This window comes from Triticum aestivum, chromosome 2A, assembly GCF_018294505.1.
Source record: "Triticum aestivum cultivar Chinese Spring chromosome 2A, IWGSC CS RefSeq v2.1, whole genome shotgun sequence".
NCBI classification, from domain to species: domain Eukaryota; kingdom Viridiplantae; phylum Streptophyta; class Magnoliopsida; order Poales; family Poaceae; genus Triticum; species Triticum aestivum.
The window spans coordinates 466,684,532-466,756,620 of NC_057797.1; positions in this window are offsets into that span (position 1 = coordinate 466,684,532).

Here is a 72,089-nt window from a genome sequence, read left to right on the forward strand (position 1 = left end):
AGAAGACAGCCACGGGGACTCGAAAGAGTGCCCGACGCTTGGAGGTGTCGGATTTATCATCCGACGACTCCAAGACGCACTCCTCCCGTGAAGACAAGGAGGAGGAAGAAGAGACCTCTCCCCCTCCAGCGGGGGGATGGAAGAAAAGGAAGGCCGCCCCAACTGGGGAGGCCGAAGGGTCCAAGAAGGGGAAGACCCTTCCTCCTGACAACTCCACCAACGCCGACGACGGCGAAGAGGAGTGGCCGCACAGGGCCAAGCCCCTGGCGAGATCGTAAGTATTCGGACACCAGAGCAACTCATAGTGTTCCTTTCTTGCACAGCTCCTCCTTACGCCGAATATGACTATGCAGTCCGCCCAAAGACCGGCTCGACGTGTCGTCGAGCGGTTCCCTGGATTCGTCGGATGTGAATTCGCTTCCGACGGCTACCTCCCCCCACCCTACGGATGATGCCGAGGTGGCGTCCCAATAGGTTCCAAGCCAGGAGGAGGTGGTCCTGGAGGCACCGCAAGGCGACCTCCCAGACTCCAGGCGTAAAGGGGATAGAACCCCCAAGGGTTCCAAGTCCGGCCTTGAGCCGGACACCGCACCGGAATCTTCAATGGTTCCGGACTCCGGTAGGCAGCCTCCTTCCAAGAGGAGCAAGCCTACCGAGCCAGTGACCTCCTTCCAACCGGAGGCACCGGAAAATTTGCTGGAGGTGCTTAACGGCGTCTCCATCGACGAGGAGCACCACACTGTTATGAGTGCGGTGATCCAGAAGGTTCAGTCTGCCAAGAGCGGACTGACTGAAGCCTGTGCCAGCCTTCTAACAGGCTTTGATGTAAGTAAAGAATATGTAAAAATATTACCGCATAGACAGTAGCCCCTGATGCTCTGTTTGGCGTTCATAAAGAAAAGCCAAATAGATGATCTAATAACATTCACAGGAGTCTAACATAATCAAGTCAATATGTGTATGCAGGCTTCGCTGCTGGCCTCCGCCGCACTGACTGCGGAGGTGGATACACTGAAGCAAAACCTCGTGTGGTCCGAGAACGAGCTCGGCCATGCCAAGAGGCAACTCGAGGAGAAGGAAGGTAAGTAATACCTTGCGCAAGTATATAGAGAACATGTGGTTGCAAAAAATGACAGGATCAACGTGCTATTATAGGGGCCACGACCGAGGTGGCAACCATTAAGAAAGCGTTGTCTGAGGCCGAAAATAGAGCGGTCGCGGAGCGCACAGAGAGAGGGAAGCAGGAGGCGCGGGTGGAGGAGGTGCAGAAAGAGCTCCAGGCTCTCGTGAAAAAACACAAGAGTTTGGAGCTTGACTCAAAGACGCAAGCGTCCGAGCTTGCGGCAGCACTCGAAAGTGCGAAGTCTGCCAAGGCTGAAGCCTAGAAAGCCCTCCAAGAAATTGAAGCGATGAAGAAGATCGCGGCGGGTAAGGCATTCCTTATGCAAAGCAAGCACGTGAAAGTGAATTACTTGTTACTTACCCGAGTACAGAGCTCTCTAGGAGCATTCACAGATTTGCCCCGCAGTGCGTCTGATGCCGCCGCCTACTACCGATCCGAGGAGGGGAGCTCGATGGAGAAGGTGTTCTGGTCTCAGTATGCTGAGACCGGACACCTGGTTCCTTTGAGTGACCAGCTGAAGCAAATGGTCGAGCTCCACAAGGTGGTCGAACAGGCCATAAAGGGCCTCATAGTTCTGCTTTGGCCTGGAGAGGCTCTACCTGGGAGCTACTTCGGGCTGGTGAGGCGGCTGGTGGATGCATGTCCACGGCTTGAAGTAATCAAGCGCTCCGTCTGCATCGAAGGTGCCCGTAGGGCGCTTGCCCGTGCTAAAGTGCACTGGAGCAAGATGGATGCGGAGAAGCTGGTGAAGGATGGGACGCCGCCGGGCAAGGAGCATCGCATCCCGGAAGCATATTATGAGGGCGTCCTAAAGGGTGCCCACCTTATAGCGGATGAATGCTCCAAAGATGTAATTTTTGAGTAAACTCGCATTTGTGATCCTGTGCACTGAAAACTTGTTCATATGCGCTAAGCAACGCTTTTGGATTTAAAATATTACCTTCGGTGCGGCTGTTTATCAAATTTGAGAGATGGCGAGTCGTCGGCTTCTGCCCCCATGCCACGAGTGCTGGGGTGTTCATGATAAACATGAGCACTCTTTTTCCCATTCTTGGGTCCTTCGAGGGAGGCACTCAACACAACGAACAAGGCAATCGGACTATAATGCTTGACTCTCACTTAGCCATAGAATTCTATAATTTTAAATTTCGGCGAAGCCCCTAGTGTTCGGAAGACCGAGTTTGGGGCGCTATCCACGCCTAGGCTGGACAAAGCCGACTCCTCGCTCTAAGCGGCATAAGTCTTTAGGGACTCGAAAAACCTCTCGAACAGCAACCAGCTCTCGCCTCATCATGACGGTCAGTTTTAGCTTTCTCTACTGAGGTGCTTAGCCCAGCTCAACTGGGGCACAATCGTAGTAGTTCTCCTAGTGCTACCTTAGCCGATATAACGGAATGTAAGGTACCAAAACATAGGAGCCGGGCAAACCCAACTATTGACCCAAGACATGATTCGGAGCCGATGCATATAATGCTATAAGTTCGGGGTGCCGCACTTGTGAAAGTGTTCAGACTTCTCACACCGTATTGTGGGGTACTTAAGCCCCTGGCGTATTGGCCGTACCAAAGTGTACGGGTGCAACATGTCATTAATGAACATATATTCGCAAAAAAGAGTAATGCAATAATAGACGGAAGCAATGCATTGTTTATTTAAAAAAGCTGTGATCAAAGCAGAATGATATAAATAGTGCAATAAGCAAAAAGATGGGACTATTTAACATGTCCTTTCCAGGGGCGAGCTGCGGAATGGTATGTGAAACAGGTATACTTCTTGTTATAGAGACCACCTTAGAGTTCCATAGTGCGGCGTAGCTTTCTGCTTTCCAGGTTGTTTCATTTGTGCGGCAATTGTACAGCCGGACAAGCCTTCCGAAGAATGGAGTCCTGAAAATAAGAGAAAATTAAGAAATCGGCAACCCCTAGTGCGGTTTTAGCCGCGTTTCGGGCGTGCGGTGATGGTGCCCCTCCCCCTATGCCAATGGTATTTCCAGAGCGTAGTTATGTACGCGCAACACTGGTTTCGCAAGTTCGCGAGGGCTGGGGTTGGGGCCGCATTGCTACGCTTGGTCAGAACGTGCTAGGCGGTCTTGTTATAGGTTACTCCGGGCGCGCTTGACGGTGTCCAGACGTTTAATGGCCGGACTGGAGAATTGCCTTGAGAGGCTGTTTTGTACTTCCGCTGCGATACCGCCGTATGCTCCTCCGTTCGGAGAGAGCGTTCAGTGTTTCCATTGACTGTGATGACTCCTCGAGGGCCTGGCATCTTGAGCTTGAGGTACGAGTAGTGCGGCACCGCATTGAACTTGGCAAATGCGGTTCACCCGAGCAGTGCATGATAGCCACTGCGGAACGGGACTATGTCGATGATTAACTCCTCGCTTCGGAAATTATCCGGAGATCCGAAGACCACTTCAAGTGTAACTGAGCCTATACAGTTGGCCTCTACACCTGGTATGACGCCTTTAAAGGTTGTTTTAGTGGGTTTAATCCTCGAGGGATCGATGCCCATTTTCCGCACTGTATCCTGGTAAAGCAGGTTCAGGCTGCTGCCGCCGTCCATAAGGACTCTAGTGAGGTGAAATCCGTCAATAATTGGGTCTAGAACCAATGCGGCGAATCCGCCATGACGGATGCTAGTGGGGTGGTCCCTTCGATCAAAAGTGATCGGGCAGGAAGAACATGGGTTGAACTTTGGGGCGACTGGCTCCATTGCGTATACGTCCCTTAGCGCACGCTTCCGCTCCCTCTTGGGGATGTGGGTTGCGTATATCATGTTCATCGTCCGCACTTGTGGGGGAAAACATTTCTATCCAATGTTGTTCGGCGGCCGGGGCTCCTCCTCGTCATCGCTATGCAGCCCCTTGTCTCTGCTTTCGGAATTTAACTTGCCTTCCTGCTTGAACACCCAACAATCCCTATTGGTGTGATTGGCTGGTTTTTCGGGGGTGCCATGTATCTGGCATGAGTGGTCGAGTATTCGGTCCAAACTGGACGGGCCCGGAGTATTTCTTTTGAATGGCTTTTTCCGCTGACCGGGTTTAGAGCCTCTGAATCCGGCATTAACTGTCGTATCCTCAGCATTGTCGCCGTTAATGCGGCGCTTTTGCTTGTTGCGACGCGACCTGCCACTGTTGTCCTTGGTATCTGAATTACCAGGGCTCTTGGTCATGTTATTGCTGCGAGCTAGCCAGCTGCCTTCTCCCGCGCAAAAGTGGGTCATAAGTGTCTTGTGGGCTGCCATAGATTTCGGCTTTTCCTGTCCTAGGTGTCATGCAAGCCACTCATCGTGGATGTTATGCTTGAAGGCTGCTAGGGCCTCTGCATCCGGACAGTCGACGATTTTATTTTTCTTGGTTAGGAACCGTGTCCAGAATTGTCTGGCCGATTCCTCTGGCTTCTGAATTATGTGGCTAAGGTCATCGACGTCTGGTGGTCACACATAAGTGCCCTGGACATTGTCGAGGAATGCGGTTTCTAGGTCCTCCCAACAACCAATTGATTTTGCTGGCAAGTTGTTAAGCCAATGCTGAGCTGGTCCTTTAAGCTTGAGTGGGAGGTATTTGATGGCGTGTAGGTCATCACCGCGGGCCATGTGGATATGAAGGAGATAGTCCTCGATCCATACCGCAGGATCTGTTGTGCCATCGTATGATTCGATGTTCACCAGTTTGAAACCCTCGGGGATTTGATGATCCATTACTTCATCTGTGAAGCATAGTGGGTGTGCAGTGCCTCTGTATTGGGCTATATCACGACGCAGCTCAAACGAGCTTTGACTACTGTGTTCGGCCCAGCCGGATTTACTGTATCTGGAGTGACGATTACTTCCTTGTGCCGTGGGGCGCCCATGCGATCCGTAGATCGATCTTGTTTGCCTTGCCTTGTCCTCCAATATATCTCGCAGGTCTGGCGTGTTTTCCTGTTCCTTGGTATTTTTTAAGCGGCACCGGGGTGCGGCTTGAGTGGAGGGCCGAGAGGCCGCTCTGTCGTGGCCACGGGGTGGCCGGTCGGCCGCTTCATGCGCTGGTGATGTAGGTTTAGGTGCTTCCTCCTCTAATCGGGGTAGCAACCTGCGCTTTGGTTAGCTCTTGGAGGGGCATTCGAGTTCATACTCTTCGGCCGCAAGGACTTGAGTCCATCTGTCGGCTAGCAAGTCTTGATCAGCTCTATGATGTTGCTGTTTTTTCTTGAGGCTTCTCGCTGTGGCCATAAACCTGCGTTTCAAACGCTGTTGTTCGACGAGATCCTCCGGCACGAAAAATTCGTCGTCGTCGAGGCTTGCCTCGTCTTTGGAGGGAGGCATATAATTATCGTCCTCGACCTCTCTGTCTGCCGCTCTCTCACGAGGGCTGGCTTCTCCATCCTCCTATGCTGAATCTTTCTGGAGGTGGTTGTCTTCGGCACTGTCCGGGGTGTTATTATCTCCCGTGCCGGAATCACCGTTTTTGCTTTGGCGGGATTTAGAGCGGCGCCGTTGACGCCGGTGCTTAGGCTGCTTCTTGGAGGGGTCATCCTCCGCTGTTCCATCGCCATTGCCTTCTTTTGGGGTGTCCACCATGTATATATCATACGACGAGGTGGCTTTCCAGTGCCCTATATGCGCTGGTTCTTGATCGTCTCCTGCATCGGCATCCATACGGTCGATGTCTTCGGAGTCGAAGTCGAGCATGTCGGTTAAATCATCGACAGTGGCTACGAAGTGGGTGGTGGGTGGGCTTTGAATTTCTTCATCATCTGCATCCCAACCTTGCTGACCATAGTCCGGCCAGGGCTCTCCTAATAAAGAGAGAGACTTTAGTGAACTCAGAATATCGCCGAAGGGCGAGTGCTGAAAGATGTCCGCGGCGGTAAACTCCATGATCGAAACCCAATCGGGTTCGATCGGTAGGGGCGCGGAGGGCTCGGAGTCTGGAGAGGAGTTCGCCTCCTTGGAGTCACGGGCTTCGCAGAGAATAGGCCTGGTGTTCGGCTCGGTCGGTGTAGAGATTGCAGCCCCCGAGGCGGTGTCCAACCACCCATCCTCGATTGGCGCAGTTGGCTCCGAATTAAGGGTCGGAGCTGATGCGGGTGCGGCCTCCAGGGCACTGTTCGGCGGCAGAGCTAGATCATGCCCATCGTGATAGTGCGGCGTGCTCGGCTGCGGCCCGAATCCGTCGAAGATCAAGTCTCCGCGGAGGTCGGTCGTGTAGCTCAAACTTCCAAATCTGACCTGGTGGCCAGGGGCGTAGCTTTCGATCTGGTCCAGATGGCCAAGCGAATTGGCCCACAGTGCAAAGCCGCCAATTACGAAGATCTGTCCGGGGAGAAAAGTCTCATGCTGGATCGCATAGCTGTTGATGATCGGAGAAGCCATCGGGCCTAAAAGTGACGACACAGAGGAACTCTCAATGAAAGCACCAATGTCGGTGTCAAAACCGGCGAATCTCGGGTAGGGGGTCCCGAACTATGCGTCTAGGCGGATGGTAATAGGAGACAAGGGACACGATGTTTTTACCCAGGTTTGGGCCTTCTCGATGGAGGTAAAACCCTACTCCGGCTTGATTAATATTGATGATATGGGTAGTACAAGAGTATATCTACCACGAGATCAAGGAGGCTAAACCCTAGAAGCTAGCCTATGGTATGATTGTTCTTCTTCCTACGGACTAAAACTCTCCGGTTTATATAGACACCGGAGAGGGCTAGGGTTACACATAGTCGGTTACAATGGTAGGAGATCTACATATCCGTAGCGCCAAGCTTGCCTTCCACGCCAAGGAAAGTCCCTTACGGACATGGGACGAAGTCTTCAATCTTGTATCTTCATAGTCCAGGAGTCCGGCCGAAGGTATAGTCCGGCTATCCGGACACCCCCTAATCTAGGACTCCCTCAATCGCGCCGCCCATTTACCACGATGTGACGCCTGCGTGTGGAAACCACCCGACGCATGCCGCCAACGTCACCCACGCCCCTCCACCCCGCGCCGCGTACGCGGGTCGTGGGGAGCATAGCGCGCGAAAAATCTTACCGCGGTAAAAACCGCCCAGCCTGCCCGTGCATCGTTTTGGGCCTGACCCAACAACTTGTCACGCTTATGTGTGGCCCAGGCCCGAGGGCTCCTGTCGGTGTACAAAACTAGGGGCACATTTTTGTACCCATTTACCTGTGCACGAGGAGTCAGAGCCGCGCCTGTGACCACATCGAGCAGAGCAAGGGAGGTAAGCCAAGGTGAGATCGAAGCCCAAGACGAAGCAAAGCAACGACAAGGACTAAGGCCACAAAGATCAGATGGGCAAAGCAGGTTTCCCCGGAAGGACCCTTGTCGGGGGGGGCCTCAGCGGCCCCGGCAAGACCCTTGCCGGGGCAGCTCGCCCACGCCAGCCGAGCGAGCCACCCTCGAGCCCACCAACACTCGGCAAATGCATTGGACAGGGCTCGGGAGGCACCTTTGTGGTGGCATGCAGATCTTCGTGAAGACAAAGAATAGTCAAGGTCAAATGAGGATAGGAAGGTAGCCATCCTCACCAAAGAAACCCACAAGACCCCTGGCAAGATCCTCGCCGGGGACGCCTGCACGCCACAGCAAGACCCTTGCCGAGCCACCCGGCAAGGCCCTAGCCAAGCGCACCAGCAGGGCCACCGTCAGGCCCACACCAGCCAAGTCTCCGCCGCCGTTCGCATGCAGCTGCCGACCAATCCAGCTGGGCAGGCACCTGCGTGGCGACATGCAGCCCTTCATGGAGACTCCACCACCGTGCCACCTCAGCTGCCTGCCTACCTACATGGCACCACATGCATCGCTGGCCAGGGCACGTGTCGAAGCTTGGAGGAGCGACGACGGACGGGACGGGCCTCGCCCCCGCCCCCAATAAAGTAGAGGGACACCTAAGCCTCGCATTTAATGCGCTTTGTCATGTAATACTAGGATAACCTCGCAACACTGTTGCCTTTCCACCTCCTGTGTGCCACTGTGGCAACCCCTTTTTCTATAAAAGGAGGCCCAAGGCGACGAGGAGAGGGATTCGGCTTTTTGGAGCTCGTTACACCCCGTAGCTAGTTCAAGAACCCAGAATACATCTACCAAAGCAGGACTAGGGTTTTATGCATCCTCGCGGCCCGAACCTGGATAAACGAACCGCACGCTCTCTATTAGACCCGCTCTTCTCTCAACCCCGCGCCCCGCAACCGCAGAGGGATTCTTGTGATCCCATAGGTGCCGTTTCCCACCGACACAAAGGGTCCATTAGGAACAACTTATAGAATAACTCTTACAATTTCCTCATGGAAGAATGGCTAACCCTGCCAGAAAGGAAACTATAACAATAGGTCTTCCGGCCAGGTGTGGCATGACATCCCTTACTAGGCCATATAACGACCAAATGTTATAACTCTTGGAAATATGTTCCAACCATCATTTCTGACCGAGATTCAGATCTGATTGATGTTAGGATACCTCAGACTCAGGATGTCTGAGCAGAAAAGGTGCAACACAACTTGACGAGATGACATTGTCAGATTCTCAGGATATGAACTATGTAAGCGAGTTCCGAAACAAGAGTTCACCATTAAACCAAGGAGATGATGAGGAGGTGGCTGATGGACTCAGCGACAATTCATCAAGATTTCCAACAAGATGAATTTACACAATTATGTGAACAAGGAGATAACAATTGTCAGATTAAACGATATAATGATGTATGTTCGAGGAAAACATCCACAATTAAACATTGGTTGACACGTGCACCCAAAATATGGGATGGGTTGCACAATAAATGTTAGGACAACTTAATGAACAAAATAATTAAAATGAATCAATCGACCATTCACTTCAAAGCAATAGGGTTGCTAGAAGTTCTGAATTCACACATCATAGTTCAATTGATGGTATTCAAGTTAGAAACAATACGGGGACCAAGAAAGAATGGTGATGGTGAGAAGTATCACTATACCAAGAATTCTTAAGAACTGGAGTAATCCTCACGACATTCTTGACATAAAAGATGGTAATACTCCAAGGTAAAGAATAAGAAATGCTAGACAGCAAGGAACTCAAAGTATAACACAGAACATGAACAAGTTTGTGTTGGAGGGAAGGTAATAAGGTGGTCAATGACAACACAAATCATCGAGGGCAAGGATGGCATTTCCCATCATGAATTCAATTGATATCCTGGAAGAGCTCAGAATCGTGATGATGATCATGACACATGTGTAGAGAGATTTCATGAAGATGTAATCGATTGGCGATGACATCAAGTTAAAGGAATGATGAAGCGAAAGGTTATTGGAACCATGGGTACGCTACAAACTCGAAATCAAGTTTGTTGTCCAAGGAGAAATGATATGATGAGGAAAATCGACGTAAGATTAGCTCATCACCGAAATTTGTGCTTCGGGAAGAAGGACCAAGAAGCATAATTAAAATTAGCATGATCATGAAGTAACTGATCAGGCTAGGAGTGACATGATGGAGTATTAAATATCGCAACAACAAAGTACTAGGAGTATTGAATCACAATGTTGATTTGATTCACTAATCGGTGTTCTCGATTGACGACAACCCAGAACCCGTGGAGTGATTATGACAGGGAAAGCTACTACTTCATCAAAAATTCATAAAGTGTAGTGCAATGGGGTGATATCCTCGAGATACCAGGGGGTAATACTCGAAGGTAGATCAAAATAGAGGTTGGGCAATGTCGGCGTCCTAGGAACGGGGGTCCCCAGACTTGCCTGCTTGCGGCCCACGGCGTGGCTCCACCAATGGCCCCATACGACCCATCTTCATCAGCAAACACTCAAGACCCTCGCGAGGGGCCAAGCCTCGCGAGGCGGATGACACAAGATCTCCTCGGGGGTGGCCTCACTAGGCTGGCTCGTGAGGGGTGGAGAGATCAAGGCAGGGGCACCTCGCGAGGTCCCTGTGACACAAGCCATGACGACCAAGGCCAGGCGAGCGCCCGCGCGCAGTGTCCTCGTTTCCTCTTTAGTGCTAAGGAGGCAAGCGCATGCGAGGAGTCCCGAGGCATCAGGCAAAGGTTTCCATATTGGTGCAACAAGACTAAGACCAGCAGGACAGCAGGACGGAGGTCACCGTGGAGCCCAGGACAGTGTCACCACCAGAGCCTTTGGCAGGTGAAGACCACCTTTTGTCAGGATAACTTGTACTAGTTGTCTCCTTTCAAATTGGCCGTTGTGGGATCCCTTCCTGCCTAACATTTGGGAAGAGGACCAGGGCCTCTATAAATAGGACTAGCCACCACCGTAGGGAGGCATCTCATCGGGGACGGAACCCATTCCACCAAGGTCACGTCTCCTCAGGAGGCTGTTCTTCCCTTGTACTAGTTCATCCTCAGCCCAAGAGGCAATCCACCACACCACACTAAGTAGGGTTTTACACCACATCGGTGGCCCGAACCAGTAAAAACCCTGTGTACATTATTTTGTGAGTTCGACGTGTTAAGGTTTGACATTGCGGTGAGAGCATGATCTAGGGGGAGGAGAGATCTTCGTGCACACCCCAGAGTTTGAACCTCTAGGGTTTTGCCGGAATCCGAAATCCGACATTTGGCGCGCCAGGTAGGGGTGCGCTGAAGCTTTCCTTCCATTGATCCACGTCCTATCGCTCCACCACATCAATGTCAGACGCGCGTCGAGCGCCCGGCCGCCCTCGCCGCCCGTGTCACTCAGACGACCCCTGTCGGCGGGCCTCCCCATCATTCTCCATCACCTGTTGCCAACGCCGCTACCGGCCTGGTAGAAAACGAGCAGCAAGCATCATCCCAGCACCCTCCGTGCGGCGGGACGGCCGCACCGCCACCCTATCGCTGACTCCGGCCGGCTCATCGTCCCACGCTTGTCATGCGCCCATCGATGCACATGCCGCGTTACTCATGGCGCACAAGCTCCTGCGTTACAGCCCGGTTGACGACCTCTACAAGGACTGGTTAGACTGCGTTGCCGAGTTCGTCAGCGGCGCTGGGGGATCTCCTGCACCATCCCTCCCGCTGCCTCACCCACCTCCAGCCGCGGGCGACGTTGCTCATGGAGCGCCTCTGCCGCCTCCGCATCAAGACGGCACCCTCATGCCGAGACATGCAGCTCACGGAGCGCCACCGCCTCCTCCATGTCAAGACGGTGTCCTCGCCCCAAGACGCGCGGTCCCACGACGTGATCCACCATGCCGTGTGCCCACGCACGAAGAAGGAAGCTGTCAGGAGGTCCCTGATACGTCTCCAACGTATCTATATTTTTTGATTGTTCCATGCTATTATATTATCAACCATGGATGTTTTATATGCATTAATATGCTATTTTAAATGATTTTTGGGACTAACCTATTAACCTAGAGCCCAGTGCCAGTTTCTGTTTTTTCGTTGTTTTTGAGTATCGCGAAAAAGGAAAACCAAACCGAGTCCAATTGACCTGAAATTTCACGGAGATCATTTTTGGACCAGAAGGAGCCCACGGAGTACCGTAGATGGGCCAGAAGAGTCCCAAGGCCACCACGAGGGTGGGGGCGCACCCTACCCCCCTGGGCGCCCCTACCTCGTGGCCGCCTTGGGGACCCCCCTGACTTGTTCCCGACTCCAACACCTCTTATATAACCCAAAACTTCTAGAAAGAAACCTAGATTGGGAGTTCCACTGCCGCAAGCCTCTGTAGCCACCGAAAAGCAATCTAGACCCGTTCTGGCACCCTACCGGAGGAGGGAATCCCTCTCCGGTGGCCATCTTCATCATCCCCGCGCTCTCCATGACGAGGAGGGAGTAGTTCTCCCTCGGGGCTAAGGGTATGTACCAGTAGCTATGTGTTTGATCTCTCTCTCTCTCTCATGTTATGGATTCAGCACGATCTTGATGTATCGCGAGCTTTGCTATTATAGTTGGATCTTATGATGTTCCTCCCCCTCTACTCTCTTGTAATGGACTGAGTTTTCCTTTGAAGTTATCTTATCGGATTGAGTCTTTAAGGATTTGAGAAAACTTGATTTATGTCTTGCATGTGCTTATCTGTGGTGACAATGGGATATCACGTGATCCACTTGATGTATGTTTTGGTGATCAACTTGCGATTTCCATGACCTCGTGAACTTATGCATAGGGGTTGGCACACGTTTTTGTCTTGAATCTTCGGTAGAAACTTTGGGGCACTCTTTGAAGTTCTTTGTGTTGGTTGAATAGATGAATCTGAGATTGTGTGATGCATATCGTATAATCATACCCACAGATACTTGAGGTGACATTGGAGTATCTAGGTGACATTAGGGTTTCGATTGATTTGTGTCTTAAGGTGTTATTCTAGTATGAACTATATGATAAATTGAACGGAAAAATAGCTTTGTGTTATTTTACTACGAACTCTTGAATGGATCGATCGGAAAGGATAACTTTGAGGTGGTTTCGTACCCTACCATAATCTCTTCGTTTGTTCTCCGCTATTAGTGACTTTGGAGTGACTCTTTGTTGCATGTTGAGGGATTGTTATATGATCCAATTATGTTATTATTGTTAAGAGAACTTGCACTAGTGAAAGTATGAACCCTAGGCCTTGTTTCCTAGCATTGCAATACTTTTTATGCTCACTTATACCACTTGCTACCTTGCTGTTTTTATATTTTTAGATTACAAAAACCTATTTCTACCATCCATATTGCACTTGTATCACCATCTCTTCGCCGAACTAGTGCACCTATACAATTTACCATTGTATTGGGTGTGTTGGGGACACAAGAGACTCTTTGTTATTTGGTTGCAGGGTTGTTTGAGAGAGACCATCTTCATCCTACACCTCCCACGGATTGATAAACCTTAGGTCATCCACTTGAGGGAAATTTGCTACTGTCCTACAAACCTCTGCACTTGGAGGCCCAGCAACGTATACAAGAAGAAGGTTGTGTAGTTGACATCAAGCTGTTTTCTGGCGTCGTTGCCGGGGAGGTTAGCGCTTGAAGGTATATCTTTAGATCTTGCAATTGAATCTTTTTGTTTCTTGTTTTATCACTAGTTTAGTCTATAAAACAAAACAACAAAAAATGGAATTGAGTGTACCTCATATGCTTCATCTTTTTAATGTCTTTCATGAAAATAAGGATTCCGATAATTGTGCCAAAGTGTTAGAAGAAGAATGCATTAGAATGTTCGGCACTAAATCTTTGTATGATGAGCATGATGGCAATATTGTTAGTATGAACTCTTTGAATACCCATAGTACTAATGATGATTGCACTAGTCATGATGAAAATGTCTCTTATAAGCATGTCAATTTTTTTGGAGTGCATAGAGTTTGCAAGTACACACCAAATAGGGAAGATAGATTTTGCAAGAGGCATAAGTATTTAGAAACTAAATAGTTGCAAGAAAGGCTAGATGTTTGCGCTGGAAATTCAAATTTTCTTAGCCATCCTTGTGAACTTTGCAATGAATGTGGTCATTTAAATATCCAATGCAAATTGTTTCATGATCGAATCGTGTCCAAAAATTGTGATGACTTGATTTCCCTTGCGCATCATAATGAACTTAGTTTGCTTCTGGGTTAAATGAAACGTATAACTAAGGATATTCGAGAATTTGCCCTTGATAAAGTTCTTGATTTTGATCTAGAGGAAACTTATATATATTGTGCGGTGAATTGCATTGAAAATCCTTATATTGCCAATTACATAAAGACAATAAAACAAATAGAAGATGAAGAGAATACTAATGAAAGGGAAGATACTTCTCAATATCCTCCTATTATTTCTTATGATGAATCAGGTAACGAGGAGGATCCTTCTGTTCAACCAATCTCGTTAATAAGGAGCTCCAAAAGAGGATTAAACCCACACATGATGTGGAGAAGAGAAAGAAAAGACGGAGAAGCAAAGGTAAAAATGTATCCCTCCCAAATGATGTTGCTCCTATTACTCATTGTGATGATGATAATTGTTATACTATTGGTGCTATCCATACTATCAATGATGAGAGTGATTATGCTTATGATATGAAAAGGCCCAAGCTTGGGGATGCTATGTTTGATGAGAATGACATGTTTGAGAATGTATTTGCTGCAATTAATGTTTGTCACAAGCTTGGGGATGCTATGTTTAATGAAGATGATTTTTTTGGTCTCCCAAGTTTTGATGAGCAAATTTATTATGATGATAGCATGCCTCCTATTTATGATGATTATTGTGATGACACTTATGCTATAAAAAGTGGTGATGATTATATTTATAAAACTTCTCATGATTATGATTATCCTTTTTCTGAACATTACTCTTTTAATGTGGAAACAATTTATAGTATTCAAGTTTCTTATGATACTCCCACTATTCCGAACGAGAAGAATTTTGCTTATGTGGTGAGTAGTAAAATTTCTATGCTTGTAGATCATGAGAAGAATGCTTTATGTGATGGTTATATTGTTTAATTCATTCATGATTCTACTGAAAATTATTATGAGGGAGGAATATATGCTTGTAGGAATTGCAATAATATCAAGTTTCCTCTCTATGTGCTTAAATTTTTAAAGTTATGCTTGTTTTACCTTCCTATGCAAGTTGATTCTTGTTCCCATAAGTTGTTTTCTCACAAAATCCCTATGCATAGGAAGTGGGTTAGACTTAAATGTGCTAGTCATATTCTTCATGATGCTCTCTTTATGTTTCAATTCTTATCTTTTATGTGAGCATCATTGAAATCATCATGCCTAGCTAGGGGCGTTAAACGATAGCACTTGTTGGAAGGCAACCCAATTTTATTTTTCTTCTTTGCTTTTTGTTCCTGTTTAGTAATAAATAATTCATCTAGCCTCTGTTTAGATATGATTTTATGTTTTAATTAGTGTTTTTGCCAAGTAGAACCTTTGGGAAGACTTGGGTGAAGTCTTTGTGATTTTGCTGTAAAAAACAGAAACTTTAACACTCACGAGATTAGCTACCATTTTTTACTGGAGAGTGATATTAAGTTGATTCTAGTTGCAGATGATTAAAAGACAAATTTCTCACGCCCACCAATTTATTTCAGAATTTTATGAGTTCCAGAAGTATACGTTTGATACAGATTACTACAGACTGTTCTGTTTTTGACAGATTCTGTTTTCTAAGTGTTGTTTGCTTATTTTGATGAATCTATGAGTAGTATCGGATGGTATGAACCATAGAGAAGTTGGAATAAAGTAGATATTACACCAATATGAATTTAGAATGAGTTCAAAACAGTACCTAAGTGGTGATTTATTTCTTATACTAACGGAGCTTACAAGTTTTCTGTTAAGTTTTGTGTTGTGAAGTTTTCAAGTTTTGGGTAAAGATTCGATGGACTATGGAATAAGGAGTGGCAAGAGCCTAAGATTGGGGATGCCCAAGACATCCCAAGATAATATTCAAGGACAAACAAAAGCCTAACCTTGGGGATGCCCTGGATGGCATCCCCTCTTTCGTCTTCATTCATTGGTAACTTTACTTGGAGCTACATTTTTATTCACCACATGATATGTGTTTTGCTTGGAGCGTCAGTTTATTTTCTTTTGTTTTGCTTGCTGTTTGAATAAAATACCAAGATCTGAAATTCTTAAATGTTAGAGAGTCTTCACATAATTTCATAATTATTCGATTACTCATTGAGCTTCACTTATATTTTTCGGAGTAGTTTGTCGTTTGCTCTAGTGCCTCACTTATATCTTCTTAGAGCATGGCGGTGGTTTTATTTTATAGAAATAGATGAACTCTCATGCTTCACTTATATTATTTTTAGAGTCTTTTAGAACAGCATGGTAATTTCTTTAGGTTATAAAATTAGTCCTATTATGATAGGCATCCAAGATGGGTATAATAAAAACTTTCATATAGAGTGCATTAAATACTATGAGAAGTTTGATACTTGATGATTGTTTTGAGATATGAAGATTGTGAGATTAGAGTCATGCTAGTTGAGTAGTTGTGAATTTGAGAGATACTTGTGTTAAAGTTTGTGATTCCCGTAGCATGCACGTATGGTGAACTATTATGTTATGAAGTCGCATGATTTATTTATTGATTGTCTTCCTTATGAGTGGCGGTCGGGTACGAGCGATGGTATTTTCCTACCAATCTACCCCTAGGAGAATGCGCGTAGTACTTTGTTTCGATAACTATAGATTTTTGCAATAAGTATGTGAGTTCTTTATGATTAATGTTGAGCCCCTGGATTATGCGCACTCTCACCCTTCCCCCATTGCTAGCCTCTCTAGTACCGCACAACTTTCGCCGGTACCATAAACCCACCATTTACCTTCCTCAAAACTATTGGAGATATGCCCTAGAGGCAATCATGCGATGATGACATTTCCATATGTATTCATGAGTCCTTTGTATTGTCCTCGAACATCATCAATGATATGTATCAATAAGTATATATGTGACTTGTTTGTGGAACTATGTATTGTATGATGATTGTTCTAATGGTCCCTAGTTGATAAGGTTGTGCGGACACATATCCTTGACTAGTATACGACTCGGTTGATGACTATGTTTCACAAGTCATGTGCATGGAGATGCTAAACCGATAGTATGGGCTCGGGGATGGAGATCACCGAGCAGGATAGACCCACTTTGAGACGCAGCGAGATGTAGTCATCTGTTAGTCCCAAGTGCAATGTCTATGCCATGTCCTAGACCTGAGGTCCTCGCATGTTCTCGGGATGAGGATTGACTCACTTAGGGTCTATCAAAAGCTACTCCATTACTGGGTAGTTATAAAGGTAGCTTTCGGGTGAGTCGTGAGACATGCCGCAAGACATGGTTGACCAAGATGGGATTTGCCCCTCCTATTTGGAGAGATATTCTCTGGGCCCTCTCAAGTGATCAGATTCAGAAAGCATGGCCATGCGACTTGGGTTAAGTCTTAACCTAGTTCGGGAATCTGTATCATGGTTTCGAGAAGAGAGGTCGTGACAAGTACTCGCCTTGAGGTCGACAACAAATATTGTGAGGCAAAAGGAATGTTGCATATGCCACATTGTTGAGGTTCGTCAAACGACTTTACATCCACATGGGAGTTGGCACGTTCTGCTAGGATCCGCTACCAACTATCGACTCCGGTCGTGTCCATGCGTACGTGAACCTATAGGGTCGCACACTTAAGGGGTTGCAGCCCATTCAGATTGGATCCGAGTGGAAAATGGATGTGGACTCCTAGTGGGCTCAAGTGTTGAGCCCATCTCGGAGGTCTATATAAAGGGGAGTGGGCACACCACTTAGGGTTAATCAAAAGGGAACCCGGGTTAGCCAGCTCCATTCCCCACGCCCATGCCGCGCGACCGGACCTAGCAGTCCGCCGCTCGACGCTGCTCCCCGTATGTGTGGATACCTTGGAGGCATCGCATCTGCAGTGCTTGGACGAACCGTGCGAGGGAACCGCGAGGTGCCGTTCGCGGGAGATCACTGTTCATGGGTCTTCGCTATTCGGGGGAGATCGGCAACGTGAGGAGGAGACGGCCCGGGAGATCGGCTACATTCATCACCAACTCTACTTCCGCTGCGGTGACTGCGCGTCTAGTGGTAAACCCGATCCTGTGATCTATTTCCAGCACCATGATCTTGGGTGCGCGGTAGAAAATTTTATTTGGCGCTAGCATAGCATACCATGTGATCCAACAGTGGTATTAGAGCCGCTGCTGTGTGGTGATAGATTCGATGATATGCATATGAGATATGTAGATCGGTTCAAGTGCGGGTCGATGAGATCGGTCGCGCATGTCAGTGTTGAAGGTTGGTTTCGTGATCTTATTTCCGTGATCGTGACGCAGAGGTCGTGACACGACTTACCCCTACCGGTCGGTTTCCGCCAGCAGGGTAGAAAGTGGAATGTAAATCCGGATGCAGCATGCGAAGATCAATGAGATTGATCAAATCGGAACATAGATCAACACCCTAGAAATGTGATTTCCGCGGTGCTGAAATCTGTTGGAGCGGTCTCGGTAAAACGGTTGTAACTTTTGCATACGAACTCCGATTTTGCTCCACGACCTATCAAACTGAAGCTAACGAAAAGTTGGATTAGCGATGAAATACTAGAACAGGATTTCAGCACTTCTGTCTAGGCCAAAATCCGCTTGGAAGATAGTGTTTCAGGAGGTTTTATCTTCGGTGGTAGAACGTCTGACTCGTTTTTGTAGGGAATGACTGTGATTTGGTATAGCCCATGTATGTTGCTTGTATATTATTGTTTCATGACCTGCGTGTCATGAATGCGGCAACCGGAAGGAGCCATATGGTTGTCCCTATTAATGACCTGCGTGTCAACATGAGAAGCCATGTAATGTAATTTACTTTCAGTAGCTATTAGTTTTTAATAGTATAGTACCTTATGTAACACTTGGCGGTTGACACCATGGCGTGGAGATGGAGATCACCACGAGGACAACCATGCATGGGCAGACTGCACACGTGGAGATGGATATCACCACGCACTGTGAAAAGGGGCTATACCATATCACACATACATAAACTGCTTGTGAAAGTTTATCCCTTTTATGCACCCTTCCTTTTGCATGGTAGATGTTTTAAGTAGGGTGATCCCTCAAAGAATGTCAAGTACAAATGCCTCTCCAATTGCTGCACCTTCACATGTCAAGTATATTTAGTGGCGGGCCTATGAAATTAGGGTGCCACTAGATCTCCTTGAAGTGATGGGTTTGTGTCGGACACTTACACGCGAAGCATTGGTTGACTTGTCGTGGCTATCAAAATAGTTTTGGGCTACATGGCATAGGAGTTGGCGAGGCATGAGATGTCCCCAACAACAAGAGTCGTATGGAGATACGATTAGCAAGAGTTGCTTACCGAGTGATCTTGTCCTCTAGCGGTGATGCAAAAGCTCACTAGTTGACATGTTGATCTTGGATCTTGAATCACTAAGTATCAACCGAGGGATGTTGATTTTAGTGGGAGTAATGATCTTATTAAAATATTTAATATGAATTACTCTTCATGAATACATGTCTTAGTGTTTTGCATATTTCTGTTGTAGATCAATGGCACCACCTGCTCAAGTTACCCCTTTTGCGTTGAAATCAATCCTGGAAAAAGATAAATTGAATGGAACAAACTTTACCACCTGATATAGAAACCTGAGAATTGTTCTTAGGCATGAGAAAATGGCACAAGTTCTAGAGAATCCGCTTCTAGAGGAACCTGCCAATAATGCTAATGCCATAGCCAGAAATGCCTACCAGGAACTCATTGATGAATCAAACGAGACCAGCTGTCTCATGTTGGCTTCTATGGAGCCCGATCTGCAGCAGCAGTTCGAAAATATTTAGGCTTTCGATATGATCGAGAACCTTAAGATCATGTTTCAAATGCAGGCTAGGACCGAAAGGTTCAACGTCTGGCGATCCTTAATGGATTTTAAGCTGAAAGAGGGTGATCCACTGAGCCCGCATGTGATCAAGATGATCGGGTACATGCAAGCTCTGGATAGGCTGGGCTTCCCACTTGGGGATGAGTTGTCCACAGATACAATTCTGGGTTCTTTTTCGGATAGCTATGGGTCGTTCATCTCGAACTACCATATGCATGGGATGGAAAAGAAGCTCACTGAATTGCATGGGATGCTCAAAGTGGCAAAGCAGGATATCAAGAAAGGTATGCATCATCAAGTGTTGATGGTGCAGAACTCGGCTAAGTTCAAGAAGAGTTGGTCCAAGAAAAAGTCTAAGGCAAAGGGCAAAGAGAAGGAGGCAACTCCAACTGCAGCCGCTGCGCCTAAGTCAGGGACGACTTCGGGGAGTATTTGCTTTCATTGCAAGGAACCCGGACACTGGAAAAGGAACTGCAGCAAGTGGCTTGCCGAGAAGGGCAAAAAGACTGGAAGTATGACTTCTTCTTCAGGTACACTTGTTGTATATGTTATATACATTTATTTTGCTGATGTTTCTAGTAGCTCTTGGGTATATGATACCGGATCGGTTGTTCACATATGCAACTTGATGCGGGGGCTAAGAAGAACTAGGAATGTCGCAAGAGGAGAAGTTGACATTCGCGTCGGGAATAAATCAAGAGTTGCTGCATTGGCCATCGGCACTATGCAACTTAATTTACCTTCAGAATTTGTAATGGAACTTGATAATTGTTATTATGTTCCAGCTTTGAGTCGAAACATTATTTCTGCCTCATGTTACTTGAATAATATGTTGTTCAATTTACTTGAATAATATGTTTCATGGCTTTGCACCCGTTGTGAATGGGTCATTTATCCTACATCTTGAAGGTGAATCAGTCTATAACATAGATGTCAAGAGGCATAAGCCTAATGAGATAAATCCGACTTACATTTGGCATTGTCGACTAGGACACATTAGTCAAAAGCGCATGAAGAAGCTCCATGATGATAGAATCCTAACTTTGTTTGATTTTGAATCATTCGTGACATGTGAGTCTTGCCTACTCGGCAAGATGACTAAGACTCCTTTTGCAAAGAGTTGTGAGAGGGCATCCGAGCTGTTGGAACTTATACATAGTGATGTATGTGGACCAATGCGCACGACAGCCAGAGGTGGTTTCCAATACTTCGTGACTTTTACCAACGACTTGAGTAGATATGGATATGTCTACTTGATGAGGCACAAGTCGGAAACTTTTGAAAAGTTCAAGGAGTTTCCGAACTAAGTGGAAAATCAACTCGGCAAGAAAATCAAACTTCTACGATCTGATCGTGGTGGTGAGTATATGATCTAGGAGTTTGATGATCATCTTAAGAGTCATGGAATAGTTCCATAGCTAACTCCCCCGGGTACGCCACAGAGAAATGGTGTGTCAGAACAGAGGAATGGGACTCTATTGGACATGGTCCGATCAATGATGAGTCAGTCGGATTTACCCTTGTCATTTTGGGGATACGCTCTAGAAACTACAGCTTTCACACTAAACAGGGTACCATATAAGAACGTAGATAAGACACCATATGAGATATGGACTGCGAAGAGTCACAGTTTGTCTTTTCTAAAAATTTGGGGATGTGAAGCATATGTCAAACGACTCCAGTCGGACAAGCTCACACCCAAATCGGACAAGTGCATATTCGTGGGATATTACTTCTACAACCATGAGGAGGCCAAAGTGTTTGTCGATCAACATGGAGTTTTCCTTAAGAGTTTCTTAATCGGAAGGCTAGTGGGAGGATGGTCCGACTCGAAGAAATTCGAGAACCACATGGGGACGTTCCGGTAGGTGATTCTGTCACAAAGGAATTAGTCAGGGAACCCGTGGTGGAGTCGACGCCGGTTCCATGGAGGTCGGAAAGGTTACGCAATTTGCATGACTGCAATGTGTTGTTCTTGGAGAATAACGAGCTGCCTACGTATGCGGAAGCAATGGAGAGCCCTGATTCCGAGTTATGGCTTGAGGCCTTGAGATCCGAATTAAAGTCCATGGATGACAATCAACTTTGGAACTTGGTTGATCTGCCAGATGGCGTATGAGCCATTGAGTGCAAGTGGATCTTTAAAAAGAAAACTGATATGGACGGAAATGTCACAGTACGTAAGGCTCGACTTGTTGCTAAAGGTTATCGACAAGTTGAAGGAGTTGACTACGATGAGACTTACTCACCGGTAGCGATGCCTAAATCAATTCGGATCATTATTGCTATAGCGGCATATTTCGACTATGAAATATGGCAGATGGATGTCAAAACGGCTTTCCTTAATGGAAATTTAACCGAGGATGTGTATATGACACAACCCGAGGGTTTTGTCAATCCAGAGAAGTCTAGCATGGTATGCAAGCTTCAGAGATCCATTTATGGATTAAGACAAGCATCTCGGAATTGGAACATTTGTTTTAATGAAGCCGTCAAAGAGTTTGGCTTCATCAAGAATGAATGTGATCATGGTGTATTCAAGAAGGTCAGTGGGAGCTCAATTGCATTTCTGATCTTATATGTGGATGACATATTATTGATTGGAAATGATGTTCAAATGCTTGAATCTATCAAGGACCCATTGAATTTTTTTTCTATGAAGGACTTGGGAGAAGCAGCTTACATTTTGGGAATCAAGATCTATAGAGATAGATCGAGAAGGCTTATTGGATTAAGCCAGAGTGCATATATTAACAAGGTGTTGAAGCGGTTCAACATGCAAGATGCCAAGAAAGGTTTCTTGCCCATGTCACATGGCATTAGTCTTAGCAAGACTCAGAGTCCTACGACTCCTGATGAGCAAAGACGCATGGATGGGATTCCGCATGATTCAGCTGTTGGGTCCATCATGTATGCTATGGTCTGTACTCGTCCCGATGTTAGTTTTGCTCTTAGCGTGGTGGGCAGATACCAGGCTGATCCAGGTGAGAGTCACTGGATAGCGGTTAAGAATATCCTTAAGTACTTGAGAAGGACTAAGGATATGTTCCTGGTTTATGGAGGTGAGGGTGAGCTCGTTGTAAAGAGTTACACCGATGCTAGTTTCCAAACAGATAGGGATGATAGTCGATCGCAATATGGGTTTGTGTTCATTCTGAATGGAGGAGCAGTGAGCTGGAGGAGCTCCAAGCAAGATACGGTAGCTGATTCTACAACAGAGGATGAGGACATTGCAGCTGCTAAAGCTACAAAAGAGGGTGTTTGGGTGAAGAATTTCATTTCTAATCTTGGTGTGGTTGAGGCCGCGCCTAAGCCATTGGACCTCTATTGTGATAATAATGGTGCCATTGCACAAGACAAGGAACCACGAAACCATCATAAAACCCAACACATACTCAGACGTTTTAACCTTATTTGCGACATTGTCGAAAGAGGTGATGTAAACATATGCAAGGTACACACAGATGCAAATGTTGTCGATCCATTGACGAAGCCTCTCCCACGGCCGAAACATGAGGCGCACATGAGCTCCATGGGCATACGATGCCTAAATGATTGACTCTAGTACCAGTGGGAGACTATTGGAGATATTCCCTAGAGGCAATCATGTGATGATGACATTTCCATATGTATTCATGAGTCCTTTGTATTGTCCTCGAACATCATCAATGATATGTATCAATAAGTATATATGTGACTTGTTTGTGGAACTATGTATTGTATGATGATTGTTCTAATGGTCCCTGGTTGATAAGGTTGTGCGGACACATATCCTTGACTAGTATACGACTCGGTTGATGACTATGTTTCACAAGTCATGTGCATGGAGATGCTAAACCGATAGTATGGGCTCGGGGATGGAGATCACCGAGCCGGACAGACCCACTTTGAGACGCAGTGAGATATAGTCATTTCTTAGTCTCAAGTGCAATGTATATGCTATGTCCTAGACCTGAGGTCCTCGCATTTTCTCGGGATGAGGATCGACTCACTTAGGGTCTATCAAACGCTACTCCGTTACTAGGTATTTATAAAGGTACCTTTCAGGTGAGTCGTGAGACATGCCGCGAGACATGGTTGACCAGATGGGATTTGCCCCTCCTATTTGGAGAGATATTCTCTGCGCCCTCTCGCCTGATCTGATTCTGAAAGCATGGCCATGTGACTTGGGTTAAGTCTTAACCCAGTTCGGGAATCTGTATCATGGTTTTGAGAAGAGTGGTTGAGCTATCACAAGGGTGACAAGTACTCGCCTTGAGCTCGACAACAAATATCATGAGGCAAAAGGAATGTTGCATATGCCACATTGTTGAGGTTCATCAAACGACTTTACGCCCACATGGGAGATGGCACGTTCTGCTAGGAGCCGCTACCAACTATCGACTCTGGTCGTGTCCATGTGTACGTGAACCTATAGGGTCGCACACTTAAGGGGTTGGAGCCCATTCAGATTGGATCCGAGTGTAAAATGGATGTGGACTCCTAGTGGGCTCAAGTGTTGAGCCCATCTCAGAGGTCTATATAAAGGGGAGTGGGCACAACACTTAGGGTTAATCAAAATGGAACCCGGGTTAGCCACCGCCACTGCCCATGCCCATGCCGTGCGACCGGACCTAGCAGTCCGCCGCCCGACCACTACTAGAAAAAGGGCTATAGATGGGATTGACACTAATGGCGCACCAGACTAGCGGTGCGCCATTAGTATATACTAATGGCGCACCACCTTCTGATACGCCATTAGAGTTGAAACTACTAATGGCGCACCTAGCCCAGGGTGCGCCATTAGTATCAAAAAAAAATTAACTAGTGCGCCTGTCCAAACATACTAATGGCGCATCCAGACACAGTGCGCCATTACTAGTTGTAACTAGTAATGGCACACCTGCCGGAAAGTGCGCCACTAATGTTATTTTTTTATTATATTTTTTATTCCCTTTTTTGCAAAACTACTAATGGCGCACTGGCGCACTATGGGACAGTGCGCCATTAGTATTTTTTTTTTGCAAAACTACTAATGGCGCACCATCAGAAGGTGCGCCATTAGTAACCTGGATTACTAATGGCGCATTTAGAGTTGGTGCGCCATTAGTAAGTGGGCAGCAACAAGATATTTTGGACAGCCTCTCCTACCCACACTCACTTTCTCCCCACTTCATTCTCTCCACCTCCTCCTTGTCTCGGGTGCCTCCTCTTTTTCACCTCATTTCCACCATAGATTCATTCAATTTAAGTGGTTAAATTACCTTGTTTTGATATGTAAGTAAGGGGGGAAGCTATATTTATGTTGTTCTCCCTACAACAATGTGCACATGCACTTTTTATGGCCTAACTAGATCTATGTATGTTCCTGGTGTTGCATATGTTTGTGGTGTTGCATATGTGTTTGTGTTTGGAGGTCTACCGGTATTTGAAATGCGATAGTTGCCAATATTTTGCCGGAATGTTGATTCATTTCCGTTTCGGCGAGAATTTTGGCATTAAGCATTCTTTTTGGTCCTATTTTTAGGGAAAGTCATGCCAAATTTTTTCTTGGTTCTAAAATATCGTTTTGCTCTACCCCGTAGGCGACCATGGTCCGCATGATGATCGAAGGCATCGTGAATAGGTTTTTGAGGTCCGCGAAGGCCGAGATGCTTCAAAAGAATGAGACGGAGATAAGATGTCCGTGTCGAAGATGCAAGCTGAAGAGCCTTATTGCGGACCCGGAATCCGGGCAGGTGCGGGACCACCTGCTCTTGCGTGGTTTCATGGATGGCTATTGATGGCAAGGTGATGAAGATGACTACGAAGTCGTCCATGGGGGCTGGGCAAGAAATGAGGAAGGGCAGCAAGACAACCACCGCGGCTTGGGCGGGCGAGAAGACGAAGAATCTCCAGGAGATGATCACGACGGTGATGCTGTACATAGTCATCATGTAGAAGATGCAGGACATGATGATGAGGAAGATGCCGGAGCAGACGACATGCATGATCATGAAGATGATGATGCCGGCGGAGCAGACGACGTTGGACCATCGATGGGCTGGGTGCAGGACCCTCATATTCAAGAGCTGCTTCTCAAGCAGACGGATAATGCAAGAGTTGCCGCCCGAGAGAAAGCCAAGATGGATCAACTTGAGTTAGACGCGGTTACTCCATTGTATGAAGGATGCAGGCCCGAGGATACCCGCCTGAAAGTAACGCTCATGGCTCTGGAGATGAAGGTAAAACACAAAATGACTGACGCATGCTTCGACGAGAACATGTCATTCTGGCACGAACGTCTTCCCAAGGGGAACAAGTGCCCGACCAGTTTGGAGGAGGCGAAGAAAATCGTGTGTCCTCTGGATTTACCGCACGTGAAATACCATGTGTGCATGAACAATTGCATCATTTATCGGGACGAGCACGCGGAGTCTACCATATGTCTGGTGTGCGGCGTCACTCGATACAAGAAGAGGAAGAAAGCTCCTCGAAAAGTGGTGTGGTACTTTCCGATCACTCCTCGTCTGCAGCGGTATTTCGCGGACCCTAAGGTAGCAAAGCTCCTGCGTTGGCACGCGGATAGGGAGGAAAAGAAGCGAGAAGATGACGCAAATGATCCGGAGATAGATAAAAAGACAAGATGCTGAGTCACCCTAAGGATGCGAGCCAGTGGCAAGCGTTGAACTTCGAAGACCCAGAATTTGGGAACGATCCAAGGAACATCGTGCTGGGCGCGAGCACCGATGGAGTCAATCCGTTTGGCAGCCAGAGAAGCACACATAGCAACTGGCCTGTGTTTGTGTGGATGTACAACCTTCCCCCTGGTTGTGCATGAAGAGGAAGTACATTCACATGAGTATGCTAATTGAAGGACCGAAACAACTAGGGAACGACATCAATCTGTATCTGGGGCTGCTGAAAGAGGAGCTTGACACGCTGTGGAAAACGCCAGCCAATACGTGGGACGCCGCAGAGAAAGAATATTTCCCTATGAGAGCCGCGCTGCTCACGACGGTGCATGACTATCTCGGTTACAGATATGTCACGGGGCAGGTGGTCCACGGATTTTATGGATGCGTCAGGTGCATGGATGACACAACGTATCGCCAGCTAGATAGAGATCCCGGGTCTTCGAAAACCGTGTTCATGGGACATCAAAGGTGGCTTCACGACGATGACCCGTGGAGAAAACGCAAGGATTTGTTCGATGGTGAAACCGAACCCCGAGGACGCCCGCGTACGAGGAGCGGTGAGGAAATAGACGAGCTGTTGAAAAATTGGAAAGACTGCCCACTGCCGGGAAAGAAGCAAAAGGCGCCAGAGCCGGGAAAGAAGCGAAAGGCGCCAGAGCCGCTGCTGAAGGTATGGAAAACGAGGTCTGTTTTCTGGGACTTGCCGTACTGGAAGATCCACCGTGTGCCTCACAGCCTTGATGTCATGCATATCACGAAGAACGTGTGCGAGAGTCTGCTTGGTACCCTGCTCAACATGCCAGAGAGGACCAAAGATGGACCGAAAGCAAGGGCAGACTTGAAATCAATGGGCATCAGGCAGGAGCTTCACGCTATATATGATGATCATGATGATGATGATGATGATGATGAGGCGAAGCAGGACACGGAAAGTCGTCGCAAAGGCAAAAAGGCCAAGAAGACCGGAAATGACTACCCTCCCGTGTGCTTCACTCTAAGTCAGTAGGAGATCAAGAAGTTTTTCACCTGCCTCGTAGGAGTAAAACTTCCTTACGGTTACGCGGGGAAGATAAGCAGATACCTAGACCCAGCGAAGCTGAAGTTCAGCGGGATGAAGTCTCACGACTGTCACGTGCTGATGACGCAGATACTTCCAGTTGCAATCCGTGGGATCATGGACGCGCACGTCCGTGAAACCCTATTTGGCCTATGCAACTTTTTCGACGTCATCTCTCGGAAGCCTATTGGCGTGAGGCAACTCAGAAGGCTACAGGAAGAGATCGTGGTGATACTATGCGAGCTTGAGATGTACTTCCCGCCCGCATTCTTTGACGTTATGGTGCATCTGCTGGTCCATATCATGGACGATATCATCCAACTCGGGCCGACGTTCCTGCACAGCATGATGCCGTTCGAAAGGATGAATGGTGTCATCAAAGGATACGTTCGCAACATGTCACGTCCAGAGGGAAGCATAGCCAGGGGCTTTCTGACCGAAGAGTGCATCTCCTACTACACGAATTATCTAGGCATCGAGAACCCCGTTGGTCTACCCATCAACAGGCACCTCGGCAGGCTCGCTAGAGGGGTTCACCGTGAGGGTCGTCGCGAAATGCATGTCGACTTCGAGGGTCGACTCGCCGACTTTGAAAGAGCAAACCTAGTTGCGCTACAACACATAGACGTGGTCGATCCTTGGGTGGTACAGCACAAAACCTTTATTAAGAAGATGTACAATGACCGAGGCCAACAGAGGACGGACGGAGATATACTCAAAGAGCACAACTCATGTTTCACGCATTGGTTCAAGCAGAAGCTTCTGTCGTACCCTTTACATGAGGATTCTTCCGCGGAAGAACAACTCATATTCGCCTTGTCACAGGGTGCCGAGCACAACCTGATGACCTATGAGGCATACGATATCAACGGCTACACATTCTACACCAAGGCCAAGGACATGAAGAGCGATGGTTATCAGAACTCCGGGGTAACGATGGAATCCTACACCGGTAACGACAAGGACAGATACTACGGAAGGATCAAGGAGATCTGGGAGCTGAGCTACGCTGGAGAGAAGGTCCCGATGTTCCGTGTCTGATGGGCCAAGAGCGTCCTAAAAGAAGACCGGTATTTCACCACCATGGTTATACCCGAAGCCAAATCCAAGACCGCGAGCGCAAACGTCACCACGAAAAATGAGCCATGGGTATTGGCTTCCCAAGTGGACCAATGCTTCTTCATTACTGACCCGTCAAAGCCCAGTCGTGTTGTCGTGAGGAGAGGCAAAAGGAAGATCATCGGAATGGATGGAGTAGCCAATGAGCAAGACTTCGAAGAGTACGGCGACCCGAGGATCGAACATGACGACGATGATGAAGTAGCAGCATACACCACAAGAAGAAGCAGGACCACCCTACCTAAAGGACGTCCATTCCACAGAAGAACTCCATTTGCGAAAAAGAAGGGCAAGAAGATTGTGAACAGATAGCTAGCTAAGATCGATTGTATTTAAATCGTAGCCTTCATTTCTCGATTGTATTTCATGGGCACTTTTTGAACTATCATGAATATTTTTAAATTTCATGGACATTCGATCTCGATCCCCTCCATCTCGGTCGCTATCCCACCTCGCTAGATCCGGTCCCCCTCGCTGTCGAGCACCCCTCGGTCCACCGGCCGCCGCTGCCGACCCCCCTCACTCCGCGCACCCTCTCCCGCTCCACCGGCATTACTGTTTGATGATATTTTTTAAAAAATTATTACTGTCTTATAAAAAAATATTACTGTTATGATTTAAACAAGTTTGAACATATTTAAACACAAATAAGTATCAAACAACATTTTAAATGCATAAAAAAATTGTGGAGCATGGGAATCAAACCCAGGACCTCCTGGTGTGAGAACTGGCTGCTGACCAGTCGAGCTAGTAGAGGGGACTTGGTGTGGATCAGGTCAGGTGGAAGATAACCTGTTGGCTCGAGCAGAAATAAAAAAAAATACTAATGGCGCACCACGGTGAGGTGTGCCATTAGTATGGATGTACTTATGGCGCACCGAGGGGTGGTGCGCCATTAGTATTGTGCCATTGCTATAAGAAAAAAACTACTAATGGCGCATCAGGGTGAGGTGCGCCATTAGTATTGTGCCATCCATATTTCCTCCCCGGCCCCTCCCTATCCCCTCTCTCTCCCTCGCCCTCGCCCTCGATCCCCTTCCCCTCTCCTCTCCCGACGCCGATGCCCCGCCGCCTCGACGCCGCCCCGACGCCGCGACGCCGCCCCGTCGTCCTCGTCTCCTCCCAAACGCGATCTGGATCAGGGCGCCTTGCCCCTGCGCCCATCGCCCCGCCGCCCTCGTCGCCGGCGGCCCGGACGCCGCCCCGTCCACACCACCGTCGCCGGAGCACCACCACCACCAGGACCTCGTCGCCTCCTCCCCAGCGTCGTCGTCGTCCCCGACATCCTCCCCGTGCCCCACTGCCCCCGTGAGCTTTCAAATTGGCTTGTATGTACATGATGATTTTCAAGGGACATGTAGCCTAGTTACAAATTGGTGCTTACAATACATGCTTGTATGTTCATCGACTGCTCAGGAATCAGTTGCAGTTACCTTGTGTGATGTTATTTGGTCCTGCATTAAAGTACAAGGCTCCAAATTTGGCTTGTAGGTACATGCAGATTTTCAAGGGACATGTATTAGCTTATGTTGTTGTTTAAGGTGTGTGTGTCCTTATTTATTCAGAATCAATTGCAGTAGCCATCTATATGTATACCCATCATTTTCTATTTTTCTGGTAAACTAGTATTGGTACAAATGCATATGTTTCCCTGTGGAATACATGTTAGCCTGCATCAGGGAAAGTATCTGTAAAATCGACTGACTTGTGCACTTATGATTTGAATGTCCATGCACAAAATTGCAAGTTAGGGCATAAAACTGGGTCTATGCTTAACTGGAGTAAAACTCACATCTGGGGGACATGTTGCATTGTTGTTTATGTTGATTACATGCTTTTTGACCCCGTTGACTGTTTGAGGCAGAAAATTGAGTACTTTAATTTGAGTAGATGACAGGTTAATTTCAGATATGACACTGGTACTTCATGTTTGAGCAGTGAACATGACAGGTTAATTTCACATATGACACTGTTTGGACATTAATTTGAGTAGATGAACATTTTGTGGTTCTGCTAGGACTTGCTCCAGATTTTTTAACCCTAGGATTTCTTTTCTTTTAGTTCTTTTCTTACAGAAAATTTACTGGAAATTCAAAAACTTGGAGTAACCTATGGACTGTACTTTTGTGATCTCCTACTCCTGAGTTTTCATGTCACTTGTGCTATTGCCAAGCATTTTCATGTCACTTGTGCTTGCATACAGAGAACAACCTATGAAGCTGTATTTCTGAAATGTGGTGATGATCTTATCTGCAAGAATGAAAATGATGAGATATGTTTCTAAAATGTGGTGATGATCTTATCTTAGCTGTATTTCTGAACTGGTAGCTAAGTGTATTACTTGTGATGATGTTGCTGCTGTACTACTTGTGATGATGTTGCTGCTGTACTACTTGTGATGCTGCTGCTAGTTGTGATTTTGTCAAGTGATGCTGCTGCTACTTGTGATCTTCTAAAATGACCCCTTTCTCCTGAAACATTGATTAATTTCCGTTTCGATTAGGAAATGGGGCACTCCTAGGTCAAGAAAATTAGCAAAGGTCATGCCCAATTTTCTTGACCTAGAAGGTGCCCGATTCTCAACCGAAATAAAAATTAATTTGCTTTAGTGGTTGGATTAGTTTAGTATTTTTTTCACACACTCAGACACCCTTGCTTGCCATGTGTGTGAGAGAGATAGTGAGAGGAGACAAGAAGAAGGGGGTTAGGAAGATGTTGCCTGCTCATCAAAGCTAACCATCTCCCCCTTTTCACCCCTTTCCTTTGTCTTTTGTGGGTTGCAAGGAAGCTACTGTCTTAGCTATCTTAGCTTGTGCACAAATCCCAGTGTTACAATCTAGAAAATTAGCCTACAAAGATGAGGTCCCATGCTGGCTGTACCACTGCATCATGCAACAGTGCCTTCAAGATCCAAGGCAATATCACAAACATCATAGGCAATTTGACCAAACTCACAACCTTGTATCTTTGCAGCAACCAACTTTCTAGACACACCCCTCAACAACTAGGTTACCCTGAGAACGTGGACTTGGACCTTAGCAACAACACACTAACATGTTCTATCCCAAAACACCTAGGCAATATCACAAACATCTCTCAATTGTTCCTTGACAATAACCAACTTTTTGGCGACATTCCTCGAGAATTAGGTTATTTGGTCAACTTAGAGATCTTGTTCCTTGACAATAACCAACTTTTTGACCAAACTTTGTTCCTATTTATAGAGAAACATGGCTAACAACGATGAGGCCGGGGGTTCGGGCGGCAAGAAATTCTGGGAGCTGTCCCAGGAGATGGAGGAACAACCTCACTTGTATGAGGACGCCGCCTTCCCCACCGATCCTAAGACCACTGATGGTACTGCCGAGGATGACCCCACTGATGCCACCACTGATGGTGCCACCGAGGATGCCACCACTGATGATGGCGGCGCACGCACAGATGGCAGCCAACCGAAGAGGCAATGGAAGGACCGGCGCCGGACCGTACTCCGCACCCTCAAGGAGGAAGTTACTGAAGTGGACTCCGACGGGAATCCAACGGCGCCCGAACGAATAGTCAAGGGGTACTCGCTTTAGCTCGGGTGCATCCTCCGGAGCACCGTCTCGATCAACACCGAGAACCTGAGGCATCCTGACCGAGGGAATTTGCGCAACCTCCTCTTCACGAAGCTGCATGAACGATACAAGTTCCCCGCTGAATTTGAAAACACAAGCCTCAAAGGGAATAAAGTGAACAATGCTGCCCTCACGAAGATGAGCAAGGCCCTGTCTACTTGGAAAAGCAAAGTGAAGAGAATTATCGAGAAAGGTGAGAGTTATGAGAAGATCAAGGAGAAAAATCCTTCGATCACCGAAGATGACTACAACGACTTCAAGATCAATTGCTCGAGCACCGCAAACTCCGAATAAAGTAAATGGGGGAAATAAATGCGAGAGCTGAACTTAGGGGAACACACACTCGGTCCTGGCGGTTACAGAGTGGCGGAGCCTATATGGGACAAGGAGGAGGCGGACCGTGCCGAGCAAGGCCTACCGCCCCTCTTCGATAAATACGGTGACAAGCCGACCAGGAACTTTGTCAGGGAAATACGGGTAGGCCGATGCTACCGAGAAATATGCTCGATGCTGCAACCGGTGCTATGCGGAGTCTACATGACAGTGTTCTTTCTTTGGAGAAGCGGCGTCTTGGAGAGAAGGATGTGTCATACCCAGTTTTCGCGGCCAAGGTGCCAGAGGGCAAGGGCTTTGTGGATAACTCCATCGGGGGTACGATCGTCCTGCGGTTTGATGACATCCATGCTATGTTGAACCTTCATCCGCTGCACTACACCTTCGTTTGGCTATTTTCACTGAGTATGGAGATGCGAATCATTTGCGACAAGACCCCGGACATCATGATAGTCGACCCCTTCTACATGTGTGCCAAGATCTTGGGCAGCGCTGGGGACCGGCAAGTCGCGAGTTCTTACCTCGAAGGCGTCATTCTGGCAAACCAAGATAAGGATAACTTCCTCGTGCCTTACTTTCCCGAGTAAGTCCTCCCCTCAACCGCCCCGTAACATATGAATTCTTAGATTTCGATCGTTTTTCATTTAACATTCCGTGTTTTCTGCAGTGACACACATTGCACGCTCATCCTCCTAAGCCCCAAATATTCCATGGCCACGTATTTCGACCCGGACCGTCAGTCGAACGTAGACTACACAAATGTCAAGAAGGTTCTTGATGATGTTCTCCCCGGCTACGTCAAATCTGGAGGCACCTTCACCAAGCCTATTCGTAAGTATAGCAAGCACGTGTTCTCCCACAATACGATGTTCTGCTGCGTCAAGCAGCCGCCTGGCAGTCAGAAGGGTACCTACTACGCCATCCATCACATGCGGGCGATCGTACGGGACCATCATCAACTTCTGCTACCGAGTAGACTCAAAGATTGGGCCGCGAGCGTGTCGGCAATCCAGGACGCGGACATCAGACAAGAATTCTTTCGCATCCAGTCGGAGTTTGTGGAAATCATCCATCAAGATGTCCTTCGTACCGCGGGGCAGTTCTACCTCAGAAATCAACCGTCCAACAGTGACATCGACACAATCCTACAAATGGAGGCTGACAACGCCCGTTCTTTCATGACTCCCACGATAGACGGCGGCTTCATCCACGCTCCGGTCCCTTGAGTCGAGTCGAAAGCAGTGATGTTGTGTCTAGTTCTGAAACATCGATTGGCTCATGTTCTAATTAAACTTTAATGAACTTGTAGTATGTCTCTTTGGTTTCGAGAGTCGTTCAACTTAAGATGTAATCGATGCTATTAATGTCTTGCTTTTCTCTTCCGATCGTTCTATTGCATACTTATATATTGCTTATGTATTGTCTGTGAATTGGTACTAACGTTTCGTTTGGCTACTGCATAGCGATGCCGTGGTATGTCATGTACAAGGGTAAGTTTCCCGGAGTCTACGACGACTGGGAGGAGTGTCAGAGACAGGTTCACCGATTCAGCGGTAACAGTTACAAAGGGTATGCCACTAGGGCCGAGGCCGAATCTAGATATGCCCGCTATCTAGCGGGAGAGGGGAGGGAGCGTTGGAGGAACCGGATGAAGACGAGTTTCATCGTGATGATGCTCATCGTGATGACCGCAACTCTCTTCTATGTGATGGTAGTTTAGATGATCGATATCGACTTGTAATGTGAAGACAAACTCGCGGTCTCGAGACTTGTAATATAATGTTCTATCTTTGTTCGGTCTTTTCAATTCGGAGACTACTATGATGACTTGTATTCAGAGACTAAAATGATGAATTGTATTCAGAGACTAATCTTCTATTGTATTCGATGAATCTGTTGTTGATGTGTGCTGTCTATATTTTATCAAATTATACATTTTGTAACCTGTGCAAAAAACAGAAAATTAAAAAATAAAAAAAACCTAATATTCATACTAATGGCGCATCACATCATAGTGCGCCATTAGTATGCCAAAGGGTACTAATGGCGCATCACTAAACAGTGCACCATTAGTATGCCGAAGTTACTAATGGTGCATCTTGCTGTCGTGCGCCATTAGTATGCCAAAGCACCTGGGTATACATGGCCCCCTGGGAGGCATACTAATGGTGCACTGTTGTATATACTAATGGCGCATCTGGGGTGCGCCATTAGTATACCAGATACTAATGGCGCACCAGTGGTGCGCCATTAGTAAAATATACTAATGGTGTGCTACTAATGGCGCACCACTAATGCGTCATTAATGGCCAAATTAGGTGCGCCATTAGTAGGCCTTTTCCTAGTAGTGGACGCTGCTCCCCGTACGCGTGGATACCTTGGAGGCATCGCATCTGCGGTGCTTGGACGAACCGTTTGAGGGAACCACGAGGTGCCGTTTGTGGGAGATCACCGTTCACGGGTCTTCGCTGTTCGCGGGAGATCGGAAACGCGAGGAGGAGACGGCCCGGGAGATCGGCTACACACATCACCAACTCTATTTCCGCTGCGGTGACTGCGCTTCTAGTGCTAAACCCGATCCCGTGATCTATTTCCAGCAGCATGATCTTGGGTGCGCGGTAGAAAATTTTATTTGGCGCTAGAGTAGCGTACCGTGTGATCCAACAACAGCCACCATACCTACCTATTATGGCATTTCCATAGCCATTCCGAGATATAATGTCATGCAACTTTCTGCCGTTTCATTTATTATCACATGCTCCATCATTTTCATATTGCTTTGAATGATCATGTAGTTGGCATCGTATTTGTGGCAAAGCCACCGTTCATAATTCTTTCATACATGTCACTCATTAGTCATTGCACATCCCAGTACACCGCCAAAGGCATTCATATAGAGTCATATTTTGTTCTAAGTATCGAGTTGTAATTCTTGAGTTGTAAGTAAATAAAAGTGTGATGGTCATCATTATTAGATCATTGTCCCATGTGAGGAAAGGATGATGGAGACTATGATTCCCCCACAAGCCGGGATGAGACTCCGGACGAAAAATAAAAAAAAGGAGAAAAAAAGAGGCCATAAAAAGATAAAAGGCCCAAATAAAAAAACAAAAAAAAATAAAAAAAATGAGAGAAAAAGCGTGAAGGGGAAATGCTACTATCCTTTTACCACACTTGTGCTTCAAAGTAGCACCATGATCTTCATGATAGAGAGTCTCCTATGTTGTCACTTTTATATACTAGTGGGAAACTTCCATTATAGAACTTGGCTTGTATATTCCAATGATGGGCATCCTCAAAATGCCCTAGGTCTTCGTGAGCAAGCGAGTTGGATGCACACCCACTTAGTTTCTTTTTTGAGCTTTCATACACTTATAGCTCTAGTGCATCCGTTGCATGGCAGTCCCTACTCACTCACATTGATATCTATTGATGGGCATCTCCATAGCCCATTGATACGCCCAGTTGATGTGAGACTATCTTCTCCTTTTTGTCTTCTCCACAACCACCATTCTATTCCACCTATAGTGCCATGTCCATGGCTCACGCTCATGTATTGCGTGAAGATTGAAAAAGTTTGATAACATCAAAAGTATGAAACAATTGCTTGGCTTGTCATCGGGGTTGTTCGTAATTTAAATATTTTGTGTGATGAAGATAGAGCATAGCCAGACTATATGATTTTGTAGGGATAGCTTTCTCTGGCCATGTTATTTTGAGAAGACATGATTACTTTGTTAGTATGCTTGAAGTATTATTATGTTTATGTCAATATTAATCTTTTGTCCTGAATCTTTCAGATCTGAATATTCTTGCCACAATAAAGAAAATTACATGGATAAATATGTTAGGTAGCATTCCACATCAAAAATCCTATTTTTATCATTTACCTACTCGAGGACGAGCAGGAGTTAAGCTTGGGGATGCTTGATACGTCTCCAACGTATCTATAATTTTTTATTGTTCCATGCTATTATATTATCAACCTTGGATGTTTTATATGATATTTTATATGACTTTTGGGACTGACCTATTAACCTAGAGCCTAGTGCCAGTGCCAGTTTCTATTTTTTCGTTCTTTTTGAGTATCGTAGAAAAGGAAAACCAAACGGAGTCCAATTGACCTGAAATTTCATGGAGATCATTTTTGGACCAGAAGAAGCCCACGGAGTACTGGAGAAGGGCCAGAAGAGTCCCGAGGCCACCATGAGGGTGGGGGCGTGCCCCCTACCTCGTGGCCACCTCCGGGACCCTCCTGACTTGTTCCCGACTCCAACACCTCTTATATAACCCAAAACTTCCAGCAAGAAACCTAGATCGGGAGTTCCGCCGCCGCAAGCCTCTGTAGCCACCGAAAACCAATCTAGACCCGTTTCGGCACCCTACCGGAGGAGGGAATCCCTCTCCGGTGGCCATCTTCATCATCCCGGCGCTCTCCATGATGAGGAGGGAGTAGTTCTCCCTGGGGGCTGAGGGTATGTACCAGTAGCTATGTGTTTGATCTCTCTCTCTCTCTCTCTCTCTCTCTCTCTCTCTCGTGTTCTTGATTCGGCACGATCTTGATGTATCGCGAGCTTTGCTATTATAGTTGGATCTTATGATGTTCCTCCCCTCTACTGTCGTGTAATGGATTGAGTTATCCCTTTGAAATTATCTTATCGAATTGAGTCTTTAAGGATTTGAGAACACTTGATGTATGTCTTGCATGTGCTTATCTATGGTGAGAACGGGATATCACGTGATCCGCTTGATGTATGTTTTAGTGATTAACTTGCGAGTTCCGTGACCTCGTGAACTTATGCATAGGGGTTGGCACACGTTTTCGTCTTGACTCTCCGATAGAAACTTTGGGGCACTCTTTGAACTTCTTTGTGTTGGTTGAATAGATGAATCTGAGATTGTGTGATGCATATCGTATAATCATACCCACAGATACTTGAGGTGACATTGGAGTATCTTGGTGACATTAGGGTTTTGGTTGATTTGTGTCTTAAGGTGTTATTATATTAAGAACTCTATGATAGATCAAACGGAAAGAATAGCTTTGTGTTATTTTACTATGAACTCTTGAATAGATCGATCAGAAAGGATAACTTTGAGGTGGTTTCGTACCCTACCATAATCTCTTTGTTTGTTCTCCACTATTAGTGACTTTGGAGTGACTCTTTGTTGCATGTTGAGGGATTGTTATATGATCCAATTATGTTATTATTGTTGAGAGAACTTGCACTAGTGAAAGTATGAACCCTAGGCCTTGTTTCCTAGCTTTGCAATACTGTTTATGCTCACTTTTACCACTTGCTACCTTGCTGTTTTTATATTTTTAGATTACAAAAACCTATTTCTACCATCCATATTGCACTTGTATCATCATATCTTCGCCAAACTAGTGCACCTATACAATTTACCATTGTATTGGGTGTGTTGGGGACACAAGAGACTCTTTGTTATTTGGTTGCATGGTCGTTTGAGAGAGACCATCTTCATCCTGCGCCTCCCACAGATTGATAAACCTTAGGTCACCCACTTGAGGGAAATTTGCTACTGTCCTACAAACCTCTGCACTTGGAGGCCCAAAAACGTCTACAAGAATAAGGTTGTGTAGTAGACATCAGTCCCTCGAACGTAAGAAAATGCTCCTGCTCTCCCGGCGCCACCACGACAAGACCGCGTGCCGCCTGCAGCGGTGGCGCGCGGACATCAAGGGCAGGCTCTGCCTCTGCAGAGGGCCCTGGTGGCCACAGCAGGCTGCCGCACCTTCACCCCCGAGCTGCGCACCGTCGTTTGGCCAGGCAAGTTCAAGCCGGATCCGCCTCCGCGCTACGATGGCACCCTCAACCCCACGGACTTCCTGCAGCTCTACGAGTTGGGCATCGAGGCAGTCAACAACGATGGAAGGGTCATGGTGAACTTGTTTCCCATGATTCTCAAGGATGGTGCTCGCTCGTGGCTCCTGAACCTGCCCACGCGATCAATCTCCTCCTGGGGTGAGATGCGTGACCGCTTCATCGCCAACTTCCAGGGCACTCGCGACCGCCCTTCGGCCGCGGGTGACCTGCGCCTGATACGTCTTCGTCGTATGTACTTTTCCAAACACTTTTGCCCTTGTTTTGGACTCTAACTTGCATGATATGAATGGAACTAACCAGGACTGACGCTGTTTTCAGCAGAATTGCCATGGTGTTATTTTTGTGCAGAAATAAAAGTTCTCGGAATGACTTGAAAATCAACAAAGAATTATTTTGGAATATATAAAAAATACTGGAAGAAAGATCCACGTCAGGGGGGCCTCCACCTGTCCACGAGGGTGGGGCGTGCCTGCCCCCCTAGGCGCACCCCCTTCCTCGTGGGCCCCCTGAGGCTCCACCGACCTCAACCTTGACTCCATATATTCACTTTCGAGGAGAAAAAACCAGGGAGAAGGATTCATCACATTTTACGATACTGAGCCGCCGCCAAGCCCGAAACTCTCTCGGGAGGGCTGATCTGGAGTCCGTTCGGGGCTCCGAAGAGGGGAATCCGTCGCCATCGTCATCATCAACCTTCCTCCATCACCAATTTCATGATGCTCACTGCCGTGCGTGAGTAATTCCATCGTATGCTTGCTGGACGGTGATGGGTTGGATAAGATTTATCACGTAATCGAGTTAGTTTTGTTAGGGTTTGATCCCTAGTATCCACTATGTTCTGAGATTGATGTTGCTATGACTTTGCTATGCTTAATGCTTGTCACTAGGGCCCGAGTGCCATGATTTCAGATCTGAACCTATTATGTTTTCATCAACATATGAGAGTTCTTGATCTTATCTTGCAAGTCTATAGTCACCTACTATGTGTTATGATCCGGCAACCCCGAAGTGATAATAGTCGGGACCATTCCCGGTGATGACCGTAGTTTGAGGAGTTCATGTATTCACTATGTGTTAATGCTTTGGTCCGGTACTCTATTAAAAGGAGGCCTTAATATCCCTTAATTTCCAATAGAACCCCGCTGCCACGGGAGGGTAGGACAAAAGATGTCATGCAAGTTCTTTTCCATAAGCATGTATGACTATATTCGGAATACATGCCTACATTACATCGATGAATTGGAGCTAATTCAGTGTCACCCTAGGTTATGACTGTTACATGATGAACCACATCCGGCATAATTCTCCATCACCGATCCATTGCCTACGAGATTTCCATATATTGTTCTTCGCTTATTTACTTTTCCGTTGCTATTGTTATCATCACTACAAAACACAAAAAATATTACTTTTGCTACCATTACCTATTACCACCATTACCACTACTATCATATTACTTTGCTACTAAACACTTTGCTGCAGATATTAAGTTTCCAGGTGTGGTTGAATTGACAACTCAGCTGCTAATACTTGAGAATATTCTTTGGCTCCCCTTATGTCGAATCAATAAATTTGGGTTGAATACTCTACCCTCAAAAACTGTTGCGATCCCCTATACTTGTGGGTTATCAAGACTATTTTCTGGCGCCGTTGCCGGGGAGCATAGCTCTATTCTTTGAGTCACTTGGGATTTATATCTGCATATCACTATGAAGAACTTGAAAGACGCTAAAACAAAAATTTATCACTCAACTACGAGGGGAGGTAAGGAACTGCCATCTAGCTCTGCACTTGATTGACCTTTTGTTTTGAGTAAGCTTGTGACACCTAAACCTGCTTCTATTATTAATTCTGATATGTCGCTTGTTATTGATGATGCCACTTCTGCTATGCATGATACTTATGATGAAACTACTTCTATGCTTGATACTACTTTGCCACTTGGTGAATTTCTTGATGAACAACTTGCTAGGGCTAGAGAGAACGAAATCATTGAAACTGATAATATTGATGAATGTGATGATGAAGATTCTCCCCCTAGATATGAATTACCTGTTGTGCCTGAGGGCTATGTGATGGATGAAGAAACTGCTAGAGATTTTCTTGCTTGCAATGATAGGAGTGATCTTAAGAAATTATTAGCTAAGCTAAAACAAAAAAATCTGAATGCTAGAATGAAATATGATCCTGCTTATGCTACTTCACTTATCATTGTTACTGATAAGGATTATGAATTCTCTGTTGATCCAGAGATAATTACTTTAGTTGAATCTGATCCTTTCTATGGCTATGAATCTGAAACTGTTGTGGCACATCTTACTAAATTAAATGATATAGCCACCCTATTCACTAATGATGAGAAAACTCGCTATTATTATATCCTTAAATTATTTCCGTTCTCATTAAAGGGTGATGCTAAGATATGGTTTAATTCTCTTGATCCTGGTTGTGTGCATAGTCCCCAGGATATGATTTATTACTTCTCTGCTAAATATTTCCTCGCTCATAAGAAACAAGTTGCTTTAAGGGAAATATATAATTTTGTGCAAATTGAAGAAGAGAGTCTCCATCAAGCTTGGGGAGGCTTCTCCAATTACTTAATGCTTTGCCTGATCATCCTCTTAAGAAAAAATGAAATACTTGATATCTTTTATAATGGACTAACCGATGCTTCCAGAGACCACCTGGATAGTTGTGCTGGTTGTGTTTTTAGGGAAAGAACACTAGATGAAGCTGAAATTCTATTGAATAATAAATTGACTAATGAAAATAATTGGACACTTCCTGATCCAATTCCTGAACCAACTCCTAAGCCAACTCCGAAGAAAAGGTGTATTCTATTTCTCAGTCCTGAAGATATGCAAGAGGCAAAGAAATCTATGAAGGAAAAAGGTATTAAAGCTGAAGATGTTAAGAATTTACCTCCTATTGAAGAAATACATGGTCTTAAATTACCGCTTGTTGAAGAAATACATGGTTTTAATCCATCACCTATTGAAGACACACATGGTCTTGATAACCCGACACAGGTAGTAAAGGTAAAATCTCTCTATAGATATGATAAAGCTAAAATCCCATTTACTAGGTTTGCTAGCCCATGCTTGGATGAGTTTGATGACTTTATGGGTAAATAGGAAAACTTCAATGCTTATTTTGGTAGAGAATTAAAATGCAATGCTGATATGCTTGAACACTTGGGTGATTATATGGCTAATATTAAAGGTGAACTTAAACTTATTAGTAAACATGCTTCTATGGTTTCCACTCAAGTAGAACAAGTACTTAAAGCTCAGAATGATTTGCTCAATGAATTGAATAGTAAGAAAAATGATAATGTTGTTAGAGTTATGACTAGAGGTGGTAAAATGACTCAGGAACCTTTGTGTCCTGAGGGACATCCTAAGAGAATTGAGCAAGATTCTCAGAGAAATAATATTGATGCACCTAGTCCTTCTAAGAGGAAGAAAATGAAAAATGATAGGACTTTGCATGCTTCTAGTGAACCTGTTATTAACACACCTGAGAATCCCAATGATATTTCCATTTCTGATGCTGAAACACAATCTGGTAATGAACATGAACCTAGTAATAATGTTAATGATGATGTTCATGTTGATAATGATGTAGAGATTGAACATGCTGTTGATCTTGATAACCCACAATCAAAGAATCAATCTTATGATAAAAGAGACTTTGTTGCTAGGAAGCACAATAAAGAAAGAGAACCATGGGTTCAGAAACCCATGCCTTTTCCTCCCAAACCATCCAAGAAAAAGGATGATGAGGATTTTGAGCGCTTTGCTGAAATGATTAGACCTATCTTCTTGCATATTGATACGTCTTCGTGGTATCTATAATTTTTGATTGTTTCATGTCAATATTCTACAACTTTCATATACTTTTGGCAACTTTTTATACTATTTTTGGGACTAACATATTGATTCAGTGCCCAGTGCCAGTTCCTGTTTGTTGCATGTTTTTTGTTTCGCAGAAAATCCATATCAAACGGAGTCCAAAGGGGATAAAACGGACGGAGATTTTTTTGGAATATATGTGATTTTTAGGAAGTGAAATCAACGCGAGACGATGCTCGAGGGGCCCACGAGGCAGGGGGCGCACACCTGACCCTCATGGCCACCCCGTAAGGCAGTTGATGCCCTTCTTTCGCCGCAAGAAAGCTAATATCCGGATAGATATCGTGTTAAAATTTCAGCCTAATCGGAGTTACGGATCTCCGGGAATATAAGAAACGGTGAAAGGGTAGAATCTGAGAACGCAGAAACAGAGAGAGACAGAGAGACAGATCCAATCCCGGAGGGGCTCTCGCCCCTCCCACGCCATGGAGGACATGGACTAGAGGGGAAACCCTTCTCCCATCTAGGGAGGAGGTCAGGAAAGAAGAAGAAGGAGGGGGGCTCTCTCCCCCTCACTTCCGGTGTCACCAGAGTGCCACCGGGGGCCATCATCATCACCGCAATATTCACCAACGACTTCACCGCCATCATCACCAAATCTTCCCCCTCTATGCAGCGGTGTAACCTCTCTTTACGCGCTGTAATCTCTACTTAAACATGGTGCTCAACGCTATATATTATTTCCCAATGATGTATGGCTATCCTATGATGTTTGAGTAGATCCGTTTTGTCCTATGGGCTATTTGATGATCAAGATTGGTTTGAGTTGCATGTTTTATTATTGGTGTTGTCCTATGGTGCAATCCGTGTCGCGCAAGCATGAGGGATCCCCGTTGTAGGGTGTTGCAATACGTTCATGATTCGCTTATAGTGGGTTGCGTGAGTGACTGAAACACAAACCCGAGTAAGGGGGTTGTTCCATATGGGATAAAGAGGACTTGATACTTTAATGCTATGGTTGGGTTTTACCTTAATGATCTTTAGTAGTTGCGGATGCTTGCTAGAGTTCCAATCATAAGTGCATATGATCCAAGTAGAGAAAGTATGTTAGCTTATGCCTCTCCCTCGTATAAAATTGCAATAATGATTACCGGTCTAGTTATCGATTGCCTAGGGACAAATAACTTTCTCGAAACAAAAAGCTCTTTACTAAAACTAACTTAGTTGTGTCTTTATCTAAACATCCCCTACTTTTTATTTACTTGCTCTTTATATTCTTGCAAACCTATCCAAAAACACCTACAAAGTACTTCTAGTTTCATACTTGTTCTAGGTAAAGTGAACGTTAAGCATGCGTAGAATTGTATTGGTGGTCGATAGAACTTGAGGGAATATTTGTTCTACCTTTATCTCCTCATTGGGTTTGACACTCTTACTTATCGAAAACTGTTGTGATCCCCTATACTTGTGGGGTTTCACATATGCGTTTGACTGATATGCTCAAAATGAATCCTTATGCTAAGTATATGAAAGAAATTGTTACAAATAAAAGAAAGATACCAGAAGCTGAAATTTTCACCATGCTTGCTAATTATACTTTTAAGGGTGGAATACCAAAGAAACTTGGAGATCCCGGAGTACCAACTATACCATGCTCCATTAAAAGAAACTATGTTAAAACTGCTTTATGTGATCTTGGAGCCGGTGTTAGTGTTATGCCTCTCTCTTTATATCGTAGACTTGATTTGAACAAGTTGACACCTACTAAAATATCTTTGCAAATGGCTGATAAATCAATTGCTATACCTGTCGGTATTTGTGAGGATGTGCCTGTTTTGGTTGCAAACGTTACTATTTTAACGGAATTTGTTATTCTTGATATTCCCGAGGACGATAGTATGTCTATTATTCTTGGAAGACCCTTTTTGAATACTGCAAGTTCTGTTATTGATTGCACCAGAGGCAATGTCACTTTTCATGTTAATGGCAATGAGCATTCGGTACACTTTCCGAGGAAATAACCTCAAGTTCATAGTATAAACTCTATTGGAAAAATTCCATCGATTATTTTTATAGGTTTCGAATTTCCTCTTCCTACTGTCAAGAAGAAATATGATATTCTTATTGTTTGGGATGTGCATATCCCCGTTGAGGTAACCTAGTGTTATTCAAAAATTCTCCAGTTCCATGTTATTCGGATGAGTTTGTTAACAAGACCTGATCAACCTTGTTAGTGGATTCCTTTTGATGAGCATGAGATGGATGAATTTAGAAAACACAACACACTGTACCCTCTTTTTACTTTCTGTTATTTATATTAAATAAAGCAAAAATAATAATTTCTATCTGTTTTTTGAATTATCCATGCAATAAAAAATACCCCGAAAATAAAAGTTCTCCAAATGCCGTGAAATTTAAATATGATTTTTTTATGGATTATTTGAGAATATCTGGCACTAAGAACATAGCAGGGGGAGCAAGCACCTGGCCACGAGGGTGGAGGGCGCGCCCTACCCCCCTGGGCGCCCCCTGCCTTGTGGGCCCACGGTGGCTCCCCTCCACTTATTCCAGCTACCACACACTCCTTCCTCCCACAAACATCACTAACCAGCTCAAACCCGAGTCCAAGCTCATTTTGCTGCCATTTTCGATCTCCTTGCTCAAAGCACCACTCACAAAACTGCTTTGGGGGATTGTTCCTTGGTATGTGACTCCTCCAATGGTTTAATTAGTTTTTGTTCTAGTGCTTTATTCATTGCATATATTTGCTGCTTAGGTGACCCTGTCCTTGAGCTTGCATGTCAAATTTATATGGTCAAAAGTAGTTTTAATGCATGATATAGTCTCTAGGCACTTGTGGGAGTAGTTGCTATCAATTTTGTTGAGTTTGGTTCACTTTTATTTTGAAGTTACTAAAATTTCAGAAATTTTTCAGAGGAAAAAATATGTTTAGGAAAATGTAGCAAGGTGGTCCTTCAAGGAAGCAAGGACACAGGCTCGCAATACGCGATGCCGATGATGAACCACCGAGGGAAGCTCAGGTGCGGGCTTGTGAATGACCGTCATAGGACTTTATGGATCGAGCAGGAATCAAGGAAGAATTTAACGCGTATGTGTGTAATGCTGATCTTGAGAGCTTCGAGGCAGATAATTGCCGCCAATACCACTATCTCACTGATTCCTTTATGATAAGGTTTGAATTTTCATCATCACGTAATTCTCAAACTGTCCTATTTGATCTTTATGAAAATTCTTATACTATGTACTTAGAGGATTTTAACACTGCTTGCAAACTTCCACAATGGGGTAGTCCTAGTGAACCTCGCAAATCTGAATTTAGAGATTTTCTTGCTAGTATAGCCGTGGGGGAATCTAGAGATATAACACAAGCTACCATAGGGAGCATTCATTTTCCTGCCTTACATTATTTTGCTCTCTTCATAGGTAGGTGCATAAATGGTAAGGATGAAGCATGTCACATGTGTGTCCCTGACCTCATTGTTCTCAGGAGTGCTGTATTAGGAGATAAACATTATAATTTGGGAGCTATTGTTGCACGTAGGTTGCATAGTAATATATTTAATGGAGATTTCTTTGGTGGAATTTATGCAACCCGTCTAGCTAATTTTCTTGATATACATGTACGTGGGTATGATACTGAGTTGCCTCCTATTTTTTAGATTATGAGGCTATGGTTCGTCATCAGTTTGTTGAGAGGAACGATCAGTTCCTCCAGTACCAACTAATGTTTGACAGACGACGCACCTATCACGTCGCTCTCCCTGCTCCTACTTTCTTTGACTCACAGGAAAAAGGGAGATATGTTATAACCAGGGAGGAGGTGGACAAGTATAAGAGGAGGACGGAGATGGACCTCCTCCAAGTGGCAGCTCATGAGGCAATAGCTGCTGCATCACAGTACGACCCAAACTATTACTTTGGATATCCACCAGGCCAGCCATGGCCATAGACCAACTTAGGCCAAAAGCCTAAGCTTGGGGGAGTACATATTTCTCACCGACATTACATTCATGTTCACACACTCATTGCTAGTTGTCGGTGCTCATACTTTTTCATTGTATCATCCATGCTAGTTTATTTTCCTTTTTATGTTTCTTCTTGTGTGTTTAATAAACCTTAATAAAAATAAAAAAAGAGTTGTAGCCTTTAATTAGTTTACTTTCCATGCTTGTAGTAGTAATTAAAAAGAAAACCCAAAAAGATTTCTTGTTCTTCTTTTGCTTGTTGGGAGCTTTCTTTGGGGGTCAAGAGGAGAAGACCATAATTAAAATGTTAAAGTGGCTCTTATATGCATTATTGATTGATCTGACAAAGAGCCCATATTACCTTGTATTCTCTCTTGAATTGAATGCTTGCAGATTCCAGCTTAGTCCAATGCATGTGTACTATTATTATTATTCACATCATTCGGTCGTGCAAGTGAAAGGCAATAATGATGATTATATGATGAACTTATTGAGATGAGAAAAGCTAGTATGAACTCGACCTCTCTTGTTTTTGTAAATATGATTAGTTCATCGTTCCTGATTCAGACTATTATGAATAAACATGTTTGCAATGACAATTAGAGATTATAGTTCCTTATGCCATGCTTAATTAACTAGGAGCTTATAATGGTTTACCTTGCGTGCCAACATGCTATTAAAATGGTTGTGATGTGGTATGATAGGGTGGTATCCTCTTTTGAACGATTGGTGTGGCTTGACTTGGCACATGTTCATGCATGTAGTTGAAACAAAATCAACATAGCCTATACAATATTTATGCTCATGGTGCATTATATACTACTCATTCTTGCATTCGGTGTTGATTAATTTTAATGCATGTTCATGACTGTTGTCGCTCTCTATCTAGTCGCTTCCCAGTCTTTTGCTAGCCTTCACCTGTACTAAGCGGGAATACTGCTTGTGCATCCAATTCCATAAACCCCAAAGTTATTCCATATGAGTCCACCATACCTACCTATATACGGTATCTACCTGCCATTCCAAGTAAATTTGTATGTGTCAAACTCTAAACCTTCAAATAAACATTCTGTTTTCTATGCTCGAATAGCTCATGTATCAACTAGGGTTGTCCGTATCTTCCATGTTAGGCAGGTTATTCTCAAGAGGAGTGGACTCCGCTCCTCACTCACGAGAAAATGGCTGGTCACCGGGATGCCCAGTCCCATGCTTTATGCAAATCAAATCAAAATAATTGCAAACAAAACTCCCCCGGGACTCTTGTTAGTTGGAGGCACTCGTTGTTTCGAGAAAGCCATGGATTGATGCTTGTTGGTGGAGGGGGAGTATAAACTTTACCATTATGTTTGGGAACCGCCTATAATGTGTGTAGCATGGAAGATATCGCCATCTCTTGGTTGTTATGTTGACAATGAAAGTATGCCGCTCAAAATATTATTCATATCTATTTCAAAACCAAGCTCTAGCACCTCTACAAATCCCTGCTTCCCTCTGCGAAGGGCCTATCCATTTACTTTTATGTTGAGTCATCATCCTCTTATTAAAAAGCACCAGTTGGAGAGCACTGCTGTCATTTGCATCCATTATTGTTAGTTTACATTGAGTATGACTTGACTGGATCTCTTTTACCATGAATTACAATGTCTAGTCGGTCCTTGATATTTAAAGGTGCTCTGCATTTATGTTTTGCGGTCTCAGAAAGGGCTAGCGAGATACCATCTCGTTATATCATATCATGTTTGTTTTGAGAAAGTGTTGTCATCTGAGATTTATTATTATTGCTCGCTAGTTGATTATGCCATTGATATGAGTAAACATGAGACCCAATTGTTATTGTGAATATGGTTAGTTCATAATCTTTGCTGAAAACTTGAATGTTGGCTTTGCATATTTACAACAACAAGAGCAAATATAGTTTGTAAAAGTTTTTCTTTATCACTTTTAGTTTATCAACTGAATTGCTTGAGGACAAGCAAAGGTTTAATCTTGGGGGAGTTGATACATGTCCGTCATATCTTCTTTTCCAAACACTTTTGCCCTTGTTTTGAACTCTAACTTGCATGTCCGTCGTATCTTGCAAGTCTATAGTCACCTACTATGTGTTATGATCCGGCAACCCCGAAGTGACAATAGTCGGGACCACTCCCGGTGATGACCGTAGTTTGGGGAGTTCATGTATTCACTATGTGTTAATGCTTTGGTCTGATAGTCTATTAAAAGGAGGCCTTAATATCCCTTAGTTTCCAATAGGACCCCGCTGCCACGGGAGGGTAGGACAAAAGATGTCATGCAAGTTCTTTTCCATAAGCACGTATGACTATATTCGGAATACATGCCTACATTACATTGATGAATTGGAGCTAGTTCTGTGTCACCCTAAGTTATGACTGTTACATGATGAACCGCATCTGGCATAATTCTCCATCACCAATCCATTTCCTACGAGCTTTCCATATATTGTTCTTCACTTATTTACTTTTCCGTTGCTATTGTTATCATCACTACAAAACACCAAAAATATTACTTTTGCTACCGTTACCTTTTACCACCATTACCACTACTATCATATTACTTTGCTACTAAACACTTTTCAGCAGATATTAAGTTTCCAGGTGTGGTTGAGTTGACAACTCAGCTGCTAATACTTGAGAATATTCTTTGGCTCCCCTTGTGTCGAATCAATAAATTTGGGTTGAATACTCTACCCTCGAAAACTGTTGCGATCCCCTATACTTGTGGGTTATCAGTGAAGTATCAATTAACAGCCGGGAGAGACCCTGCAGAAGTACATCCAACACTTCAACAGCGTTCGCCTCAAGATCCCCAAGGTGACGGACGAGGCCATCATCTCAGTGTTTTCCGATGGCGTCCACGACATCAAGATGAAGGAGGAGCTCGCCATCCATGAGGAGTTATGCATGACTCTGGAGCTGTTCAACATGGCGACCAGGTGTGCAAGAGCTGAGGAAGGGCGTCTCTCCCTCTTTGAGCTCCCTGCTGCCGACCTAGATGAGAAGAAAGCCAAGGTCAAGGACGTGAAGCACAAGGGAATAGCCTTGCTCGCGGCGGAGCCAGACACGAAGCGCGGCCGGGACCACCCCGAGTCATCCAAGAGTAGTCGTCCGTTCTGCGCCTTCCAAAAAGTACACGGCCACAACACCAACGACTGTCAAGAGCTTGGGGCCATCCGAGATGGACGCTTCGGTCGACGCCCCGAGCGCAACAACCGGGGCTACGGCCGAGGAGGAGGAAGAGGTGGAGGACGCTAGGATGACCGCGACCCCCGCCAGGAGTGGAGCGGCTGGCCTCGTGAGGACCACTGGCAGGAGCAGCCTTGTGAGGGCGCCTGGTGCGACCAGCCTCACGAGGACCGTCCTCAGGGCAATCCGGGCCTCCCTCTGCTGCCGCCACCAAGAAGGAATGACGACCACCATCCGGACGAGGGGGCTGGGGGCTTCTAGGAGCCACGCGCCATTGCTTGCATCTTGGGCGGTGCTCAGGCCCCAGATTCCCAGTGTATCTTCAAGCAGTTTGCTCGTGAGGTGAATGCGGCCCTCCCCAGGCTCGAGGCCACACGCCCGCTCAGGTGGTCCAAGTACGCCATCACCTTCAGCTCGGCGGACCAGCTCAAATGCACGGCAACCGCCGGTGTACTCCCGATGCTCTGTTCACCTATCATCAGCAATGTCCAAGCCACCAACACCCTCATCGACGGCGGCGCTGGGCTTAGAGTCCTGTCCGTCGAGACGTTAGATAGCCTCCAAATGCCCTATGATCAGCTACAGCCTACCAAGCCCTTTTCAGGAGTGACCGACGGCTCCACCACCCCGATAGGGCAAGTTCGTCTCCCTATCACCTTCGGCCAGCGCGACAAGTACCGCACCGAGCTCATCGACTTCGATGTCGCCCACATCCGTCTGCCATACAATGCCATCCTTGGGTACCCAGCATTAGCCAAGTTCATGGCAGTGACCCACCATGGCTACAACGTCCTCAAGACGCCAGGAAGCGGCGGAATCATCACAGTCCCTTGCGAAGAAAGAGATGCGGTGCGCTCCCTCGAGCGCGCCTTCCAAGCCACAGCAATCGAAGACCTTGACAGCGAAGGCACACAGTACCCTTGTGAGGCCATCCCCAAGAAGAAGAAGCAACTACTCCGCACAGGGCCTCAGGAGAGCGACGCCTACAGCGGTGCCACCTCAGGATCAGCGCCCGCACCTGGGGTGCCTCCCTCCCTCGAATAGGAAGGCGCGCCCGGCGCCCTCCTCGGGCGAGGCTCGGGGGCTCTCTTCTAGAGGGCCTCGGACCTGGCCAACATCACGAGGGAGGCTCTCGGGAACCACGTGGAGGCATGATTTGCGTCACGTTTCCCTCAGGAGGGCGCCAGGCGAGGAGCGCCCAATGCTCAGGAGTTCATCGTCAAGGCCACCCAGGAACTTCAAGAAGCAAGGGCTATGCACGGCGACCGCCGCCTACCTAGTGCAGCTCCCCATCCAGGCAAGGATGGCGGGCTGCGCATCTACATCGACATCCCAGGGCTCAATAGGGCCGCATCTCAGGAGTGCTTCTGGCCTTCGCGCGTTGGGCAGTGCGAGGGTCCACCTCACAGCTATGTTTGCATGCCGTTTGGCCTGCCGAGCATGGCAGCCTCATTCCAGCGCAACCTATAGAGCATCCTCGCAACTCAGGAGGCCAGGCATCACGCAGTCCTGATGGAGATGGAGACGGTTCTCAAGGAACCACCTGAGCCTCTAGAGCCTCCCGAGGCTCGGGGTCTTGGCGGCTCATGAGGAGTGACTTCTTCAGCGCACACCTTTAGCTACCTCAACACTCCTTCTACAACGAAACCAGGTGACATTTTCCAATTTTATTCAGCTGGGAGCGCCCCTCGGGCTGCATTATTCCCAGGTCGCATGGGCCTGTCCCTGAGGCATGTATCATTTTTGCATCTTTAGCTTACTTTACTGGGAGTGCCCCTTGGGCTGCATCATCCCCAGGCCGCTTGGGTCCGTCCCGATGGCATGTATCATTCTCACATCCATCTAAGCTAGCTGGTTCCCATGCATGAGTTATTTATAGTCACCCCTTGCTTGATTTTCACTCACCACGGCCGCCCGCTACGCCGATCGGCCCCTTGATCATCCCGCAATGGGGGATGCCCATGCTGGCACGGCGCTTGTGCTCGGGTCCGTCCCTGCAATGCTGACAAATCTGAGCGGTCGAGCTCTGGCTCACCAGACCCACAGTGCCTTCATCTTCTTGCGGAACGACCAGAGGCACACCGGCAAGCGTGGTTGCGATTTGTGCCCTTCTTCGCGCTAACCTGCAGGAACCTCCCGAGGACGATAGCAGGCGGTACCGCGGGCTCCCTCTTTTCCCATGCAATTCGCTTGCACGTTAAAGGGGGGCTCCTGAGCATCGCGACTCAGGAGCTCTTACTAGCCCTCCAGCCCTCACCCCCTGGCCTTGACCACGGCATCGCGACCTGGCATGCCAGCGCTGGCTGAGCTTGCTCGAGGGCCGGGATCCGAGGACGTAGAACACACGGAAGAGCGTCGGAAAGAAGGGGAGACTCACACGGGCCTAACCTGGCTACGTTATGGCCGTCGACGCACGAGTCTAGCGCTGCACAAGGAATCAACGCTGGACTGCCAAGATAAGTTTCGCACCCGGGTCAGCCAAGCGCTACGACATAAGATTCCCACCTCTTGTAGCCCTATTGTGGCGACGTCGCCTCCCTTTCCCACCTTTAGGTAGCTACTTGCACGCTAAAGGGGACCTCTTGAAAACCACGCCTCAGGAGCTCTAACTGGACCTTGGGCCGCTCACCTCCTGGCCTTGATCACGACATCGCGACCTGGCATACCAATGATGGTTGCAGCCTGCCAGGGGACTAGGACCTATCGGCATATGTAGGATCGAAAGTATGTCTAGAGGGGGGGTGGGTGATTAGACTACTTGACCAAATAAAAATCTAGCCTTTTCCTAATTTTAATTCTTGGCAGATTTTAGCAACTTAGCACAAGTCAAGCAAACAACCTACACATGCAATTGTAAGAGTATAGCAGCGGAATGTAAAACAATTGCATATGAAGGTAAAGAGAGGAGTTTGGAGGGAGCAAACATAATGTAGACACAGAGATTTTTGGCGTGGTTCCGATAGATGGTGCTATCGTACATCCACGTTGATGGAGACTTCAACCCACGAAGGGTAACGGTTGCGCGAGTCCACGGAGGGCTCCACCCACGAAGGGTGCATGAAGAAGCAACCTTGTCTATCCCACCATGGCCATCACCCACGCAGGACTTGCCTCACTAGGGTAGATCTTCAAGAAGTAGGCGATCTCCTTGCCTGTACAAACTCCTTGGTTCAACTCCACAATCTTGATGGGGGCTCCCAAGTGACACCTAATCAATCTAGGAGACACCACTCTACAAGAGGTAACAAATGGTGTGTTGATGATGAACTCCTTGCTCTTGTGCTTCAAATGATAGTCTCCCCAACACTCAACTCTCTCTCATAGGATAGGATTTGGTGGAAAGATGATTTGAGTGGAAAGCAACTTGGGGAAGGCTAGAGATCAAAATTTATGTGGTTGGAATGAAGTATCTTGACCTCAACACAAGTGTAGGTGGTTCTCTCTCAGAAAATGTATGTTGGAAGTGTAGGCATGTTCTGATGGCTCTCTCCACGAATGAAGAGTGGGTGGAGGGGTATATATAGCCTCCACACAAAATCTAACCGTTACACACAAATCACTAAACTCGGTGGGACCAAATCATACAACTCGGTCAAACCGATTTAGTTCATAATGTGACCGTTAGGGTTTTCGGTGCGACCAACATGTCAACTCGGTGGGACTGATATCATTAGGGTTACATAATGCAATCTTGGTGAGACTGATTACACAAACTCGCTGAGACCGATTTTGGTAATAGACTAACCAGACAGCAGTCAGGCAATCTCGGTGGGACCGATTCACTCTCGTGGTAGAACCGAAATGTTACGAAAGGGAAACAAATAGTTTGCATTGCAATCTCGGTGGGACCGATCGCTCATCTCGGTTGGACCGAAACGTTACGAAGGAAAACAAAGAGATTACAATCCCATCTCGGTGAGACCCCTATCGGTGGGACCGAAAATACTAGGGTTTGTGGCCGTGGGTATGTCAAATGAACTCGGTGGCGCCGAATAGATCAAATCGGTGGGGCCGAGTTTGACTTTTGGTTTGGGATGTATTTGGATATGAGAAAGTGGTTGAGGGTTGTGGAGCATATCACTATGCACTTTGAGCAAGACCTCATTAAGCAACACCTCATCCCCTCTTAATAGTATTGGCTTTTGCTATGGACTCAATGTGATCTTTGATCACTAAAAATGAAATGTAGAGTCTTGTGCTTTGAGCTTGAGCCAATTATTTTGTCCTTAGCATTTTGAGGGGTCCACTTTCTAATCCATGCCATGCCAATCATTGAGCTTTTCCTGAAATATTTATGTTCAAGTAGCATTAGCTCAATGAGCTATATGTTGTTAGGAATTACCAAAACCACCAAGTGATAGTTGCACTTTTAATCTCCCCCTTTTTGGTAATTGATGACAACATATAGATCAAAGCTTCGACAAATGATTATAAGATTTAAAAACATCGTCGCTTTGAGAAGTATGTGGTAAGCAAGAGCTCCCCCTAAATTTGTGCATTATTTAAAATTTGTTTTTGAATGCAAATGCACAATCGATTAGGATCATGGGTTACTCTTCCATGTCACATACATCTTGGTGGAGCGCTCAAAATGATAGAAATTAAAAGCACGCACTCATCACCAAGCAAGTGAATGATCATATATGGAATATAAAGGATAGCATCATTCAACCAAACATTAATGTAGCATATGATCAACCACATGATCATATAAGTATCTCACAAGGACATAAGGTATCTCACACAAGCACACAATAAAATTAGTTCAACCAAAATATCAAGAGAGATAAAAAAACAAGACACTCTCTCTCGAAGCCTATGATCTATACATTTTTCTCCCCCTTTGGCAACAAGTTACCAAAAAGTTTGAAAATGCATAGTGTTATACGTCTCTCAGGCTTGGTCTTCGGGAGGAGGTGTGGATAGAACTCCAAGGACGAAGGCTTCCGATGAAGTAGTTGGAGCTGCTGGAGTGGGTGCTGGAGGTGGCACTAGAGTTGTAGCTGCTGGTGCTGACACTGAAGCTCTAGAATCTGAGACTAGCACTGCAGCAGACCTTGGACCTCGTGGCACACGCTTGAAAGCATCAATGGTTGCTTTTCCTCTCCTCTGCTTCATCCTGAAGCTGCTCAACTATAGTCTGAATCTTAGTCACCTTCAGATCAAGATCATAGAATTTTGTTTCCACAATCCTCTCTGGGTCGTCCCGATTCTGAGTCAGGGTGGCCAATCCCTTCTCAATCCTCAGTGTAGCTTGAATCAGATATCCAAGATGATCTTTCTTGCTCTTCAGGAATACTTGAGATGCCTCTTTAGCAGTTGGCATCCTTGCAGCTTTCGCTGCCATCGCCTTCTCTCTCTTCTCATGTGCTTGCACAGATGATGGATATTCATCAGTCATCACGACAGTATTGTCTTCAAAATCAGGATATATGGGTAGATGCACCTTGTCTAGCAAATAAGTTCTTGTGCCCATCTTAGAGTTGACGAGCTCCTGAATGTGTGGAGCATAACCACAACTTCTCTTCTTGTCAGCAACAGTCATCTTGATTGTTTCTACCATTAGGCTCATAACCTTGAACTTCTGAGGGACATCAAATAGTTGGAGCAGATTGATATAATTCCCTCTGATCATCTTGTGATCTCCTGACTTGGGTAGCAGAGTGTGCCTCAAGATCCAGTTGATCGTAGGCAGACCAGACAATAAGAAATGCACAGATCCAAGCTTGTGAGTTTCCAAAGCCTTGTCGGGGATCTCCTTGTACATGTTTGCCATGGAGTTGTGGTCTTTCTTCTTCTTGGCATATACATCCAAGTCATCTTCATGCTCTGCAGGGGCATTGATCAGCTTAGCCCATTCATCAACTATGGACCGGTACCTGGTACCCTCAGACATCCAAACTATCCTCCCATCTGGATAGAAGTGGGAAGTGGAGTAGAAATGCATGATCAAATCATCATTCCACTTGGTGAGCTTTTGTCCAACGAATTCATCAACTCCACATGCCTTAAAGCTATCATACACTCTAGGGAAGTGATCTTCATTTTCCGGGATGAACTCCCAGTCCACCCATTTCATGTCACACACTATGGGATTCTTGTCAAGCAGAATGGTTTCATAGAAATCTTGTTGTTCCTTTGTATGGAACCTATAATCCACAGCAGTTCTCCTCCTAACAGCATATGGGTCAGACTGTCTCCATAACCTCAATTCTGCATCTTTCTTGATGTGCATGTCCTCAGCGACTAGATGAGCATCATTATGGTCAGGAATTTTAGGCTTCAACTTCCGCAAAACATGGGATTCATCATCCTCTTCTTTAGCTTCAAGCACTGGGGCCTTGTTCTTTTCCTCAGCAGGTATACTCCTGATGTTTCTCTTGGTCTTTGGGGGTTTCTGAGCTTGAGCTTTGGGAGCAGACTTGGGCTTAGATGTTGCATCCCCTGATTTAATTGCATCTCCCTTGAGCTTCTAAGCCTTAGGAGCTGGTGCAACATCCTCTTCCTATTCCTCTTCTTCTGAATCTCTCATAATGGAGGATCTACCAAGCACTCTGGTAGTGGTCTTCTTGACCCTTTCCTTCCTTTTCTTTCCTTCTCCAACTGCCTCTTCAGTTGGCTTGGAAGTTTCAATAGTTGTGGGCCTTTGACATGGGACTCCTGTTTGCTGGAGCCTTCTTGTGCATCCCTGGCTTTGTTGTAGCAGCTGAGCCATACTCTTTCTTCAGCACCTTTTTCTTGGAGCTGACTTCTTCCTCAACAGCCACATAATCCTCATCCTCAAAATCTGAGGTCTTCTTCTTCCTTGTTCTGGTGGCTGCCCTGGGCAAGTTGCTTGGTGTGCTCCTGCTACCCTCATCAGAAGTGCTAGAGGGACTAGTGCCCTCACTCAAATGAACCTACTCCTCAGACTTGTTCTGGCTGTCACTTTGATCAGACATCTTGCAGGCAAACTGTCAACAGACCCTGTGAATAGATTGTAGATGGGGTAGAGTAGATGAGCATCACAAAGTGCAGAATTTTTGCAAAACAGATGACTTGAAAACCTAGTTTTAGTTCTTCACAGAAAGCATTTCGGATCTATCGATTTGTAATCTCGGTGATACCGAAGCAGCTTTTGGAACCTAAACTAGTGAACTCGGTCAGACCGAGTCATAGTTCGGTGGCACCAAGACTGCTAGGGTTTCATAGAGAATCGAACTCGGTCACACCGATTTGCGATTTTAGGTCAGACCGGAAACGCATGTGCAATGGCCTAAGCCAAATCGGTGAGACCGATTTCTACAACTTGGTCGCTCCGAGATGAGTTCGTCGGAGACCTAAGCCTAAATTTTCAAATCTAATCTAATCTACAGGATGCTTTTGCTGGACATGATGATTTCATACGTGGCAAGAATCATGGCAAAGCAATGTGCTATGAATCGGAGTTAAGGAATAGCACAAAGATCAAGTTCATGCCCTACTTCGGCGGTGAACTTGCTATGGCGGTAACGGCGGGGCAGATTGCGGTTGACGGTGGCGGAGACCAGCGGTGGGAGGTCGCTGGTGGCGAGAGGATGATCCGGAGACCCGAGGAGGCAGAGTAGGTCACGCATGGGTGAAAGGTTTCGGAAAAATTTCCAAAATTTGACGCGTCAGTATATATAACCTGACCCTCTCGGTGTAACTGAGTGGAACAACTCGGTGGCACCGAGATGCAAAATTGTGAGTAGTTACTGCAACTCGGTGTGGCCGAAAAGTTCTAATTGGTTGCACCGAGATTGAAAACCTAGATCAACTTAATGATCTCGGTGTGAGCGAAATGGATGACTCGCTCATGCCGAAATGCACAAAGAGGTTTTGGAAGTTTAAGTCTATGACGAAACTGGGACTCCGAGTGCTCCTCACACAGAGTGGTTCGAATCTTACTTGAACAAACTTTGTGATGTAGCATGAATAGAGTTTGAGACGAGGAAAGCATAGATAGCTAGAGGGAGTTCTTAGGCATTCTTGTCCATCCATTTGGGAAAAGAGAAAAAAAGCCAAACAATCAAAGCAACAAATGGATGTCCTTGAGTGAGTAAAATATGCAACCAACATGCTCACACAATAAGATGACAAATGAAATATGTGACAAAGCATGCACAAACACTCTAGCATCTATCAAGCAATTTTGCGATGGCTAGGTCATCTATGTATGAGTATATTGACTTAGGAGTCAAATGAGAACATTTGATCATAGGTCATACTCATCATTTAAGCACAAGTGGGGTTGCCACTTTTACATAAAGCATTGTTGTGTTCACACCATTAAAGTTGCTTTAGCTCAATTGATTAGAATAAAGCTCCCCCTAGATGTGATATCCCCCCTAAGAGGGATGAACTAACCTTGGGTTTTGTCGATGATGACTTCATGTAGGTGTTGAAGATGTAGATGCTCAATGTTGATCTAGATCCTTTGGATCAATCTTTTGGAGTGAGTTGCACTTTCAATACCTACACGGGTTAGTCCCACAAGGAACAAACAAGGATATCCATAGACATAGAGTGATATTCACATGAGATGATGTCCATGAATGCATTAGGTTACCTTGTCCCTTGTCTTACCAACAAGAGGGTTTGTGACTCCTTGAACTAGTGCAAGATATGGAGTTGTTTGCACTTGTCCTCGCCAAAATGATATGAGTGAAGTGTGTTGGCGGAGTCACCCTAAAGAACTCTCTAGTTCTTCTTCTTCGGGATCCACACCATCTTGATGGGAATCCTTCAAGTTGTAGTCGTACTTGATGAAGTAGAACTTGATGTAGTCTTGGGAACCCACTTGACCAAGGCTTTGGGAGCTTCTTCAAATGCATCAATCTCCTCTTAAAGCTTGTCCTTGCCTTTTAGCTTGTGGTCTTGTGGTGAAAGATCATCTTGAGCTTGTGTTCCTTGGAAAGAAGTAGGATCATACTTCTCTTGTTGAGGAACAAACTTCATCTTGGTGTATTGATCTTCTTCCCACTCAACTCCATTGGCATTGAACTTTCGTTCAAAACCAACACCTTGATTCTTCCGGTGTCTTCCTTGCTTGTGTACAATTTCCTCAAATTTATTACTTCCAGCAAGGCTCTTGTAAACACCTTTCTCTATGATTCCCTTCAATAAGCTATTTTATTGCTCAAGTGTAACTTGGCTGAGAGAATCATTAGTGAAATCAAGAGAACTACTAGAAGCAACATCATTGAGTTTAGCATGATTATTGTAACTACTAGAAGAAGAATCTTTCTTACTCTTGTTGCTAGATTTAACTTGTGGCATGTAAGTAGACAAAAGTAAATGCTTGGCAATGCAAGAAGAACTTTTCTTGCGGAGATCATCATTGATCGCCTTTAAGAACTCATGCTCTTGCTCAAGGTTGAGCTTTTCAAAGCGTAGCTTCTCATGAGTCTTTAAAAGCTCTCGATGATTTTCCAAGGTAGTTTCATGAGCTAACTTAAGAGTGTTTAGCTCTTTAGTTAGACGCTCAATCTCCTTCTTATCATCGTCATTCATTTTGTCTTGATTAGCATGATTAATAGCAAGTTCATCATAGTTTTCATCACTAGAGTTGTCAACAAGTAAATCATCATCACCTAGCAAGTCATCTTCATCACTATTGAAATCAACATACTCGGGGTGTGATACCTTTGGGCCTTTAGCCATGAAGCATCTTCCACTTCCTTCATTTGGTGACTCAAATATGTCGTAGGAGTTGGTTGAAACAAGTGCTAGACCGGCAACACCTTCATATTGAGTATATTCGGAGTCAGAGTGATAACTTCTCTCGGAGTGATTGTCGGAGTTAGAGCCGGATACCCATTCACCAACGTGAGCTTAATGTCCCCGTTTTGTGTAGCCCGTTGATGATTTGTCTTTCCTTTCTGAATCCTTGCTTCTCCGTGATGTTCTTCATTCATAACGGTCATATCTACTCCTTCTCTCTCTTGGTGGTGATTCTTCTCTCCTATTCCTTCTTTTGGGAGAACCTTCTCTTCTTTTGTAGGGAGTCGTACACTCATTGGAGTAGTGTCGGGGTCTTCCACAATTGTAGCAATTACGTTCATGACTTGAAGATCTTTTGTCATTGTAGGACCTTGACTTGGAACTTCTCTCCCTGCTTCTACTCTTGTAGAACTTGTTGAAGTTCTTCACCATTAGGCTCAATTCTTCATTGAAGTTATGTTTCTCACTTGATGATGTGGGAGCATCACATGAGGATTTGTAAGCACCACTTGACTTGTTGTGAAGCTCTTCCTTATCTTTGAGTGACATCTCATGAGCAACAATCCTTCCAATGACTTCCATTGGCTTGAGATCTTTGTAATTGGGCATCATTTGGATCAATGTGCACACAGTATCATATTTTCCATCCAAGGCTCTTAGGATCTTCTTGATGATGAATCTATTGGTCGCCTGTTCACTTCCTAAGCCGGCAATCTCATTTGTGATGAGAGCAAGCCTAGAGTACATTTCAGCGACACATTCACCATCCTTCATTTTGAACTTGTCAAGTTGACTTTGAAGCACATCCAATTTGGATTCCTTGATGGAGTTGGTACCTTCGTGCATATCAATCAAAGTATCCCAAATTTCCTTTGCGTTCTCAAGACGGATGATTTTGTTGAATTCTTCGGGGCACAATCCGTTGAAGAGAATATCACAAGCTTGATCATTGTATTGCAGCATATTCAACTCTTCCACGCTAGCCTCACAGTTCGGTTCCCTCCTGAGGGAGTCCTGGATTAGGGGGTCTCCGGACAGCCGGACTATATCCTTTGGCCGGACTGTTGGACTATGAAGATACGAGATTGAAGACTTCGTCCCATGTCCGGATGGGACTCTACTTGGCGTGGAAGGCAAGCTAGGCAATATGGATATGGATATCTCCTCCTTTGTAACCGACCTTGTGTAACCCTAGCCCCCTCCGGTGTCTATATAAACCGGAGGGTTTTAGTCCGTAGGACAACATACAATCATACCATAGGCTAGCTTCTAGGGTTTAGCCTCTCTGATCTCATGGTAGATCAACTCTTGTACTACTCATATTATCAAGAATAAATCAAGCAGGACGTAGGGTTTTACCTCCATCAAGAGGGCCCGAACCTGGGTAAAACATCGTGTCCCCTGCCTCCTGTTACCATCCGCCTTAGACGCACAGTTCGGGACCCCCTACCCGATATCCGCCGGTTTTGACACCGACATTGGTGCTTTCGTTGAGAGTTCCTCTATGTCGTCATCATTAGGCTTGATGGCTCATTCGATCATCGATAGCGATGTAGTCCAGGGTGAGACTTGTCTCCCCGGACAGATCTTTGTATTCGGCGGCTTCGCACTGCGAGCCAAATCGCTTGGCCATCTGGAGCAGATCGAGAGTTAAGCCCCTGGCCACCAGGTCAGGTTTGGAAGCTTAAACTACACGGCCAACATCCGCAGAGACTTGATCTTCAACGGATTCGAGCCCCTGCCGAGTGCGCCACACGGTCACGATGAGCATGATTTAGCTCTACCATCAAACAGTGTTCAGGAGATCGCACCGGCAACCGCCCCGACCCTCAATTCGGAGCCAATTGCCCCATCCATGGACTGGTGGATAGACCCCTCCATGGAGGCCGTATTCTCAGCGGTGATCAAGCCGAATATCGACCTTACCCTTCATGGGAGCCGTGACGCCGAACTTCCGGATTCTTCCCCGGCCACGGACTCTGAACCGCCTGCGCCCGTGCCTATCAAATCTGACTGGGCGCCGATCATGGAGTTCACCTCCGCGGATATCTTTCAGCACTCGCCCTTTGGCGACATACTGAAATCATTAAGGTCTCTCTCCCTGTCAGGAGAGTCTGGGCCGAACTATGTTCGGCAGGATTGGGATGCGGATGACAAAGAAATTTGCTGCCCACCCACCATCCACTTAGTAGCCACTGTCGATGATTTGTCCGACATGCTCGACTTCGACTCGGAAGACATCGATGGTATGGACGACAGTGCAGGAGACGAACAAGAACCACTGCCCACAGGGCACTGGACTCCCACTTCATCATATGACGTATACATGGTGGACACACCCAAAGAAAACGACGACGAGGAACGGAAGGACGCAGCGAAGGGTTGTTCCCTCGAGAAGCAGTCAAAGCGGTGGCGTAAGCGCCGCTCCAAATCCCGCCTTGGCAGAAACAACGATCATATAGACCCAGCGTTAGAGCAGGGTGAACCATCGCCCGACCACGGCAACATGGAGAATCAAACTGAACAACCCGACTCCGTCAAAGATAATAGTCCGGACGACATCACACCGGACAGGCGCCCGGAGCAACAGAATGCCCATCAAAGGCTTGTTGCCACTGCGAGGAGTCTGAAAAAGTAGAAGCAAAGGCTCAGGGATGCACAAGACACACTCAGAATCAGATGGAGTGAAGTACTCAACACTTAGGCAAAGTACGACGGTAATCGCCACACCAAGAGCTAGCCGAAGCAAAAGTTGCTACCTGAATTCGATGAGGAGGCCTTAGATCCCGCAATTAAAAAACAAAATGGCCATCCGTTCCGATAGATAACCTCATGGCCAACATAGAGCGGCAAACGCCGTCGCACATAAGCCAGTACGCGATCCATGCGAGGGCTCACATCAAAAGGATGGTGCAACCAGATCCATATACAGGCCACGCAAGCGCGCTCCAGCATGCAATGCAACACAAAAACATCCGAACACCACGGCACACCCAAATACAGGGGTGCCTCACACCCCCTATGTTTCACCGATGAGGTGCTGGACCATGAATTTCCATGGGATTCAAACCCGTAAACATAGAGGCGTACGACAGAACGACAGACCCTGGGGTCTGGATTGAGGACTACATCCTCCGTATCCATATGGCTCGAGGAGACGATCTCCACGCCATCAAGTACTTACCCCTCAAGCTCAAAGGGCCAGCTCGGCACTGGCTTAAAAGCCTCCCCGAAAACTCCATTGGAAGCTGGGAAGAGCTCAAAGACGCTTTTCGGGCAAATTTTCAAGGGACCTATGTCCGACCACTGGATGCAGACGATTTAAGTCATATAACTCAACAGCCCGGAGAGTCAGCCCGAAAGCTTTGGAACAGGTTCCTTACTAAAAAGAACCAAATAGTCGACTGTCCGGATGCCGAAGCCTTAGTAGCTTTCAAGCATAGCGTTCGACACGAATGGCTTGCCAGACACCTCGGCCAAGAAAAGCCGAGAACAATGGCAGCATTAACAAGCCTCATGACCCGCTTTTGCGTGGGCGAGGACAGCTGGTTAGCCCGATGCAGCACCAGCGACCCAAGTACATCCGAAGTTAGGATGGAAACGGGAAATCACGACGCAACAAAAATAAGCGACGTAATAAAGAAGATAGCCCGAAGAGCACGGCGGTAAACGCCGAATTCAGAAGCTCTCGGCCAGGTCAGCAAAAGCTGCCCCCCAAAGGAAACAGAGACGAACTATCCAGCCTAAACAAGATTCTGGACCAAATATGTTAGATCCATAGCACCCCCGATAAACCTGCAAATCATACCCATAGAGAATGTTGGGTCTTCAAGCAGTCCCGCAAGCTCAATGCCGAACACAAGGGGCAGGATACACCAAGCGAAGACGAGGACGAGCCTCAGAAGCAAAGCACTGGGGAACAGAAGAAATTCCTACCAGAAGTCAAAATAGTCAACGTGTTACATGTGATAAAGGGGAGAAACAAAGCGGCACCCCTAGAGAAACATGCCCCAGGGCCTATCACCGCGGAGTTCTGCCACTGGTCATCCCAACCGATCACCTTCGACCATCGGGATTACTCGGCAAGTATCCGGCGTGCAGGATGGGCTGCCTTGGTATTAGATCCAATAATTGACGGATACCACTTCACACGAGTCCTGATGGACGGCGGTAGCAGTTTAAACCAGATATATCAGGACACAGTCCGCAAAATGGGGATAGACCCAACAAAAATTAGCCACAGCACTACTACCTTTAAAGGAGTAACGCCAGGGCCATAGGCCCATTGCACGGGCTCCCTGCTACTAGAGGTTATATTCGGCTTCCTCGATAACTTCCGCTGTGAAAATTTAACCTTCCACATCGCTCCATTCCAAAGTGGCTATCAAGCACTACTCGGACGCGAAGCTTCCACTCACTTTAATGCAATGCCGCATTACGCTTCCCTCATGCTTAAGATGCCGGGTCCACGTGGCATCATTACAGTAAATGGAAATATTGAGCGCTCCTTGCGCGCGGAAGACCGTGTGGCTGCCTTGGCAGTCGCACACTAAATGGCCTCAGCAACTAAAGCATCTGACAGGTCGTTAAGACCACGGACATGGTTGGACGAGTCCGGTACAGCTATATGTAATTGATACAGGTTTGACGGCTATACCCCTATTACAATACAAGGGGCTTAACGCGCGCGCACAAGCGGCAATCATTCTCAACTTTACTCATTTTGAACTATATATTGTTTATTTAGTACAACTTACCTTTCGCACGGCAACATTTCAATTAAGTTCCTCTATTTTTCATATGACCATTGTGCTACACCCATCCAGAATACGGCACAACGAAGACACAGGCGCAGACGTGCAGCAGGGACCCGTTCCAAGGATTCTTTTTAGATTAAGACCCTGCGTAAACCTTTTTTACTGTCTCTTGTTGATACACATCCCTCGGATTCTCAGTACAATTGAGAAGGATGCTGACGTATTGGCATGTGGCCACGTCAGAATATTGCACGTACCTGGACACCAGGGGCTTATTACAAAGGGCACTGTTTAGGCCCGGTTTACATCATAAAGACCGAATACCTTAGGGAGTGTTCGGCGTCGCCAGTTTGGCCTTATATGCATCAGCTCCGAATCATGTCTTTGGTCAAATGTTGGCTTTGCTCGGCTCCTGTGTTTTGCTGCCTTATGTTCCGCTCTATCGGCTAAGGCGGCACCAGGAGAACTACTGCGATTGTGCCCTGGTTCATCCGGACGAGCACCTCAGTAGAGAAAGCAGAAAACTAACTGTCATGATATAGCGTGAGACTGGTCAAACACTCGATGACCTAGCGGAATCTTCGGGATTCCTCCGCTTTAACAAAGGGCCGTTTCCCGGCCAGGCATGTACGAACCCTGAATTCGGATGAGTGCGGAGCCACCAGGGGCTATATAGTAGCCCCACTGTCAAACTCCTCTGGCTAAGTGAAAGTGTTAAAGCATTATAGTCTGGTTGCCTAGTTCGCTGTGCTATCACCTCCTTAATGGACCAAGACGTTGGATCAAGTGTGAACATGCGTCTTATGCGAACACCCCCACATTATATGCGTCGGGGCTGAAGCCGACGACTGCAATCTTTCAGGTTATATACATATATACATAAACGGCTGCACATGAGGCATCATAGCACTTTTTGGCAAAAGTATAAATACAGCCTTGATAAATTCAATAAAACATTGTTTTTACAATGGGAATACATGTCACTCAAACATAATATTCTTCGAGCACTGAGCCTCTATTGAACGAGCGCCTTCAAGAACTTCTTCAAAGTAGTGCTCGGCAGCCACTCGGCCTATGGCTGAACCCTGTGCCGCAACAGTGGTGGCATCCATCTCCGCCCAGTATGTTTTGACACGGGCAAGGGCCATCTGCGAGCCTTCTATGCACGCCGACCTCTTCACAGCATCGATGCGTGGCATAGCGCCAAGGAATTGTTGCACTAAGCTAAAAGTAGCTATTCGGCCTTCGCCCTCCTGGCCACAAATGATCCACAACGGACCTCATGGCCAGTCCGGATAATCTATGGAGCTCGGCCCAACCGGTCAATCGCTCATTCAGCAGCAGCGGACGGACTGGAGCGTGAAACTATGACCAGAACAACTTCTCCACTTCAAGACCTTTCTGATCCTTGAAGTACTAGGCAGCATCAGTAGCGCTGGTAGCCAAATCCATGTACGCGTCCGCAGAACTCCATAGCCGGTCCAGAGGAGCATACTTCGGATCTCCGAACTTAGTCCGCAACAAGAAAGGCTTCCCAGACACGATATCTGCAGCCTGATTCAGCTCCTCCTTTGTCGCTCTAATTTTGGAGCGGGCTTCCTTGGCAGCCACCCAGGCCTTCTCCCGGTCCGTCGCTTTCACCCGGTTTTCCTCTTCAAGAAGCCGGTAATGGTCAACAGCATCTTTTAACTCCACGGTCATCTTGGCAATTTTTTCTTTGCTCTCGCAATGTGTGGCCTGTTCGGCCCTTAACTCTTCGGACGCTTGTAAAGCGGCCGCATTGCTACTCCTGGCTTGCTCCTTGGCTCGGGCAAGCTTCGCCCGAAGGGTCTACACGGTGGCCGCTCCATCTGCAGTCACAAACATACTAAAGATACTGGCATCAAGCCGCTCTTATTATGTGACAATCGCCAGAAAACTCACTGACCCTGCGCCTCGTCAAGCCGCTTGTTGACAATCACGATGTCGGCATCTGCCGCATCCAGCTGCCGCTTTAGTTCGGCATACCCATCAGTCCGGCTAGCCACCGGAGCCTCCACCACCTGCACATAAAGGCAGTCTGGTTATTACTTGGGACTATGATCCGCTGTTTGCCGCTGTTTTCGACGACGACCAGAGTCTCAGGGGCTACTATCTACACAGGGCACATCTAAACATGTGCGGTACTTTCAAAAATGTACATCATTTCACGTACCTCAAAACCCGTCAGTAGACTCATAAAGGCTTCATGCAGTCCACTTTCGGCGGACGAAATCCTTTCAATCACCGTACCCATCAATGTGCGGTGCTCTTCTGAGATAGCCGCTTTCTCCAACAGACCCCTCCGTACATCCGACCACACACCAGACGGTGCTAGACTCTTTTGATTGCTCTCTTCGAGAGCCGGATACTGAGGACTTTGGGTGGCCATAGGATTACCTTCTGGCCTTGCCGGATCAGGAGAAGCCCTCCGCGACGACACCTCAGGGTCGCCCGCTTCGTAAGGCGGTGTGGCAGGGGGAGGCGTTTCGCTCTCCATCATCTCCGGAAGAAGATCCCCCGAAGACGTGCTCAGCTGAGAAGGGCTAAGATCCAAATTGCAAGATAAATGCTTCGATTATTTTCCCTCAGAAATAGAGCAAGATACTTTCGTTATTGACCCTTTTACTTACAGCTCGGTAGAGGGCTGATCCCCGCGCGGACATTGTGCGGCAAGAGTACCCTCTGAGGCAGGTCCCTCTAGCAGAGGTTTCTTCTCCCGTTTGGAAACCTTAGTTTCCGGATCTTCAGAGGTAGACCTCTTCCTTCCCTGGGGAGAGTGAATGTCAGATTCTTCCCCTTGGTTATCCTCCCTCGCGGAGGCGCTCATTCCCTCGGTTGGAATAGGTAGCGATGGAGGCCCGCTTTCGCCCTCTTTATTCCCCCCTTCATCTTCCTTTGAGAGCATCTTTTCCAGCACCGGATTGTCCAAGCCTTTAGGAAGGGGCGCCGAACACCGAATCATCTTTGCCTTTGTTATTCAGTCCTGGTCAAAGAGCGATTCTTCAGAATGATGTCATGATAAATAAAAGGACAGTATGTTCGGCCATGGGATTACTTACTTGGGTAGCGGTGCGATTGCTGCTCAGGCCCACGTCCTCGGTAGTGTCCGGACACTCTATTTGGGATCCGAAGAAAGATTTGTACATCTCCTTGTGCGTCATGCCGAGGAAATTTTGAATATTGTGCGGTCCTTCCGGGTTGAATTCCCACATGCGGAGGAGCCAACGTTTGCAAGGCTAGACTCGACGGACCAGCATAACTTGCATTACCATAACCAGACTGAAATCTCCCTCGAAGAGATCTCGGATACGGCTCTGCAGTATTGGCACGTCCTTGGCTGGACCCCAGCTCAGCCCCCTGCTGATCCATGACATCAGTTGTGGTGGAGGGCCCGAGCGAAAGGTGGGGGCAGCTACCCAGTTGGCACTTCAGGGAGCTGTGACGTAAAACCACTCCCATTGCCACAATCCGGATACCTCTGGAAATGAACTCTTTGGCCATGGAGCATCAGCAATTTTGCTTATTAGAGCACCTCCGCACGCTGCATACTGCCCCTCGACCATCTTCGGCTTCACATCGAAGGTCTTGAGCCACAGGACAAAGTGAGGGGTAATGCGGAGGAAGGCCTCACACACGACAATAAATGACAAGATGTGAAGAAGGGAATCCAGGGCCAGATCGTGAAAATCCAGCACGTAATAGAACATAAGACCCGTAACAAAGGGATCCAGAGCGAGGCCTAGTCCTCGAAGGAAGTGGGAGATGAACACAACGCTCTCGTTGGGTTTGGGAGTAGGGACGACCTGCCCTCGGGCGGGCACCCTATGTGAAATTTCAGCGGTCAGATATCTGGCCTCCCTCAACTTCTCGATATCCTCCTCCATGATGGAGGAAGGCATCCACCGGCCTTGAAGGCTGGATCCAGACATGATTGAAGGTCCGAAGCACCTGACCTGGGCTTTGGGTTTTAGAACTCGAGGCGGGGGAAGGATTCGATTGAGCGCGGGAGGGAAAAAGTAAAAGCCTTGTCCCTTTATAAAGAGGGTGAATATCAAGCGTCCTCCTCGTGGCTGTTTAGGGCTTGCCTAAGATCTAGGAGTCCTAGGCACAGTTGGGTTACCCATGTCCGTATTAATGAGAATCCCGTAATAAAGGGAACACGATCTCGGCTTTACCAAGACGTGTCGAGAAACCGCCTCGCCTTATGTGCGGGGCTGGTTAAAGAAAAACGGTTCGAATAATTACCGGGCCATGGCATGATGTCATGCTGCCAAAATGTGTCAGCAGATTAGATATGTAGAAATATTATTCTCTCTACGGTGGTATGTGGAACTTATTTTGCAGGGTCCGACACTATCCCTGTATTCAAAATCTTCTGTGGTGTATTCGGAGGAGGAACCCGCCTTGCAACGCCGAAGACAACACTGCGCGCCGGACTCATCGTCATTGAAGCCTGGTTCAGGGGCTACTGAGGGAGTCCTGGATTAGGGGGTCTCCGGACATCCGGACTATATCCTTTGGCCGGACGGATGGACTATGAAGATACGAGATTTAAGACTTCGTCCCATGTCCGGATGGGACTCTACTTGGTGTGGAAGGCAAGCTAGGCAATATGGATATGGATATCTCCTCCTTTGTAACCGACCTTGCATAACCCTAGCCCCCTCCGGTGTCTATATAAACCGGAGGGTTTTAGTCCATAGGACAACATACAATCATACCATAGGCTAGCTTCTAGGGTTTAGCCTCTCTGATCTCGTGGTAGATCAACTCTTGTACTACTCATATTATCAAGAATAAATCAAGCAGGACGTAGGGTTTTACCTCCATCAAGAGGGCCCAAACCTGGGTAAAACATCGTGTCCCCTGCCTCCTGTTACCATCCGCCTTAGACGCAAGTTTGGGACCCCCTACCCGAGATCCGCCGGTTTTGACACCGACACCTCCCATCAAAGAATTCACCTTGCAAGCCAATACACACAATAGCCCAAACGCCGGGGTTATGTCCAAGAATATGCATTTTCATCTTATGCTTCCAACTAGCAAAATTAGTACCATCAAAATAAGGACATCTATGGTGGTAATATCTCTCACTAGACACCATACTCTCCTAGGTTGTGAAACCAAGGCTATGATCACCAAAGCTATGGAAATCAAGGAAAATGGAGACCAAAGCTCTGATATCACTTGTAGGATCAAAAGTATGTAGGGGGGTGATTAGACTACTTGACCAAATAAAAATCTGGCCTTTTCCCAATTTTAATTCTTGGCAGATTTTAGCAACTTAGCACAAGTCAAGCAAACAACCTACACATGCAATTCTAAGAGTATAGCAGCGGAATGTAGAACAATTGCATATGAAGGTAAAGGGAGGAGTTTGGAGGGAGAAAACGCAATGTAGACACGGATATTTTTGGCATGGTTCAGATAGATGGTGCTTTCGTACATCCACGTCGATGGAGACTTTAACCCACGAAGGGTAACAGTTGCGTGAGTCCACGGAGGGCTCCACCCACGAAGGGTTCACGAAGAAGCAACCTTGTCTATCCCACCATGGCCATCGCCCACGAAGGACTTGCCTCACTAGGGTAGATCTTCACGAAGTAGGCGATCTCCTTGCCCGTACAAACTCCTTGGTTCAACTCCACAATCTTGACGGAGGCTCCCAAGTGACACCTAAACAATCTAGGAGACACCACTCTCCAAGAGGTAACAAATGGTGTGTTGATGATGAACTCCTTGCTCTTGTGCTTCAAATGATAGTCTCCCCAGCACTAAACTCTCTCTCATAGGATAGGATTTGGTGGAAAGATGATTTGAGTGGAAAGCAACTTGGGGAAGGCTAGAGATCAAGATTTATGTGGTTGGAATGAAGTATCCTGACCTCAACACAAGTGTAGGTGGTTCTCTCTCAGAAAATGTATGTTGGAAGTGTAGGTATGTTCTAATGGCTCTCTCCACGAATGAAGAGTGGGTGGAGGGGTATATATAGCCTCCACACAAAATCTAACCGTTACACACAAATCACCAAACTCGGTGGGACCGAATCATACAACTCGGTCAGACCGAGTTAGTTCATAATGTGACCGTTAGGGTTTTCAGTGGGACCAACATGTCAACTCGGTGGGACCGATATCATTAGGGTTAGGGAATAACGTAATCTCACTGAGACTGATTACACAAACTCGTTGAGATTGATTTTGGTAATAGACTAACCAAAGAGTTGGTCAGGCAATCTCGATGGGACCGATTCGCTCTCTCGATAGAACCGAAATGTTATGAAAGGGAAACAGAGAGTTTGCATTGCAATCTTGGTTGGACCGATCGCTCATCTCGGTTGGACCGAAACTTTACAAAGGAAAACAGAGAGATTACAATCCCATCTTGGTGAGACTGAGATCCCTATCGGTGGGACAAAAAGACTAGGGTTTGTGGCAGTGGCTATGTCAAGTGAACTCGGTGTTGCTGGATGGATCAAATCGGTTGGGCCGAGTTTGACTTTTGGTTTGGGATATATTTGGATATGAGAAAGTGGTTGAGGGTTTTGGAGCATATCACTAAGAACTTTGAGCAAGAACCTCATTAAGCAACACCTCATCCCCTCTTAATAGTATTGGATTTTCCTATGGACTAAATGTGATCTTGGATCACTAAAAATGAAATGTAGAGTCTTGTGCTTTGAGCTTGAGCCAATTCTGTTGTCCTTAGCATTTTGAGGGGTCCACTTTCCAATCCATGCCATGCCAATCACTGAGATTTTCCTTAAATATTTATCTTCAAGTAGCATTAGCTCAATGAGCTATATGTTGCTAGGAATTACCAAAACCACCCAGGGATAGTTGCACTTTTGGCGTAGAGCACCAAGATACCGCGAAGTTGGAAAGGGGAGACCGAGCCAAAGCAGGACATGCATTCGTAAATCTTCATAATAAGGACTACATAAACAAAAGGCATTACAGACCCTTTACACGCCCCCACGGGGTCCATCTTGATTCCTCGTAGGGAACAAAAGAAGGAAGTTTCTAGGAGCCCTATCTACACGCGCCAATGCCGCCGATGCCATCATCAATAGTGGGCCACAGGAGGCCAGAGCCAACCTCATCCAGATCGACGGCTGCGGCGGTCGGACGCCGCGGCTGCGCTCCGGGCACGGCGCGAGCTCGGAGGCACGTAGCTGTCGTCGCTTGTCTTCGGAGTCTCGTCAGGCTCGGGAGAGTCGCTGGACCACCAAGAGTTACCGCTGCTGCTGGAGAAGCTGTCATCAGGTTAGAGGGCGGGCTGAGGGCCTACCGCCGCAACGTCCTGGCGGCCCCCTTCAGGACAACACTCCAAGCGGCGGCCTTCCTTGTCGAAGACCTTGAAGAACATCATGGACGCCGTCGTACTCGAAGTGGATGGCGAGGGCATCCTCCGTGCGGCAGACGTGGGCGACCTCGCCCCATCGGCAGGTCATGAAGACCTTGCCAAGGGAGATGACCTCAACCTCCGCCCCTGTTGCCGGGGTGCCACACCCAACGTGTTGCAGCCACAGCTCTAGCGGCCCCCTCGGCGGCATCACGTAGGTGAAGAACAGCAGGAACCGGATCCACGTGCTCGGTTGCATCGCCGCCCACACCATGAGTTCAAGCGAGGATCCCTCGGCGTGGGTTCACGCGTCAGTAGCGCGCGCCGCCACTGCATGGCCATCGCGGCTGTGGTGCGGGGGGCGTCGGTCCCTGCTACCTCCTCTTGAGCCCTCTTCCCGGTCGTGCAAAGGCAGTGCATAGCCCGGGGGAGGCCGTTCGTGCCAAGGCCCCGACACCTCTGGCCTCACGGCTACATCACGGCGCCGGGCCAGCCTCTTCTTCGGCGGAAGCGGCCTCGGCTCGTCGCGGGGGCCTTTCCCTTTTCTGCGGTAGAGAACCTCCGTATTGGCGCCATAGCTGATGCAGCGCAGCAGTGAAGCAAGGAGGAAGAGGAAGAAGCAGGAGGAGCGAAGGAAGAGATGGGTGACGGGGGCTCCCCCTTCCCATTTTAACCAGGGGGAGGCCAACCGCCGGCCTCCATGATCTAAGGTAATACTGACCTTTTTCTGCATGCAACAGGGCCTCGTCAAGTCGAGCAGTTGCCGAGGCAGCGTGGGGAAGCGGAGACGCCCACGTCCCATCGATCGCCACGTGTCAACTGAGGCTGCAGGCTGTTGGGGCCCGCGGCGCTCCGCACTTGCCCCTTGGCTTCACCTTGAAGCCAAGTCCGAGTGCGCCTTGGGCCCGGGGGATACTTTCGGTGTCCTGGGAACAGGGGTCCCCAGACATGCCTACCTATGGCCCACGGCGTGGCTCCACCAGCGGCCCCGCACGGCCCATCTTCATCAGCAAACACTCAAGACCCTCGCGAGAGGCCAAGCCTTGCGAGGTGGACAACACAAGACCTCCTCAAGGGCGGCCTCACTAGGCTGGCTCGCGAGGGGCAGAGAGATCAAGGCAGGGGGCACCTCGCGAGGTCCCTGT